This window comes from Phaethon aethereus (genome assembly GCF_964289735.1).
Source record: "Phaethon aethereus genome assembly, chromosome: 2".
NCBI classification, from domain to species: Eukaryota; Metazoa; Chordata; class Aves; order Phaethontiformes; family Phaethontidae; genus Phaethon; species Phaethon aethereus.
The window spans coordinates 153382371-153454241 of NC_138582.1; the positions used below are offsets into that span (position 1 = coordinate 153382371).

Here is a 71871-nt window from a genome sequence, read left to right on the forward strand (position 1 = left end):
ACCTACAAATAAACCTCTAAAATCTAGCAGATGCAAGTTTTGTGTTGCATTTAAAAACAAATTTAAATATACTTCTTCCCCTTAATTAGGATTTATGATACTGAATATACACTTGTGACTTAAGTTCTAGCAAAATTAAGATCTGGTTGTGAGCTTACAGAACAGCAGTCTGTTAATTTGCAATGCATTACAGTCTTTAATATATAGCAGCTTCAGTATGACTAATACTTCATTTGTGATCTAACACTTAGGTGATTTTTTTTGTTTTCTATCATCCGACATAAGTGAGCACAAACACATATACTCAGCATTTTCTATTTAAAACAAGTAATTGCTAAAACGTTTGCTGTTCAGTCCATCTTCCTGCAGTCTAAGTGGTGACAACACAGCAATTTAAACAGACTTGCTCCAGGTATCTTTTCCCTACACCACTTGTCTAGGAAAGGATTAATAACCAGTGGAACTACTGTCAATCTCACATGCCACATCTAGCTGAGTTAACTTTGAACAACACTGTCCCTTTTAACCCTTCTTGGGATAAGATAAACAGAAGTAAGATATTTCAATGCTGCATTAAGATTTCAATTTTCCACCTCAAATAAAAAACAGCACAGTAGATATGTATATGTTCAAACCAGTCAGAAAGGACTACTCCCAAACAAGACTGCCATTACACTCAACCACCAATAGGCAAGTTATAGACACAATTAGCACGCATTTATGTCCTGTCTCTATTAAATTTGAACTGGGAAATGACTTCACACCTCCTAACTGGAGTTACTCATTATTATTAGAAAAAGCCCCATCATTGCCAAGTGTTATTAGCTCCAAGAAATACAACGCTCTGGCCTCTTAATAAGGTGCAGTAAGTGAGATAAAAAGTAGCATGAAGGCACTTGGTACCAGCTAAGATCATACAGTAGTTTCACTTTAGAATAAAGGATACAATAATAAGAACAGACTGATAACTTAAAACACAGTCTAAATTTGGCACGGAAACTTAGTTAAGACCAAACTAGTGTTATAGGACAACCTGTAAGTGTGCAAAAACATGGAGAGAGTTCAGTTATCTTGATGCTATAAGCTAAATCCAGACACAGTCAGGTGCTGAGCATTATTCCTAGCTTCAAAGTAAGAGGTATCAGTTTCATCATCCGGCTGAGGTATAAACGGCATTGTTTGACTCTGTAAATTATCCCAGTCCACACCGTGAAAGAGGGGGTGATGTTTCAGCTCTGAAACAGAAGTTCATATAAGCATTATAAACTTCTTTTTGTCTAAGTCCCACAGTCAGTTTGTTCCCCTGATGCATAACTGTCAGTAGCTTTGCTCTATTTTGCTGATTTGGAAATTCACAGAAGTGCAAATTGCAATTGTTTTTTGATTACCCCCAACCTCAGCGGGATCAAACTATTGTCATGCCAACTAATAGTCTTCCCCTAGCTGAAGAACCTATTCTACACTGTGCACATGGTGGATCAGATGTGCCCTAGAGGCATTTCTCATCATGAGGCATTTCTCATCATAAGGCATGACCGAAATTTTAAGCATCACTTCAAAGTCTGTTTCTACTTTTAACCAAGTTCTGTGCTGAGTAGATGTGTGGGAGTTAGTCCCACCCTTCTGCACTCCAGGCCATCTGCCTTTTGCTAGCTCATGGAGCAGTGCTCCTCTGCTTTGTACAGTCCCCTTTGGCCTACCGCCAGACACAGAAGTCTAAACACCCTTATGGTGAAGTTACCACAGACCACCAGATTCCTTCTTTCCCGGCCTGATGGTGGGATAACTAATCAAGCTGCAAGACATCCTGACTCAGGGAGAGCTCCTCTGCCCTGTCTGTTCTGACCAAGGGACTTCCTGGCACACAGGATCTGATCTGTCTTTTGCATAGCCTGGAAACACCATTCCCTGATTAAAGCAGCTTTGCTTTGCAAGAAGCACCTTTTCAGCCAAATAAGGTACAAACTCATGTTTTTACAAGCTGCACCACAAAAATCAAAAGCAAATAGAAAAAAATAGGACAGGTAAAAATCACATTTAGATGGAGGTAGAAGTTTGACCGCGACAAACACTCACTACAAATTTTAATTCTAAGTACATACCACAGGCTTTTAGCTGATAGACAGTAAGACATTAACACTTGTTTATTATTCCTACATTTCCTTATCATGTATAACACAATAGTAAAGTTTATTTTAGACAAAAGGCAGTAAAACAGAGGGTTACTGTTCTCTTTCTAAAAACTTCAGCAACCATACATGCAGCAAGACACTGCACAGGTCCACTATCTTAGAGCTGTATGTAGTTCTGCTCTTAAGAAAGTTCTCACCTCCTGAAAGCTGTCTTCAGCTGAAGAGGCAAGCAGACTTCATTGACTTTTCCAAAGAAGTCTCAATATGTACCATAGCTGGCAGCCAGCTCCTGCCCACATCTCTGAAGAGAGGGGTGAAAAACCAAACAAACCCAAACTTTGGATACGAGTGTTCTCTACCAAATGCTGCTTTAAAGCTTCTCTTATCCGGAAAGATTGAGCTCATAGAAGCACAGCACTAGGACACAATGTAACTGGGATTTCTCAGTAAGTTAGGCTCCACACTGGAGAAATAGAGTGCGCACATGTGTGTTGGCAGGTGGGGAGAAGATGACAGTGATGGAAACTCAATTACAGTGAGGAAAACTTAATGGTTGTCCTGAAAGCTACTCATCCAACTTCACTTCAGTGGCCTATAAATCAGATAAAGAGATCAGATACTGTTAAAGGTCCTGACAAAGAATGAAATTCCAAGAACTTTAGATTGGAAGAAACCTTTATGTCATCTAGTTTAGATTTCTATCCATGACAGGCAATTAGATTTCACCTTAGTATCCATGAAGAAAGACAGTAACTTGTGCTTAACTAAAACACTTTCAAATTAAGATATTAGATGCTTTTAGGGAGTGCCACAGAATTCCCTGTTAACATCATGATCTTCATTTACAACCATGTGCCTTCTCTAATTTGATTTGGCCTGGTTTCAGCTTCTAGCCTTTAGTCTCTTTATGAGTAAGCATTTCCATAATAATTTTCTTCTCTAGTAATTTCCTGGGTAGCGCTCTCATAAGACTTCCTCCTCTTTTTCCAAAATATCTCACTCTAAGCTTCCTTAACATTATCAAATTTTTAAATAAAATAGTCACTGTTACAACAGCACATGTTTAAGTGCCACAAGGGACAAAATTATAGAGATTTTGTATAGTGTATATTGTGTAACTGTGTTCCCCTATACACTCTGTAAAGACAGGCTGATTCTTAAGAAAAAGCTCCTCTGAATTAACTTTTGTAGGAGGCTTCTCTCCCAAACTCTAGGCTTTTAATCAAGGTTCATAGAATGTTAGATCAAAAAAAACCCAAATACCTGTTACTGAGTTAGATAAGAGTGAACTTTGGTATGTCAGATGTCAAACACTAAACATCCATAGCAAACCAGCATTAAAGCAAAACAGAAGTTCAATAAAAAAACCCACCCCCAAACTTCCTCATTCAAAAGGGCAAAATCTCATAAGAAATACAGAAGATACCACAACTTGTTAAGTGCTTTGGCACTATACATGGAACCTAAATAGACAGTAATTAGTCTAGGTTTCAGGAGGAGGACATCACCTCTTTGATATTTTTAATTAGTTGCAAAGAACACAAGAGGATTTTAATACTAACCCTTCAGTCCAGCTCTCTTAGTGCTGTCAATTGTTAGAAGAATATCTATTGCATTTTGGGCATTATGAGACAGCTTTTCTTCACCCTCAGGCCAGGGAATATCTACAGACAAAGATGCAGATGAGTAGGTAACAAACCATAAAACAAATGTTGGAGATACATACTTCTCCCAATTACTGAAACAGATTACCTCTTTTCAGAATATTTTGGAATACTTGTGTTGGTGTTTCATCATTAAAAGGTGGAATTCCAGTGAGAAACTCAAACAGACAAACTCCAAGGGCCCACCAGTCTACAGCAGAACCTGATAAGAGAAATATAGGTCATTACACTAACACAAAGAGTTAAGGGTATTTGCAAAGATTTGAAGATGAGCCATGGCAGAAATTGAAGAGTGTTTAAATCCTACAAAGTTTCTTGGAAATGAAGGAAGAGATGAAATAAGTTGTACTTAATAATCATGAAGAGATTAAAAATATATTAAAGGGCTTTTAAAAGACAGTCTGTTCCTTAATTTATTATAAATAGCAGGTTTACTGCTAAAAGCAAAGGGGCTTTTAAGAAAAATCTAAATATCAACTCACATCAGAGAATCCAGGAGCTGACTTCTCCAGCAGATTGTTTTGTGATAAGAAACACTTCTCTAACAACTGCTCTAGAGGCTGGATGAATGCTCCATGTTGTAATCCATATCTTTCTCTCAATTCTTGGAGAGGACTCCAAGAATTCAAACTATTGAACTCAATTTTAATTTGTCTAAATTTATGTCAAAATATTGAAGACAGCTCACAGACATGAGCCAGCACGCAAAAAGCTGGAATTACTTTCCATTAAAGTTGATTAGGGCAATGCATAGTTACTAGACATCTCCTTAATTTTGTTTGTCCATGTTCCAATTTGCTATTTTTGCCAAACACATCTTATAAACCCACTTAAAAACAAGCCGGCAAAGCCACCCCAGACACCACTGCATGCATTCTAAGTTTTCTGCCTCTTTAAGCCATGCCCACTCCACTGTATAAAAAAAAAATAGGTGCCACACTGAAAAAAAAAGATTTGAAAAAGTGTAATTTTTCTTGGCTTTTTGGCATATTAAAAAAAAAATGACACCTCCAAGCTAAGAAAACAAATGTTTTGAGCCATTTCAAAAGAACTATTGATTAAGTTTAGAAATGCTGAAAACTGAAATGTAGAACTAGTAAACTAATGCACTTTTAGCAACTTTTAACAGCGGTAAGAGTGCCCCACCAAGCTAAGCATATCAAAGCAGTGAGATCACATCCATTGTTGTTAGAGGGACTTAGATGTTCAGCTAAAATATTTCTACCTTCAGTCAAAGTCTAGTAAGATCACAACTCTGAACAATGTAGTAATGCAGCAGCAATTTTTCCCACCCAAAGTTTAACTGAAGATTAGAATGATTCCTACCATATCCCTGCTAAATCATGTCTATCAATATTTGAAGCAAGAAACAGAAATACCAGGTCTTCAGCATCTGAGCCTTCTTTACCCATGCGCAAAGTAATTCAGACTGATCAAAGTGAAATGAAGCAGTGAGAAAAGTGTCTCTGGTTTATTTCCTGATACACTATGTCTTTAAAAATGCTGACTTTACTCCTGAAGTATAGGCTTAAGTGGGATTTCTGATAGCCTAGTCACAGTAATACTGATGTTTGATGAATCTTTTGTGGAAGTATCACACATTCTTATGTGGAGTGCGTATATGGACTTATCTTTCTATACAGAAACATTGTTCACCCAAACAATTTTCTTGGAAATTGTGATCTAGTTATACTTTGACTGTTCACAGTTATGCTGAACACTCCATTTCTGCAAACTCACCAGAGATCAGAGTCCCTGCATATGGAAAGACAACGAAGCAAGAACATTACAATTACTGCAAAAAAAACCTAACAAAAAACCATCAAATACCAAGTATGATTCTCTGAAGGCATAGGAATGCCAATTATTTTAAGGTAGTAACTCAACAATAAAGATAGATGGCAGTCTTAAATCTAAGTTAGAAACAGAAATAAAATAGTTTTGTAACATCATTGAAGTTTAGGATTACAACTACATTTACAAACAAGTTAAAAATATCAGAAATATTTAGTGAGGGGAAGTTTTGAGTTCTGAAGCCAGAAAACCCTGGCTTCACTGAAGGTAAGGGGAGATCTGACATTTCCTGACATAAAACCCAGACTCTTTGCAAGTTATCACTTCCTGAATACACTAAATAATTGCACAGAAGTCACCTTGCAACCAAGTTTCACATTGCCTAAGTAGCATTGATTACATTTCCACACTATTATCCAGTTTTAATGCCTGCCAAATAACTAGGATTCCTAAATGTAGTAGTTGTCTTGCGCTTCCATGTGTTTAGTAATTTTGGTCATTACTCTTTATGCAGTTTTAGTTAACATATATTGGCTCCATACAGCAAAATTTTACTGTTCCACAGATTAGTAATCACCATTTCTCAATTAAGATATCGTATAATTTCTCTAAGACTATTGGCTCTACAAAATAAAAGTATACTTGTGAGATGGAAATAAAATGTAATTATAAATACACTCAAGGTATCAGTGATACATTACATTTATTTTTTGTTAATGCTTCTTGCAAGTTAGCACGAAAATACTTCAGGATTTTGTTGATCTCCATGGACCTCAGAATTTGAGCCAAAGAAACTGACGCACTTTGGAGTTGTGCTATTTTATTTTCTTGCATTATTTTGGAAAAAAAATGGCTACTACTGTCCACTTATATGGAAAATCCTGCCAGAAATCTTAAGTGTTTCATGAGGTCACTCAACTCAATAACCAATTTTAACACAACTTTATAAACTTGTCTGGATGCATATAACACTAATATTGATAAGCATGGAATGCAGAATAATTGTAGACTTAATCCTTTCATACTAAATTTCACCAAGTTCATCCTACCCCCCTCCCAAGAATCTTTAATAACACTCAGGATGACCAAGTTGTGATTCTTAAGCCACACGCAAGTCTTAGGCCACCTAAGCACAGCTTCCAAAGCATTAAATTAGCAGGCAAGGCTATGCTAGATAGTCAAAACCTCCAGTCATGAGAAAACAGTAAATGGAAGGAGCAGCCAAAGTAAATGCAGCCATCCATGTGGGCAAAAACTAAGCACTAGGTATTTTTAAAGAATTCACTATTGTATTGCTTGAAGGATTCAGAGCTCTAGAGACATTTAGAAATGTAAATATGTCACCTTTCAAGTATTTACAAACTCCATATTTGGTTCATCTTACCATGAGGCTTTGTCAAAAGCAGCTCAGGAGCCAGGTAGTCTGGGGTCCCTAGGATGCGTTCACCTTCTACTGGGGCAGCTCCTCTTCTTACACTCTTTGGAGTCCTATATGGTGTGCCAGCATCTCCCTGATGAGGTGTCTTAAAAGAATCAGCAAAGATTTCAGATGTCAGACAAAACCAGCAGAGAAACTCTCATCTCCAGTGTTTAGTAATGGGGGTAACAGTTGATACTTAAGTTCAAGTCAAGAATATGTCATAACATGTATATTCCCTGAAAAAGTGTGAAATGTGCTTCCATTTCTTTATCTCAACCATCCTGAAGTGTAAACAGTTAATCGATGCCTACTCTTTGAGACATTTTTCCCCAAGTTCTTCCTCCAGTGTCAAATTCACAAGTAGTATCACCCAAAAAAATCTGAAGACAGCCTACTAAATAAAATGTCAAAATAGCCTTCAATTTTAGCACTGCGTTCTTAATAATAGCCAATGAAAAACAAGCATATGTTAGATACCTGTAAAATAAAAAGAAGAATCCTGGATTTTCTCACATACTCACACCAAAATATATTAAATGAGACCTTTATTGTTTAACCTGTATCCTATGGGTTGCATAATGCCTGCACATAAGTTCTGCTCAAGTTAGGACTTAGTGACTGCTTACAGCTACACAAAGCTTCTGAAAGTAATTTTGGCCATTATTTGAAGATAAAATATGCATGCTTGAAAAGAGATCAATAAGTTCTTATAGTCAATAGGCTGACTGCAATGAAAGATTTCCTGTTATGACCTGGAGATACTACTAAATTATCTTGCAGAGACTCTCATTGTTTATTTTTCAGTATACCCTTAATTCCCATGTATCTTGTCTAATTTTGTTTCCAACTTCAGCGTCTGTGCAGCAAAGATAAATTCATTATCACTATGCCATGAAGGCTACAGAATCCACTATTAAAATAGAAAATAGGTGATCAGGTCACAATGATGGGATTTTAAAAGAGTCACAAGAGTATTTGAAAAAGGTATCCTCCAGTTCAAATCTAAGTTACAAAAACATACGATGCCATGAGTCATTTATTTCTCAGGAGATGAAGTGCATACTACTCTGACTCCATTTCATCTAAATACAAGCTAAGTTTCATAGTCAATTAAAGTTTTATGCAGATGAAACAGAAGCTAGCAATTCAGACAAAGACATCAGAATAAAAGGCTTTTGAAAAATAACATTTTGCATGTCCCCTTTCTGGTACACCAAGTCATTAACACGCTGCCAGTTATGCCAAAACAAAACAGGAAACACCGATTGAAAAGTATACTTTTCCCATATCAGGGCTCTAACTCATTTTAGGACAATAAGAATTTTCCTTACTATCAGAAAGGTTAAAAAAGTCGACGCAAAAACTTCATAGCCTGCAAGCAGCTGTTACTGATTACCTCAATCTTTGTAATACACTTGTAATTGGTACTTGACAGTACACATTACACCATCATCTTTACTAGAATAAAAAAGGAAACAGGCACAATAGCAGTTACTAGCAGCTGAACAGCATTTGCTAACCATCTTGGGAGGGATACAGGATAAAAAGAAAAAAGAAAAAGGAAGACTTCCTGTTACATCAGGAAACCTATAATTACTCACAGGAAGCACCACATTGCACTAAAAGTAGGATGAGACAAAAGAACACAGGCTTTCTTTAACAGTTCACTGTAAGAGTAAAGGATTTCTCAGAGAAGTGGACAGACAATGCATGTTGAGCCAGAGGACATACAATTATTGCTAATCTCTTACAGAAACTACAACTTTGGCCACACAAGTGCAATAAATGAAAGTCTGTCAGCAAAGGTCACTTTGACAGACTAGCTCAAACTACTTAATTTTTCCCTAAATTAACAACTGAAATAATTTCAGATTACTAACATCTAACGCATGCACAAAGTTTCTACATGTCTCCTTACATACCTGATACACCCTATAAGGTCTTCCTTTCTGTAATGGAGTAGTAGCTGTTGGGTAAGAGCCACTACATGCAGGTGAAAGATCCATTATATCTAAGGAAGCCATGCTACATGGCTCAGATACATTGGATATGTTAATTGGACTGTTATAACTTCGAAAAACAACAGCATTTTTTTTTAAGACATTCAGTGCTTCCATCATCTTTTCTGAAGGAGAAGATACTGTGTCAAGATAAGTTTCTTTCATGTGTTTTTGGTCATTATCCTTGTCAAGATGTAATGGCTTGCAGTCCTGGACAGTATGTGCTTCCCCTCCATTTTGTGAGGCATTTTGGGACTCTGGTGATGTTGTAAGCATGCCTTCTGGTTTTGGTTCCTCAAAAGAGAGGTCTTTAACACTTTTGTCCAAATCTAAAAGCTGCTTTTCTAAATGGCTTTCTGTAACAGACATTTCAGGAAATGATAAGTCAGAATCTGCACTGAGGATTCCTAAAGGTTTTTCATCATCAGTGCCTAAAAAACTTGAGTTCATATGCTCCTTTTTATCATCCTTTTCATAGTCTGCATCCAGATCACACATAAGATTTTTGGCTATAATTGGAGTAAGTGACTTTTCTACTGTTTGCTGGTTACCAATAAAACTCTTAACTTCTTCCTTGCTTTTGCAGGTGTCATGTAAGCATCCATCATCATGAAGCATCAAGGATTGTATTTCTGTTGTCAAACCAGTCCTTTTGTTTGCTGGAAATTCTGAGATCTGACAGCCACGTTTATATTCTGCATTGCTTTTTTTAACATAGTTAAGTTTCTGACAAGGACTAGTGTCTACTAATTCAAAGCTTCTTTTTACACCTGGCTTTTCAAAAATCTCTTCATCTTTTAAAGGCTTGACAGGCTTGTTCTGCCTTGAAGGTGACTGTTGTTGATTAGAAGTTTCTGCTGTTTCATTAGTCGTATCTCTCTTATTTACAAAGAGTTTTTCTTCCCAAATCTTATTTTCAGAAAGACATTTTCTGACTATGCCTTTCATATCCAATGTGGTCACAGGAGTATCCATTATATCAGAATGTTCACTTCCCAACTTCTGCCTACTGCCAGAATCATTGCTGCTGATGGGAGAAATAGCAGACTCCAGTTGTTCTTTCTTTAGAACTTTAATACCTTTGCTATTCAGTAATTCTACATTTGCAAGGAGAGCTGACCCACTGTTACTTGTTTTGCCTGTTGCAGAACATAGTTCATCTTCACTTTGCTGCAAATGAGCACATTAAGATTTGAATATCAAGAAAAATAGGATTACAGCATTATAGAAATGTGTCCTTTAAAATACCTTATTTCCCCTTTCATGAAGAACTGCAAATTAGCAACATTACTTACTCCTTATAACCACTAGCAGTGACAAACGTGGCATAATATATTAAAAAAATTCAGAACTAAATTAGGGATAATTTGACTTTTTCAGAACATAAGATTACTAGAATAGAAAATGCAGTATTTTTAAATGCCTAAAGATGAAGAAATGTAGCAATTAGAGTTGTATTTGTGATTTAAGAAGTTAAGCTACAGAAGTTCTCAGTTTCCAAGAAACCCCAAACCAAAAGAACCCCATCATGCTACCCTGTGGCATATTATACTTCAGAGATGACAAAAGGAAAATCTGGTATTACTACTATTTTGGTAACAATACTAAAAACAAGGCCTTGGGAATTAGACAGATAAGGAATTAGAAAATGTTTTAAAACTGAGTTTGTGTGTGATCAAAATAGGAATCATAGCAAGCACAGCAGCATTTTCTTTTAGGTCTGCATTTGTACAGAATTTCATTAACATTTTAAAATAGGAGAAAGTATTTTGTATCAGCTATAATTACTGGTGTTAGGTTACTTGATACAAAACCCTTCAGGAATATAAGCCTTAAATTTTTTCAGTTTTTAATGGCTAGTAGAAGTTTGAAGTATATCTTATTATTTTTCCCCATGTTCTGCCTTTTAAAGAAATTCTTTTGTTTGCATGCTGAGATAATGAAACTACAGGGACAAGGTCAGCTTCCAAAGAGCCACTGGTCCCAGCACTGCCCACCTTGTGTATAATAGGGCTAAACCAGCACTATCCAGTAGAAGGCCTTCTCTTTCACTCCTTTGCTGCAGACTAAATGGCATTTGCTTTTCCTGTTATGTTGCACAAGACTAATATTTGTTTGAAGAAAAAAATACTAGTTTGATCCAAAACACCTATTCTGCAAGGATTACAACGCCTGCTCCTTCACCTGTAGGAAGGCTTCTCTACACTTGAAATAACTGGAAGAAATAAGTAGCAGACATCTGCAACAGTGCATATACAAGCAAATTTTAATTTATAGTGGGAAAATGAAACAGTCCTGACCTCTACATCTTTCTCCCACCTGGGGCTGCTGCAGCATTCGGATTCCATACTGGACAGGTATGTGTGCGACTGACTACTGGCACTGGAGGTACCAAACCTTTTTCTTGACTGAAGTAGAGTAGGAGTTAAACTTCTCACTGGCATCACAGGAGTTAACTGAGAAGTATCAAGACCTTGAGAGGAAAAAAAAAAAATTCAAGTGTTGATACAAATAGGCAACATATATTAACCAGCTTCACACTATGTCAAGTTTTCACATCGAAGGAAGTTATGGAAAGCTATACATGACACCATAATCTCTTTTGTAATCTTTCCTGCATAGTCAATTCACCCAGTTTTTGAAGTAGGGTCTTGCCAAGAATTTAAAAGCAATGTGAATATTAGCACTATAAAAAACTTTCTTTCTCATTTCAGGTTAGAAATGAGAAAGCAGGAAGATAAGACAATTTAAATGAAAGCTGATACATTTAATACATTGATGTATCAAATCATTTTCAATGAGAGTATGCCAAGAACTGACATCATTTCTGTAAAATCTTAAAGTGTCATTTTGAATTCAGTGGTTGTGCATTTGAAAAAAAAAAAAATCAAAAGATGACATAAGTAGTGTAGGTGAAAAAAAAGTCAGACCTTAAGTACTGGAAGAATGATAGACAGGAGGACACTGATGGAAGCACACCTTTTATCAAGTGGGTCCAAGCTATTCACATAAAATTAAAAGATCACAACCTTACAGCCAGAGTATTATTCAGTACAAGGCTTAGTATACTCACATGTTTTGAATAATTTAGTTGAAAGAGGGGTATTTTCCTTTTGGACCATAGGTAAGGGAGAAACCACTCCATGTAGACTGTCAGATGATTGACTTGAATTGTGCGCTGGCATTTTCATTCCAACAGGAGTATACTATCAAGCAGTAGGAAGCATAGTTAGAAGTTAGAGACTGAACAAAATATCCAGGATTGAGAGTGCAACTTCAAGCATTCTTTCTCTGTCTTTGCATTGGAGCTTAGCCATGCCCATTTACCAAATTTTTTGAAGCACAGCTGGTAGCCAGCAATTTGAAATATGGTCCAAGATAATCACTTCAGAACTTCAAGGTACTGGAAACATACAATAAGTCATTCTACCAGTTGGCAGAAGAGATGCAAGAATAGCCTGATCACTCCTATTGTTACTACATTTAAGACAGTAAGTAAAGTAAAAGAATAAAGTACTTCAAAGACAGCGACAATTACTTACAAAACCCAGAGAACTGATGAGTGACAACAGTTGTCCTGGAGTACGTGAGTAGTCTTGTTTTGGCTTTGCCATTGATGGTGTAGTAAGGATATCGATCATATTTATCTCTACAAAGGATACATTCATTACATTATATTAATATATATTTATTAGATTTTATATATACATATTTATATTTAAAATATTAATTTATACTTTATATATTTAAATATAAATTTATATTTTATATATAGTGTTATATTAATATATTTATTTTTTATTATTAATACAGTCTATTTCTCTCTACAAGGATATCAATCATATTTATCTCTAAAAACAAACAAAAAATATGAAGCAGGTGAGGTTTTCCATTTGCTATTAAATAAGCAAGGTTAAGTTTTATCAAGGGGGAAAATAATTAAATAAATGCCTGTAATGACATACTGAGCAAATATAAAAAAGGTGGTACCAAGTCCCAAATGAAAACATACCCATGTATTCTTATTCCACACACTCTGCTTCCTCCTATACATCCATGATAAAATTACAGTTTATAAATACAGAAACTGTAAAAGTCCAATTTTTTTCCCCTCAATATACTATGTTTTAAGTGGTACGTTTTCTAACTTGATACTAGCTTTGGTTTTTAGGTAGCAATTCCAGCCTATGGCCTGTGGCCTAAGATGGTAAATTTGATAAAAAGCCTGCCTTCTCTCCCCAAAACATCTCAAAAAAGCTACAGATTAATTTCATAGGTGAAAGTTTAACCTTAGATGCCATCTTTTGCTCACTAGAAGTAAGCTTATAGCTTACACATCATGTTCAACTAGACAGAATAACCTGTCACATCAGAACTTACCAATTAAAGCAATATATTATGGGAAATACAGTATGCTTAGAATTTTCCTCTATATTCTTAAAACCATGAATTAGAAACTCTATCGACAACTCTGAATTTCTACAGTCCTTTAGCTATATAAAAAGGAGGTACCCACCAGCAGCTATCTCAAAAAATTAAATTGGTGCTGTGCAGCATTAGTTTGGCTGATATGGCTAAGGGGTTGGAGGTGCAAACTAGTTCAGAAACTAGTCTATCCACCTTAAGACCTGCAGCCCATTGCCTGCAACAGTCTTTTGACTATTCAGCTATATTTTCTGCTACTTGAAAACAGTATGTTCATATGCTAAAGCACCGATTTATAATCTTCTGTTAGGGACTAGCCACCTCCCCCCGTCCCTCACATTAATGCCTGGAAAGTCCCAGTTCAGGTCGGAAACTATCATATATAAGGACAGAGAAACATGAACCGAAGGACGGAAACAGCCAGAGATACAAAGAAAAAGCCAGAGTTATTCATTCACCCTTTGAATTCTCTTAGTGGACTTCATAGAAAGTTTTTAAATCCATACCCCTTAAGAGAAATAGCTCTAGATCATATTACATACATCCTTGTCCCAAAGAATAAGCATTTCAGCTTCTGAAGTGCAATTCATAGAGCGGACCCTTTACTAGCATGTACCTTTATCAGTACTTACCTACTAGAAATCAGGTAGTAGTGCAACATTTGGGCTTATTTAATTGAAAGCTGCCCTCTACGGAGACGTAAAGCATTCAAGAATATGGGAATGTGACACCAAAATACATTCTAAAACAACCAAAAGGATAAAGACCACTCTTACCTCTGTTCAGAGTAACTCTGGAAAGTCCAAAGTCTGTCAACTTGATATGGCCCTGATTAGAAATGAGCATATTGTCTGGCTTCAGATCCCTGAAGACATGAATATAGTTGAAGTTAGCAAAAAGACAACTGAACAATATTAAGAAAGTTAACTGACCAGAAAGACCAAATACAAAACACCGATATAGCTGTTTCTCAGTAACATCTCTTAGCCAGCAGAAGATTCCAACTGGAGGAATACACCAAAACAATTAAACATATCTAGGACTAAATATTGTACAAGTCTCAGGCCTTGCAACACATGCATGTCATAAGAGTTGCACATTTTGTGTTGCAGCAGGTTTAACAGCTGTTCTTCAGGAGTACTGTTCTTCATGAGTACTACCAACACAACATTTTCTAATCTGTAGCTCCTATACATGACAGTACATATAACTTCCAGTATAAGTTGCTTGTTTTCTCATGTGTTCTCTGTAGCACTACTGAATGCAGCAAAGAATTATCACTACAGGGGGAGCATTAGGGTAGTCAGTGTCCCTTTGTCCTTCAGTTAAATGCTTGCAGTATCAAGATGGGTCCTGAACAGTCATTTAAAAGCTATAGGGAGAGCAGACCTAGAAGGCAGTACAGCTGCTAATACACCACTGTACTGTGGAAGAACATGCAGACAGGAGAAAGCAGTGTATATTTGCCTGCTTAACATATATGGACAGATTTTACTTTAGGTGTTGTTTCATGACATTGCTGCAGGCTACACATGCAAAAAAATAGCTTCCAGAAGCTTTAGCAAGTGAGGTAGCTGTTACTGTGAAATGGTGATTGGTTATGCATCTGAGTAAGAAGTTAAAAACCCAAATACTTATTTGTAAAACACACAAAAAAAGAAGTAGGTTTTACCTGTGGATTATCCCATGCCTGTGAAGATAGTCAAGAGCCAATGCTGCTTCAGAAATATACTTAACAGCCATTTCTTCATCAAAATATCCATAAATATGGAGGAGAGATTTGACATCTCCACCAATAAGGTACTCCATCACCTGCCATTCAAGTGTTTTAAAATTAACATTTTAACACACATTTAAAATTTGCAAGTAAAATATAAAATAGCTTTCACCCCTAGGAAACTATCATTTCAAAGAGCAGAAGCTGATGGAAGCTTCCTTGTGTGAACTTTCCTATACAATACTTTTCACTTGGATAAAATAATTAAAGCTTCAGATGACATGAAACATTTTCTTTTAATAGACCATTTACTTATATTATTTGTCTAGCCTACTTCCTGTAGTCAGCTCTCAAATAATTACTGTAGTCAGCTTTTTAATTAACTTCTGGAAGATTTCTGTATTACAGAAAAGAAATTGCAAAGCACTTCTGTGAAACTCAAGGCCTGAAGCCAAAGACCACTGATATTTTAATTAGTATAGAACAGGCATCTCAATGATTTTACTTCGTAAGTTTTTATACACAATATTAAATTTGAACCTGAGCCTTGTGAAATAAGTGCAGGTTTCCAGAAATATATACAGTGAGAGCTACTGTGCATTTAAGACATGAAAGAGTATTTAAAAGAAACCCACACATCCAGAAAAAAAAATTATGCAAATCCACACATTACTATGGCCCACATCATATTCAAGGTAAAAGAAAAGTCAGCAGGGTTTCAGAAACTCACTCTTCAATGACAAGAATGAATTTATGAGGTTTTGGTCAAGAAATCTCACCAGTAGTTAGATTCCAATATACAATCTTATTCCATATATAAGACTCTAGCATCTTCTTTACAAATCTTCACTCTGAACTCCTCTACTCCATGCAGCAGTTAACAGATTCCAGGAAAAGAAGCATTTATTTACACTCAAAATGCATTGTAGGAGTGCATAGCAACCTTGCCTCAGAATTTAATCAAGCTGTTCACTGTGTGTGCTTACGGCAAACCAGACAAATTATGCTAGACCCTCTGCAGACAGTCTTAATCCATACTACCTTTGTGAAGGCAGTATATAAAACCATATTCAAGTCCCACTGGACTCCACAGTGCTTCGTGTAGACTAGCACTTAGCTTTGCCACTCAGTTACCCTCCTGTCATCTAGGCCAACTACCATAATGAATTTTGAGCACAGGCAACAAGTAAAACAGATTTAAGTGAACTACAGGGTATCTTTCAGTCACTTGGATTCTGTTTGAACAGAATAGTTTCTTGTGTTCCCCCCCCCCCCCAAGATTTCTACACATTCTTAAGACAGGTCAGCTATTAGAAAAGTCTTTCCTGCAAAAAAAGAGAACACAGGTGAAAAGATCTCAAAGGTACCAGGGGAAGAGAAATATTTCACTTGTTCAACCATTCTGAGAAAGGAGGAAGTAGAAGTGACTACCAGTCACTACCATAAAAATACATTTTCAGACATGAATATAGTTCTGCACTCCATTTTCAATGCCATCATAAAACAGCACAGCCATTTATTTACTCACTAAATAGATGTTATTAGCTGACTGAAGTGAGTAGTATAAGTGCACAATGAAAGGACTTTTACTGAGAGCCAATGCATCCCTCTCTGCCTGGACCTGGTGAACCATGTTTTTGTTGATCATGTCTGCTTTTTTCATCACCTGAAAAGCAAAACAAAACCAAGTAGATAAACATTTTTTTTGCTTAACCCACAGTTCTTTAGTCAATTCATTTCTCTGTATCAAGCTTGCATACATATACACATATAATACAGAGCTATAACTTCATATACAGATAGAATTTTAAACCACAGGTTATTAGAGAACCTTTTTCATTGCTCTCCTAATTCAGTCCTGAATGGAAATCACCCTACCAGTATTTACTGCAATTGCAAACACTGGAAAATGAGTGTTTAGTCTGTAGGTGAAATTAAGCTGCCCTGAGTTAATCCTCTTATCCACAGTACACAACTCAGAACCAGAAAACAGTGTTCAATGCTTAGATATACACTTGCTGACCAAGTCTTTCCATCTCTTCAGAGGCCGAGATATACATCCTGAGGATTTAAAATAGAGTGCAGCAGTAAGCCATCTCATCTTGGTATCCTCAAGTGCAAGACTGCAACTATTCCAGCCTCTAATTCCTAACTTTGCAGGGAAAGCAAGTGAATTTTTGCTTAATTTAAAATTTACAATCAAGTCACCCAATAAATATTTGTTCCCTTGAGAAGAAGCCTCAAAGGTATGCAACTGACAATGAAGAATTAACAAACCGTGAATTAGGCTCTAATTCCTATATTGAATTACTCCACTATATGTTGATATCCACTCAATATTAATCTTAAATAGAAGATGCATAACAGTACAGCTGATAGGTATTTAGGCAAGCATTGCATACGCATTGGAAGCTGGCCTCCCTTCAACATCTTTGGTCCGGATATGCATGGTGATATTAAAGCAAGTTTAATTTATCGATTCTCTATGCAACACAACTGTAAAAAAATTGAGTCTACAGCTACCACTGCCATTCAATAACAGAATTAGTTAACATAAAAATAGCAAGACATAGGGAGTGTAATTTGGTACCTTCTATGTAAGTGTTGACCTTAACTGTAAAAGTTTTTAACATATGTTAAATTCAGTAGCTTGAATAATCCATAAGTCTCTCTGCAATTGGGATAAAATATTTACACAAAAGCTTTTAGGTCACAATACTTTCAATAAACTTGTGTAAGACACTAAAGTAATACAATTGAACATACAATCTGTATGCAGCACCTGAACTGTAGGAAATTAGTTTCCACAGCTACCATCACTATTATCAAAGCTGATACAAAAGAAATTCCCAGGCATACACAGAATGCCTAGAACTTGCATAAATTGTTGAATTTAACTATACGAATATTTAGCGTGTATTAAATATTGTAGCTGTGAACAATCCATAAACTTCACTGCAACAGAGATAAAGGATTTACACAAAAGCTTTCACCTCAGAATGCTTATAATAAAATGATGTAAATAGACATATATAGCTCTGAAGAGCAATGTCTATTTTGCATGACTGTTTTCACATTTCTTTTTTTGTGTATGATGCAGCTGGTTATGTATATAATTGCAAGGTCAAGGTCGCACAAACCATCAATAAAGTTTTTACCACTAAAACCCCTCGGTTTTAGTCCTTTGTGTATCCGCACAGAAAACACTGCAATTTTTTTGAATGTGTACTCAGAAAAAAACCTTTTTGTCATTTGCTCTCTCTATACATCTCAAAGGCAGGCTTTTCGTTCATGAACGAATATGAGAACACCCTCCCAGTAGTACGATAGCTGAATGTATACAGTTACAACAAGTATTTAAAAGCACTGACGCTTTGGAAGGCTTTTGACATAGTTTCCTCGACATTTAAGGTACTTCTAAAAGCAGTTGTCATTCCCAGATGCCTCCTAACCAAAGCCTCCAGGCGAACCGGAAGGTGAGGAGAAAGCTAAACGTAGCCATGCGAACACAGCCCCCAGGCTTCTGCCAGAAGAACGGCAGCTCCCCAGAACCCTAAGTGCCGGAAGGCTCACGTCGGGGCAAACCACAGGCGTGCCGGGGCAGGCCTCCGCGGAGCGCCTCACCCTCCCCGCGGGACTCCTCTTTCCCACTCGGGTTTAAAGGAAAGCGGAGGACGGCAGCACCGCGACAGCAGGCAGCAAGGGGACTCCGAGGGCCGCAGGGGGCGGGAAGGCGCCCCGCGCAGCCCCTCACCTTCACAGCATAGAGCCTCCCCGCCTTGCGGCCCAGGTACACCTTCCCGAAGGCGCCGCGACTGATGGGCTTCACGATGGTGAACTCCTCGATGGAGGGGGGCCGGGGAACCTCGATGCGCCTCGGGCCGGCAGCGGCACCTCCCTCCTCCAGCCGCACCTCGGCCACTGGCTCCACGGTCCCCATATCGCGCCTCGGCCCTGGAGCCCCGCGCCGATTCAAAGCGGCGCCCGCCCCGCCCCGCGGCGTCACCGGCCAACGAGCGGGCGCAAGGAAAGAGAGTGGTGCTCTCGCGAGACTCCTCGCGGGGCGACCGTTGTGGTCGCACAGGAGAGGCTGTAATGGCGGCAGGAGCGGTGCGGCGGGCCGCCGAGGGCCGTGTCTGGCCAGCAGTGTGCTCAGTTTTGCTTGCAACCAGGAGGAGTTACATGTTTATAACTAATACAGACAAGCTGAATAAAGTTGGTTGCAATGTTACCTTCGAGGTTTGTGAGTGTTGCTCTAGGGCATGTATTTCTGAGGGGCTCTTGAAACTGTCGCTGGCTAGACTGTATTGATTCAGTACAGCCTTCCCAGCTGGTTCAGGACTCCCTGAAAATTTCCTCATTCTCTTTGTTGTATATAGCAATTTAAAAAAAGCCCACAGCATTCATTCTGTGGTGGTTTGTTTGGGGTTTTTTTTTTAAGAACTTTGATTATGACAAACTATCAAAGCTGTTGATCTGGCTAACAACTACTCAATTTGTCATCTAGGTTTCTAATTTGGCAGTAGGTTGTTACTTGCTATGAGCAGGTAGACTGTCATTTCCATGGGATGCTTGAATGTGTAGGAATTGAACAGAACTCTGAGGCATTAAGGAACTGGAAGGTAATACTTATTTAGAAAGAAACAACTGATTTTGGTCCCACATAATAATTTTCTCATAAGCTTCACTCACATTTTCTCACGCTTGCATACTCGCAAGCTCCAAGAGTCGTGTGACCAAATGGTATAACCAGGACGGCTTGTGTGCAAGAGTACACCACGCAGTCGTTACAATCACTGTTGAGCCCTTACTGTCTCTTGGCATCCTCTGGATTGGTGGTGGCAAACTGCTTTCTGGGCAGGTCTTTTATGATCAGGAGTTAGAATAATGTGATCAGTTGCTTCCCTCCAATTCTTGATTACTTCAGCCTCCATTAATCTTAGGCAGGGTTGCTCTCCATTTTCATTGTTTCCTTATTTTGGATATCTCCATGGCTAAGTCCTGCCTTCCTGTTGTGACAGCAGGGACAGAGATGACATTTACAGTGTGGTCTGATCTTGTTGCCATGCTCCTGTTGCCAGAGCACAGGCCTTCCGACAAATCACCTGTGGTAGCACCTTATCACAACACAGGCCTTCTGCTCTCAGTTTACACAGCACATCCTCAGCCTCTACCAGTTTTAACTGCTCTCAGCTGTGCTCTTGGTCATTCTTTTAACCCATGCCTTACTGTTTTTATGTTGCTTTCACATACATATTGCTGTTCATAATCCATTCATACCGATCTTAATTGTTCTGTTGCAGTCTTGACATCAGCAAAGAGCTATCCCACAGATCCCAGCAATAGATGCAATTTAATGAGCAAATGTAGAAAACACAATGTTTTAAGTTAGCTTTCTATAATAGTATTAAATGCAATTTATCATTGGTTGTATTTGTCATTTAACTCTGCAGCATTAGTTTAGCTGTGTCTCCTCAGCAGCTATTTCAGCAGAGAAGCCCAGCCAAGAGCAGAAGGGATTTTTCCTTTTGGTAGCATCACACACTGACATCAGGTTATGCCCGTTGTGAAACTGCTCCATCAGGCAGTGTGTATTCCGCTACAGCCTGAGCTCATCTAAGGGGGGACCTATGCGTTCTCTCCCTTCCCTCGAGGCAGCACTAGGCATCGTACAGCTGCATGGAAAACTGCTTCACGGGGTGGATCCAGGTAAATGTTCATCACCTTTTAGTTTATTGTTGTTGGGTGAGGTTTCTGCCAAATCGGCTAGCTGAGCCACATAATTACGATCATGGGAGTGCTAGTGGAAAACAGAAGAGATGTGCAGGAAGGCAGGAGGATGCAGCACTGTGGCTGCACTCATCCAAATCAGCGTTAAGTTGGTGTGGGGTGGCACTTTCAGTGAGGAAAGGAAGAACAATGAAGAACAGTGTTCAGGTAAAACAAAGAAAATGCTAATAAAACCACAAAATAATTGGATAGCTCATGGGAAAAGCAGCACAAGGCATAGAAAAAGGATGAATATCAAAGACTAAATTCTGCCATATGTAGATGCATGTGCCTGTAATGTCATTTAGATTACATTTTAACTGAATGTGAATAACAGTATTTAGGTTATTGGTACATATTTTAATTTGTAACATTTTTTTCTACATGCGGTATACTCTTATTTTCAGTCCTTCAGGAAGGCAACTGAAACTTGCCTTACAAGTGATTGTAAGGGATGTGACCCAAATGACACGTGTTCTTGCAAATTTGTTCCAGGCGCAGTGGCTGTGCTGACAGCAATCCTGTTGGCGATGCGCCATGGGGCTGGCGGCTACACCGCAGGGCACTTGCATTGGCAGCTCCCCTGGCACGTCTTGGTCTGGGCACAGTGTGACCGACCCATCTGCAACCCACACACACCCCCGCACTGGAGGTCCTAGTCCGAGGAGGCGTCCTGGAACGTGGGGGTCTAGAGGAAGCCCTAGGGCTCAAAGCACCCTCTGCTTCCACAGAGCGGTCAGAACGAAGGCACGGCCCGAGCAGGCCCTGCGGCCAGCCCCGCGGGCCCTCCGCGGCCGGGTCAGCAGACAGACTACGCCCGCCTTCCTCACCCGTCACCCTTTGTCACGAATCGCCCCTTCCTGGCACTTGGCGAGAGGAGCCCAGCGCCGGCCGCTCCCCGGAGGTGAGGAGCCCCGGGCAGCGGCAGGCCTGGCAGCTCCGCCCCCTCAGGGCGACAGCGGGCACCCCGCGGGGCCCTTCCTGCTCCTGGGCAACCCCGGGTCATGGCTGCGCTCACACCCCTCTACTTCTACTTCCTCCTTCTCCTCCTCCCGCCCGCCTCGCTGCTTTCCATGCCGGCGGCCCCTGCCGCCCTGCCCCGGCACGGCCGCACGGCTCGCCCTGCAGAGGGGGCCTACCCGGGAGGATGGTTTGCCTCTCACCCCCTTCCTCGCCCGGTAACTGATGGTTTGATTCTGCATGCGGTGTAGCCAGGAAACGCGTGAAAAGAGGAGTTGCTAAGCGACCTGGTTGCGAGACTGCGGCTGCGCGGGAGGCAAAGGGAGCGGTAACCCGGAAGCTCTACCATCTCCAACCGCTTCCGGCACAACTTCGGACCTGGTCACTGCCGGCCGTAGGGGGCGGCCATTTTCCCTAAGAGTGGAGCCCTCCTGCTGGCGGCGGCGGCGGCTGCCACAGCGATTGAGCGGCGGAGGCTGACAGGCGGGCACGTGCTTCTACGTCTGGGCTGGGAAGCGGAAGAGGCACCTGTGGTCGCTGCCGCCGCCGTCCCCGTCGGGAGGATGTTTTCCTTCTCAACCGTGCAGCCTCAGGTGAGGGTGTCTTGGAGCGCACCGGCGGCGCCCCGGCCCTTTCCGGTGTGCCGTTTGCCGCGCTTGGGGACCCCTCTCAACCGGGCTGCGGTCGGGGGTTCATTTCGTGACCGGGTAGAGGCAGCGGGGTGAGGCGGAGGCCCGCGGGAGGCCCGGGGGTTGCGGGCCTCGTCTGGAAGAGCCGAGATCTAGGCTGCCACGTTTTTGGGGCTTTGGAGAGCGTCGGCCGGGCGTGAGCGAGCGAGGTGTGGGGGGACGCATCGCGGGGGGCTGTCGGCTCGGCGGCCCCCGGTGTCGCAGCGGGGAAGAGGAGTGGGTGGGGGCTACAGCGGCCTAAGATTCTTATCTAGGAAGAAAGTACGGAAATGCAGGTAAGAGGAGGGTACAGCAAAAGTTGGAATGAGGAAGTAACTTGGAGATGGTGCTTTTTAGTATGTTTTTATAGTAGAAGCAAGGGTGTGTGTGTGTGGTGTTACTACAGCTAAACTGTGCTGTTAATTGTCACGGGTTGTTGTGGAAACCAAAAAGAAATTACTTAGGAATTAGAAGAGTTAGTGGAGGAAAAGTCCCTCAATTATTTGTTATGTAGAACAGTCTGGATGCAATCGGGGATAGCATCTTTTATTAGTTGGATGGGACTAGTGGGTTTTGTGGACTTTGATCTGAACCAGTGGTTTTTATGTTTTATGTTAAGGGGATTAGTATGGGATAGCCTTACTTCACAGTGGGATTTGATTGTTCTTTTCAGCTATGGAGAATGTGTTAATTACTTTTGTTAGTGTAGAGAAATAACAGAACTTGTGATGGTATTTTTAGGAATTTGTCATTCCACTTTTTCATAGTGGCAAACACAGGAGGAGAACTTGGTTAGTGGTTGGGGTGCTGGCTTTGACCTCTGGAGGCTTTATGGTTTTACCACAAACTCCCAGAGTTTAATTATAACTCTGGACAATTAATTCCAAGGCAGTTTTTATGTCTCAGAGCATTGTCTCTCTTGATCTTCTGTCTAGTCAACACAGAGATGGAAGTTCTATCGGAAGGACATTCATAATCAGGTATTTCAATCACCTGTCATTCCAGAAGCAAGAGTTGCACCCCAACTCTGTTCCCTAGTGGTGGATAATGAGACTGAGGTGTTTTGGAAGCGTTGGAATTGTTTGTGCTGTATAGTCACAACAGATACAGTGGTGTGCCAGAGGAGGAGCCCTGATACATGGTGCTTCTATATTGATTCATGAGGTGTTGTCACTGAGCTAAGTGCTGCTGAACTGCAGAATTGACTATGACGTGTATATGCATTGTAATAGGTTAGTTTGATACTTAGATATGTTGCTAAAGTGGAATCACAAGGAAGAAAACTTGAAGGAAACTTTTGGGAATAATTTGTATAATGCATGAAAAATACAGATGCTTCAAGTTATAAAAGTATTACTTTATAGATGAAAATAGGTGTTGTTTGGAAAATAATACAGGAGTCAGTAGTGCTTACGAACGGTGATCTCTGAATTAGTAAGCTGTTGAATAGCATTGAATCGTGAGGATTTATCAAAAGCATCCACTGAGCTTTCTGTTCAAGTTGGTTCAAGGGGAACCAGCTTGACGAGATCTGTTGCTTGTATGTCTGTCCAGGGGTGATCTAGAATTTACTATGTTACAATATTTTATATTAAAATCTGAAATTAAGGCCTACCATTAAGTAGATGAAGTACCTCACTTACCATTCTTTTTCTGTTTATGTTGTTTTAAGAACATTACTTCTCTTCTGTGGCTGTGTTGTGAAGTCTTACCACAATGGGGATCTTAGTTTTGTCATGGTGGACACCAAGACAGGCTCAGAACTATTTCAAGTGAACACTTGAGAAATACAAGAGAAAGTTCCTGAATGAGAGTAACTATAAACAGGTTTAAAACATTTCAACACATGGTGTCAACTTGCAGACTTTTCAGTGTAGAAATTGTTTGCTATTGGTATTCCTCTCTTCTCCTCCTATTGATTGTGTTGCCTTTTTTGTGTCTTTTATTGCTGTGGGGGCAAAAAACATCTATTTGGAATGTTGTTAATAGACTGTGATAGGAGCTTGGTGACTACCAGGGAAAAACATTGTTTCACAAAGTTTTCTAATTTATTTGCATGAAGTGATTGTTAAGTTTCTAATATTTGGCAGAAGATAGCAACAATCCTTATTGTCCTGTCATCTACTTGCAACAGCACATATCTAACACAGCAAACAAGTGATAGATTAAAAAAAAAAACAAAAAACTGAAAAAATATTGTGAAGGAAGTATTAAGTGTAGTAGCAATTTTGTTTCCCTGCTGTTTCAGCTGAGAACAATCTATAAGTTATTATTTTTTGTAAATAAACATTGTTTTAAGTACAAATTGAGGGCAGTCTTTGCATCTTCTAAGTGTTAATGATCTGTTACTGCTATATTTGCAAATCTAGTGATTATTTTCTTTAAACCATGCGTATGTTTGAAAATCAGTAGTCTCTTCCCTCCTCAACTTGCTTCCAAGCTTTGTGAGCTTCTAACCTGTTGTGCATACTTAAACACTGTGGTGCTGAAGCTAAGTTCCTGTGGTTTATTATGAAGTCTTCTGTTAAAAGGCAGTCTCCAAGATAGGCATTGGAATGGAGAGATGTTTAAATAGTTTAAACAAGCTTAAATAGTTACCTGATTTTTTTTTTTTTCACCCCCTCCCAGGCTACTGTTCCTCTGAGTCACCTTATCAATGCTTTTCATTCACCCAAAAGCTCAACTACTACTGCCAGCACAGCATCCATACAGCCTGTCCAGAGAGACACTTCCCCAGACCATGATCCTCAGAAGAGTGAGGTACTAAAAACCTTTGGAAAAAGTGATGGTTTGCTTTTAACTGAATGAAATCTGAATAATATCAGTTTAAGTGAATTTAATGTTTGACTCGTTTTATAAAATAATGTGATGTGACTAAATGAAACAATGTTAACTCATAGAACGTAACTTTTTGACAGAACTTCAGTAAGCTGGTGCTTTGGCAGTAAGGATTCTAAAAATATTTTAAAGGGTCCATACCAATATGTATTTTTAAAACATACTCTCCCATAAAAAGTTTTTTTCCTATTTGTAAAATGCAAGATTAAAATTACTTTGATCGAGGTTACTTCTTTAGTAACTCAAGTGTATGTGCCTTAGCTCCTTGGCTTTTTTTTTCCCATAGTTTCTTTGCTTTGTAGGAAAACTCACATCCTAGTACTTACCCTTTTCTCTGTGGAAGCTTTTGCCTTTCATTGTGTGTCTACCCAGCTCGTGGCTTTTTAAGATTTTAACTCTGGCTATTGCTTTGAAATATCCAGTCTTTGTGTTGCTGCTAAATCTCTGCTATCTGCAAAAATGCTAGCAAAAAAAAGGAGGTTGGGGGGATTTCGCTGTTTGCTTACTTAGCTGAAATACAATGGATGGATATTGCTATACATCTTTCCCCCTCACGCTCTCCATTTTCTCTATCATAGAGTAGAAGGAGTTGGAAAACCACATTTTTTTTTTTCTGTGCCTGCTTCAATCAGGGAACAGGAAGGTGTTAAAAAGACTGAATTGGGAACACTTGTCATAAATGCGCTGTGATAATGAAAGTATCAGTGTGTGCAAATGGAAAAGTTACTCTGCACTAACAGTAGCAATCATTCTTTCTTTAATCTTGTGCTTTTATTCATTTATCTTCATTTAGAATTTTTTTATTTCAGTCTGAACTGTGAAGTATAGATGCTGTATTGAGCCAAAGAGTTAACTCAGTTAGTTATTCTTAATTTTTTTTTCCCCTAAGGTAATCTTAAGTAAATTTTGAACATTTGTTTCTATTTTGCAGTCTGTACGTAATTTAAGAGATCTGGGATTGTCTGATTTGAAAGCTAGCCAGTTCAAAGAATTGGTGAACAGGTTGCTTCCTGGCTACTGTGCAGAAAACAAAGTCTCTTCACAGTGGCATACATCATACATCTCTGCTGAGTCCTTCTTTGAAAATAAGCATGGTATGTTTCAGAGGAAAGTGCTAATGAGAATTGATAAGAATTAGATTATAAAGGTGAACACAGTTATTCTTTAGTTTACTCTCTTGTGCTGTAGAAAACTCATAGTTTAAAAAATCTTTAATAAAAATTATTAATGTGTTTTTTGATTGTGTACAGGTTGTCTTTAGAGTGGTGCTTTTGAGTCTTGGGAATTTTAAAAAACTCAACTCAGATTTTTTTAATTGTTCCTTCAAATTAAGATTTGAAGTTGACTGCTACTAAACTTGTCTGAACTCAGGTGTAGTACAAGTGCATTGTCTCTTAGTGATGAGCTGATGAGCCTGAGCTATGAATTTTTACAGCAGTTTCTTTCACAAAATAGAAGAAATTAGATTTTGCCAATCTACTAATGTAACAGTCATGAACTTCTCCAGTTTACATTAAGCAATTCGTTTTTTGCTTGAAGCAACATTATGCAAGGACATTAATTAGAAAGGAATTCAGGGTGGCAAACTGTTGACTGACCATGTAGAGTGTTTCATTGCTGAAATAAAACAAGCGTGGTTCCTTACAGTTAAAGATGTTTTGTTGGAATTAGCCTTAAATACAGGAAGCATGGCCATTGTAGATGCTTAAGAATGTATTAGAAAAAGAAGCGTATAGCTGACATTTGAGATACTGCCTATATAGTATTGTAGTTGGGAGAAAGAGCGTAAGAATAATCTCTCAGGGCTACTATTAGAGGAAAGGTATTAAACTGCATTGTGATGGATATATAAAAAAATTAGCCCAGAGGCAGTTTCCTGAATGTGAAGAAAATGTTGCAAATGCTTCAAAGCTTTGATAGATTTAACATGCAAGCTCACCAGACTGGTGGTTTCATTCACAGCTGAAAAGGCAAGGTTATGGGTGGAAAACTGCCACAGGCAAACGTGCTAAATCTTCAAGAATGTGCTTTTGGTGTAGGTGACAGTGCATGCTATGGATGACTCTTAGTATTAATACGTCTGTTGTGCATATACTTGTGCATAAAGTGAGGAGAGTATTTCTGTTTTTTAAACTAATGTGCTCATAATTATGTTGTATTAGATTAGCCAATATGCAGTATTGTAGAAGACTGTGGAATATACAGCATTGTAGAATTAATAGCTAATCTCTTTCTCCATGAGTCTTGAACTGATGTGATAACTTTCTCAGAATATGTAAAATAAACAAAAACCCCCACCCTTTTTGTGATTACATTAGCTTCTGAATTACTATGCAAGAGAGCATATGAGGAGAGCCTCAGTTTGTTCCTCTCTACCCCCTAGGTCTCTGATGTTTCTTAAATAATTCTTACCTGCTAAATGAGGATGAGTTCTTTGAGCTGAACAATAGATAAATGACAGTCCTCTTGTCTTGTAGTCTATAGGGTGCTTGAAATAGTATCTGCTAATAACTTTTTCAGTGTGATGCTTTTTTATTTCTTCCTGTTTCTGTATTGCATGAAGACACTATAATTAAGTAGACTTAGTATAGTTTAAAATGTTTTCATACTTCATACATAGTCTTGTTTTAAAATGCCTTTGGGCAATCTGTCCTTTAAAGCCTTTGAAATGGAATCATTGGTTGAATGCTGGTCCTTCAGCTTCATGAAAGTCCTTGAAGATATCTAGACTGGAGAGGAACCCATTCAGCTCTGTACAGATGTGCAGAGTTTTCCCTCCTAGATTCAGCTTCAGATTCAAGATTCTGGGTACCAGTATTTTTTTGGAAGTTCTATTTAGAAAAAAATTCTGGTATGTTGCAAAGGGCCTGACATAGATAGTTAACTTCTTTGCATTAACCTATGTACTGGTAATGATTAATTTGTTTAATTACAGATGTCTGAAGGACCGTAGTAAAATAGAATTAATATTTAAGAAAGAAAAACCAACCTATGCGAAGTGTAGTGTTTAGTTGCCATTTAATATAGGGTGTATTTACACTTTGCTCTATCTTTTTACAGGTTTCGTGGATGTCTTCAGTGCTTTACGCTCATCTTGTTTGTACAGACAGCATCCTAATCCCCTCCAAAATTTCTGTTCAGATGTTCGGTGTTGGCCAGGTATAAAACAATAAACTACACTGTTTTAAATCGTTATTATATCTTTTTATTATGGGAAAATATTTTTACTTTTATCTTAGAGGCGTCACTCAGGAAATACTGGTACACTTCCAGGAGGAACTTTATATTGATACTAACACTTTAAATCACAATGTTATTTTTGCATTTGAGTAGTATGTTTCCAGAATTAAGTTAGTAAACATGATGTGACTACAGAATCTTGTTAAAGATGTCAGTATTTGTGGATTGTATTCTTAAAAGATGGTAGATGAGCTGGTTTTAAAGTTAGCAGAAGAGAAAGCAAGGAGTGATCTAATTTCTATTGGAGCCATATTAGTTACCCTTGTCTTGTACACCTCAAAGAATAGAAAATTACAAGTAAAAGCAAAGGAAATTCCTGTTGGAAGATTTCACAATGGCAATGGCTAAGTTCTGAAACAGATGGTCTGGAGAGGCTGTGTTATCTTAATCCTTGGAGATTTTCAAAAGTGAGCTGGACAAGGTCCAGAGCTACCTGATCTGATGTTGAAGTTAGACCTTTTTTGATCAGGGGTTTGACTAGATCACCTCCAGAAGTTCCTTTTATATGGTACTATTCTATGATAACGTAAGGCTTTGTTAAAACTATATAATTGACTGGTATTGGTGATTATTTTAAAACATAGTGCTTGACTTCTGTGATTTATGTGATAAAATCTCCATTGCAAGGTTTCTGATGTGATAGAAGATGACATATAGTGCTACAAGCTCACTGTGACATACAGTGCTATAAGTTCACTGAGTTTAAATGATGTAATTTCTTCTCACAGAATCCTTGGGTTGGAAGGGACCTTTAAAGATCATCTAGTCCAACCCTCTGCAACGAGCAGGGACATCTTCAACTAGAGTAGGTTGCTCAGAGCCCCAACCAACCCGAACTTGAATATTCGTTTCCGGGGATGGGGCATCTACCACCTCTCTGGGCAACTTGTGCCAGTGTTTCACTACCATCATGGTGCAAAATTTCTTCCTTAGAGCCAGTCTAAATCTGCTCTCTTTTAGTTTAAAACCATTACTCCTTGTCCTATTGCAACAGGCCCTGCTTAAAAAGTCTGTCACCGTCTTTCTTATAAGTCCTCTCTAAGTACTGAAAGGCTGCAATAAGTCAGTTGTCAGTTCTAAGTTAACAGCACACCTAAGCCATTCCAGATCTCTTCAGGGCACCTTATCGGCTGAGCTTTTAGACAAAGCTTCTCTTAGAGCAGGAACCTTCATTCCCATCCTTTGGGATTAGCTTCAGAATATTTTGTATTTGTTAGCCTGCCTGGATTTAATTCAGCAGTGTGCCTCTTCTGTTCCCTGAGACAGTGATAGGGTTGGCCAATTATCTGTAATTCACAATATGAACTCCTGATTATTTTAACAAAAAATTGTATGGAAAGAAAGTATTGTGAAACAGTAAGCAGTTTGCTTGCAAGTTAAGATTACAAACATGGTTCACGATCACATAACTACCCATTTACAGTACTAAAATTTACTGGTTTATTTATCCAGTTTATTACTGTTAGATCCAGAAGTGTCTTTCACACAGTTTTCTGTTTTTTACATTTTTAATCAGGCGTCTTAAACATATTGCCGTTTGCAATTCTCTTAGCTTTCTACTGTGGATGTGTTGGGAAGTTTATATTCAGTTCAGTCATAATAATCTTTTTCATATGATAGCTTCTGAAATGTTTTAGGCCTTTTTTTTGTAGTGGTATTAATGGATAGTTTTTAACATTTATTATTACTACTTTAAGTTTACATACAATCACGGAACTTTAAAACTTTGAGATCAAGAGCAAGACGTCTGCAGTCAACATCGGAACAATTCACAGAAACAAAAAATTCACTTTCTTCACTTTTGAAGGTAAATACGAGTAACATTATGAAGTTGTTTTGGGATTATACAGACCACCTCTTTCTCTTGAATGAACCTTCAAAATTTACCAGGGATGTTTCATTTTACTAGTGCAAAAAAAATTTCTTAATTTTAAAACTTGAGCTAACGACAGCATACTGTTTTTCTTCCTAATACACAAATTTGTTTCATATATCATCAATATAAAAAATTCAAATAATCTTTAGAAGAGTAGTTTCAGAGTATAAAAATAATTTTAAACTCTAGAAATAAAATCCTTCATATTCTGCTTTTGTGGCTTTGTTGAAAATAGCTTGCAGTCAAATGAAGTATTCGTTTAAACAGAAATACAGCTAGCTCAACATACAAGAATGTATTTTTTTTTTTAAGCAGTTCAGAATGTGATTGGTGTTTTAATAATGTATTTATTTGTGGTTAGTATATTTTTAAGATACAAAATTTTCATACTTGGTATTTTTATGGGTTACAAACTCACTTGCATACTCTTCATTCAGCAGATAACTGTCCAGGCTTGGGGTAGCAAAGCATTTAACAAAAACAAGTTAACCTAGTTACTCTTTGTTTCTAATCGGCTGTACAGAAGTCAGGCTAATTAAAGCATGTGACCTTATTGTGTGTGTGAATTAGCTTTGAACTCTTCCCTTCTTTTGGACCTATGTGGTTTATTTAATCTGTGGACTAGGTATACTGTGGATGAAGACAAACCAGAGTTAGTTCCATGCAGTGCTGCTCTTAAACTTGGTAGGGCATATGAGATGTATTTGATGAAGCTCCATCAAAACTATACTTACAGAGATATTTCACATTTGGAAATAATTTGAGTTGATGTCATGAAACAGAAAGCTTAAGCTAGTAACTACCACTGAATCCAGTGTGCCTGTGAGCAAATCTGCTTTAGGCTGCATTTTCTGTTTGGAACTGGGGTCCAGGAGGGCTCTGAACCTGACCTGTTCAGCAAAAATCAGGGTGCCCCTTCTTGGAGCCATTGTGATTGACACTCAAGCTACTGCCCTGTGTTGTCTAACTAACCCCATAGCACCTGAATTACATGCTTTTTAAATTTTTTTTTCCCTCTCACCCATGCTAGCCAGGTAGTAAGTTAACTGTCTATCAGAACTTAGTGTATACTAACACTGCTGTGGTAAATATTTTAGGGCTTTATCCTGAGAAAGCGAAGAATTGATGTTGAAAACTTAGATACACTAATGAAAACAAAAAACATCCCAGAGGCACACCAGGATGCTTTTAAAACTGGTTTTGCAGAAGGCTTTTTGAAAGCACAGGTATTCCTGCAAAAAACACTTGGTAAGTTGCATTAGTTCATGTATCTTGTCTTTGCATTCAGAAAGTGGTTTATTTCAGCCCATATTAAAACTCTTTTTGTTTTCTTTTACAGATTCCTTAAGAAGATCACGTTTGCTTTCTTTCTTTCTCTTTGTTCTTTGTTTTTATCTTGCTATATATTCATCATTTTTACCTGGGAAAGGTTCCTTTTCTGATGCTGGTTAGTTAACTTTTTTTCTCCGTCACTGTTTCACTTGTGCTGTTTCTTCCAGCAGGCTTAGCACAAATTAAATGTGTTTTGACATTATGATTGTTTTAGAATAACATTTCAATATACTAATGAAAGAGTTATTTACTGCTTTTGGCTACAGACTTTGAGACAGTAGTGTGATAAAATGTTTACGGAGACAAAGTTGTCTGTTAGTATAATTATTGTAATTGTTTTGGTGAAACAATTACATGGAACTAAGCAGAGAAGTCAGACTGTTCACCAGTTATGTATTTGTCTTTTAATTTAGATGATGCGTTATCTAGGTCAGCAGTAGGCAAAATGGTTTGATTTTTATTTGTAATTGCTGCTGAGTTTATAGCAACTAGGTACTTGCATGGCTAAAATTGTTGTCTTGAGAAATCTGTTGGAAATAGCAGAATGGTCAAAGGCTGAGCTAATGCAAATGGAGAATTTCAACTTCATGCTAAGTTATCACCTGGGTCTCAAGAAAGTTAGGGTGTGTGCAGAAACACTGAGGGAGAACTTACGGCTTTGTGTACATGCTTTTTGGATGCAGGGCTTTCTGTACTACAAAAGACTAAAAAGCACTTATATCACTGAATTAACTGAATGTATTTTAAAGGTTTTTTTTAATTGTATTCTTGCTGGACACTTCTAAATGGAAACATACCTTTTTAAAAGGGCAGGTGTGAAGTTAGTAGCTTAATGGTGTGCATTCAAGTGCAGAGTTCAGTCTTGGAATGAAATGACTTAATGTGTAAACTTGTTGTTCATCATCTGCTGTTTGCTATTAGTACGCTTTCGAACATCAAGTATCTTTGATGCAGCAGTTGATCCAATCCAGTTGAAAAATGTCACCTTTGAACATGTAAAAGGGGTAAGTTCAAAAGTAAAGTGTGTGTGAGTTCTAATGAATGCAAGCCTGAAGAACGTCTTACTCTATCCAAGAAATTTCTTTGTATAAACTGAAGCCAGATATTGACCACTCTAAGATCAAGGAGGGTTTTAACTACTTTTGTTCTATTTGTTTTTTCTATTCAGCTGTTCTTCGGCTGTCAGTGGCAAAATGAGAACATCCCCATCTCTTTCCCCTCGGACAAATAGATAGAATTATTATCTTTTTAACTAATTAGACTAATATCTTGATGTAGAATTTTTGATTCTGTATTTATGTTGTTGGTCAGATCTCATCTTGAACTGCTTGGTTATTCCTTCAGTACTAACTTTAGTGTTCACTGATTGAACTGATGAACAATTCTAGGAAATAGGTTGAATTAAACTCATGGACTCTTGGTATCCACACAAATTCTTTGGTACGTTTTTACCGCTTTTGTGTTGTGTATTTTTGATCAATACACGATTAGAGACTTAGTCCATAATACAAAACTCACCTACAAAAAAGATGCAGTATTTTATAGATGCTTAGTTACATTTTGTGGCATGTTTTTAATGTGTAGGTTGAAGAAGCTAAACAGGAATTGCAAGAAGTTGTGGAATTTCTGAAAAACCCACATAAATTTACTGTACTAGGCGGTAAACTTCCAAAAGGTAAGAATCGTTGCTCAGCCAGAAGTGAAAATCATATGTAGCCATGGCTGTCTTTGTAGCTTTGTTCTATACTAAATCACTAATTTACAGCCTAGCTTCTGAATATTTTTTCCTTTAGTTAGGGAATCAAAAAAGTTTATTACCAAAATGGGCCTAAATACTACTGTTATCTTTTGTTTGTGAAAAATAATGAAATAACATTAGGCATAGGTAGTGGATTTCCTTGTTTATTTAAAATATTTCATGAACATGAATCTTCAAAGGCGAGTTGTGAAAGCGTCTTTATTAAAGGATACCTTTAACTGAGGTACTTGGGGGGTGGGGGAGTGGAGGTTAGGGTAGTTATGTTGCATGCTTCCTGTCTTACATTCAGTTCCCCATATGTAAAAATTGATCAATACTGCCTTCCCCCTCAGAGAATTTGATGTATCTGAGATACTTGGATAAAAGAAGCAAAGATGGCAGGATACAGCTTACATTTGGTAGAAATTCAGTAATAATATTAGGGGTAATAAGCTATGACAGTGCAAAGCAGTGGACTGTAGATTCCAGACAAAAAGCCCTTCAAAAATCAAACCTATGTTTATCATTGTTAGCAGCCTTCTTTACAAGGGTTAAGAACTGATATTTCTTTGAAGTCCCAAGTAAACCTTTTAGAGATGATGTAGCCAACTACAAAAATTCTTCTACTTTGTCACTGAACATAACATAGTATTAAAAAAAAATTTACTGATAAAGTTACGTATGATTGCTGTTAATGCTTTTTGACTAGAACTTTATGTAGCCCAGAGGTTTTTAGGTCTGTATTTTTTTTCCCCTCCTTTAACTGTCTCTATAAGGATATCTTTTTTTTAAAGTTAATAGCTTCCTGTCACCAAAATTTTTAATTCTGTTGTACCTTTTCTCATCTGAGAAAGATACATAACATAAGTTAGTCTTGAAAACTTACCCAAGATAATGCAAAAAATGTCAAAAAAAGAACCTGTATGTTGCAAGTGAATACGTTTTGGTTAGACAAAACTTACTGTGCCTTCTTTAATTATTAAACTAATACACAGTAGTCCTTTATCTTGACAAGGCAGAGATTTTTATGTAACTGAATTCTTAAAAGACCTTTGTTTTTTCCATATAGCTTTCAGCACCTCTAGTGCTTGCTAACTGCTTTAGACAGTTCAGAAAGAAATGTTGTCATTTAAAAGGATGATTAAGATTGATCATAGTAGAAGACCAAGTGAATCTGAAATATGTAAACTTGACAAGTCTGTTTCCTGTTAGTGCTCTACACTGTTTAAAATCAGTTACTTGGAATGATTTAATGTAATTAAAAAAAAAAAAGTTCCACTTTCAGAAATGGCTAGGAAAATACTAGTTTGAAGAAAACACTGTTAGGGATTCAGCTGCTAAACCCAACAGTAATTTTGTAGAATACTTAGGCTTCTGTTTCTATTTGATAGTCTTACAAGTTTTTTTTGCTGTTTAAATATGGATCAGAGCGTATCTAGATCTGTTACAGGATGCTTCTTCAGACTGCAAATAATGAACAATATCTGCAATGGGATGTTAACAGCTTTTTGAAGCCAAGTGTAAATTATTTCTTCTAATGCATGGAAGAAACAGTACCTGTATTCTTATATGTGGGGTTTGTGTTTTTGTTGTTTGTTTGTTTTGTTTGTCTTTTTAGGTATTCTGTTAGTTGGACCACCTGGTACGGGTAAAACTCTTCTTGCACGGGCTGTAGCTGGTGAAGCTGATGTTCCGTTTTATTATGCATCTGGATCAGAATTTGATGAGATGTTTGTTGGTGTAGGAGCTAGTCGCATCCGAAGCCTGTTCAGTAAGCTAGATATTTATGTTTTTTAAATCTTGTCACATGTGAGATTAAGTATTCAGTGTTGTTTACAAGGTTTGACTAGGTGCAGTTCTGGTTATTGGAAAGTAGTAGTGTATGCAGCTATTAAATACCACTTTAATTGTGTAGGTAAATCTCAGAATTCTGCGAGCATCAATTAAATGTAGAATCTTGCTAGTTGTTGGATGAAGTTACGGCAAAATTTATAACTGATGTTGCAACATTTCCAGAGAGAAGAAAAGTAATTTAGTTAGAAATGTAATGTCCTATAAACTAAGTGGAATATTTTAAATCGTAATTTATTGTCATACGTAAATTATTGTAAATTGGAACTAAATTGTAAATGCAAGATAAAAAATAGTGTCAACCTTCTCAATAACTTCCTGCATATTTTGTTTTTTTTATCTGAATTACAGTTTTACAGCATGGGAGTGTAGCACTAAGTTGAGATTTCCTTTCTCACACCCATCAACAGGCCTAGAATAAAGGGCATTATAATGAAACTTTTAAAGTTAATGTTTAGATTGATAACTTTCACAGAAAAGGCTTTCTATTTTAAGTATGCAAATAAATATTGTCAGGGGAGAAATGTAGAAAGTAGTTTGCCTTTGTAGAAGTGTGATTTGCTTCACATGGAAGGGATGCAAAAATGTAACACGTGTTGTACTTTAAAGTGCATTTCTTTCTGTTGACTACAGAAGTTTAGATGACTGACTTCTATGTTAATATTAATGTTACAGATATGTCGAGCTGGGTGAGATGAGTTGCATCTGGTATGCCTATACCAGTCGATGATCTTAAAGTTCGTTACTGCATTTTCATTCTATGCTTTCAATGCCTGTAAACTTGAGGGTGAGGTCTTCACTGTTAAATAATGAGCAGGTTCATTATAAGTAGATAAGTAGCTTTTAGACCCATCACATTTTCTATTATTGTTATTTAATAGGTCAATGTTCTCTACCCAAGCCTATGAAATTTAACTTGTACGGAGTTGATAAAAATGATTAATTTCTTAATCTATTTTACTATTAATTTCTTGTAACATGATAAGAATAAACTGATGTGGAGATGAAGAACTTTGCTCCTCTTTGTATTGCTTCATTTCAAAAATAATTTCTAGTTTTTTTAAGGCTAAAATCAAGACAGTTCTGGTGATGTCTAATAGAACACTTCATAATCCCAGAGTAATAGAAACAGTAGAATCCTAATTACATGATATGCTGCCTGTTCCTTTGTGTGGCTGAAGTGTCTTTCTGCTATTTTTCTTTTGTCAGGGGAAGCAAAAGCAAATGCACCATGCGTTATATTTATTGATGAGTTGGACTCCGTTGGTGGGAAGAGAATTGAATCTCCAATGCATCCCTATTCAAGACAGACCATTAATCAGCTTCTTGCTGAAATGGATGGGTAAATATATGGATTTTGGGGGCACAGAAGGTGTTTGACTGACTGGAATTTTGAATATTTGGGTGAATTTTTCTTCCTTGACAGCTTTGATGTTTTTTGTAACTTTTTAAATGCTTTTAAGGATATAAATTTAAGATACTCTTATGACCACTTTCTAGCACTGTCAACTGTAGCATTAGTGCCCTTACTGTAAAGAATATAGAAGCTTCTGAGTTGTAGTAGCACAATAACTGTAATTATTTTAAATAATTTCTCAGTCTTTTTAGTCTGGCTATATATCTAAAGGAAGAAGTTCAACTCTGAGATCAGAGCATGTTTTGAACCAGTTGCTGGGTTAAATGTGGTCATTCTTGGATCACATGTTGTGGTTTGATAGTGTGTTTTTGACTGTCCAGTTGAGTTCATCTGAAATAATAAATAGAAGTAGTTATTGACAAAAAAAGGTGTAAATTCTGTCTCAAAACCCAAAAAAATTCTCACCCTTTTTTTCCATACAGCTTTAAACCTAATGAAGGTGTTGTTATTATTGGTGCAACAAACTTCCCTGAAGCATTAGATAAGTGAGTATAATGTATGGATCATTTTTACAGAGCATGTATTAAAAATCAAAGAAAAAACCAAAACTATAGCAACAAAGTTGCTTGTGATAATCTTCAAATATTACAGTGTTATATCTAGGGTTTTTCCACTCTTAAAAAGGATGTGTATTGCCCAGTTTTTGACATTTAAAAGGTTGTTGAATTAAATATGGAGAAATAAGTAACATGCTTCTAAGCATCTAAAATTTCTGTAAGCTTTTCTACTTAAATTGACCAGCTGCATTCCTTGTTTGCAATGCAAAATTTTCAAATGCAAAAAAAACTTTTAATATGGGTTGTTAATAACCATCTTCGATCTGTCTTTCTACAAACAAATAAAAAAAAAAAATGTTCTTTGCATCTGTGCACCAGACATAGTCTATGTAAACATCTTTGGAAATACCAGGTGGATTTTTGTTCCTTATATACGTTAGTAACAGTTCACTGCAGCATTTTTAAGTCAATGTATTAAATTGTCTTTTCACTTAGTGCTTTAATACGTCCTGGTCGCTTTGATATGCAAGTTACTGTTCCCAAGCCTGATGTAAGAGGTCGTACAGAAATCCTGAAGTGGTACCTTAATAAAATAAAGTATGATCCATGTAAGTAATATCTTTTTATTTAACAGTTTTTATATTGGATCAGCCCACTCATGTATTAGTCCTTTATTCCATCAGTAATTGTGGCTTTATCATGCCAGTAAAGAACACAAAAATTGTTTAGTATGTGGTGTTACGACAGTTTTCTGAGGCAGTGTTTCTTTCTAGTCCCCAGCAGTTCGTAGTGTCTTAAGAATTAGGCTTCATTTCTTCTAAAGCTGAAAATGTTTTGTTTAACGCATCACTTTTAATATAACATGATTCTTGCTTATAATTTGATCATTTCTTGATATTTCTTCATCGTACAAGGTTTTTCAGGGGCAATATGGACCCTAATGACAAGTTTGTTTTGTTTTTCTCCACAGCTGTTGATCCAGAAATAATTGCACGAGGCACAGTAGGATTTTCTGGAGCAGAGCTTGAGAACCTGGTAAATCAAGCTGCCTTAAAGGCAGCTGTTGATGGAAAAGATATGGTAACCATGAAAGAACTAGAATTCTCCAAGGACAAAATTCTAATGGGTAGGATTTTATACAAAAGACATACATATGTGTTACAGTACACAAGGGCTTTCTTGTGTGATTAAAACTGTTGCAAAGAAAGAGAAGTTTTTATGCTGTTTATTTTTAGTTTGTTGAGGGTTGGGGTTTTTTTTATTTAAAGTAAGTCTCTTGTTAGCTAATTCTGAATAGAACCTTTTGAGACAAGAGAGTAGCGTGTAAAATCTAGTATGGAATACATTCTTTAAGACTTGATGCATTTTTTTATGAAAAACACTGCATGTTGTACTTCAGCCTAGAGGAAGACACAGGGTTGATCTCTTACCCTTCCCCAACTTATTCCTAAAGGAAAGGAGAGAATAAATGACCAGAAACCTGGAACTTCTGTTTAACTAAGCTTTCATATAATAACACAAAACTTAAACATCTGAGACATGCACACTAAAAGTCTAGTCTGTTCATACTTGAGAGAAGAAATGGAATTTTCTCAGATACTCAGACTGCATTTCGAATCTATTCCTTTAAAAGCAACTTGTCCATAGAGTATTTTGAGATCTATTTTAGACACTAAAATCCTACTCGTAAACATTTTGCACTTAATGAGTGTTAGTTAATTTTACTTGCATGCTGTTCCTCAGCTTCTTTGTGCTCTGTTTGAGTATATGTAAGGTGTGGATTGTAGTGGTCAGCTGTACAAAAAAGTTTATTTAACATTCTTCTGTTTAAGGACCTGAACGTAGAAGTGTAGAAATTGATGAGAAAAACAAAACCATCACTGCTTACCATGAATCTGGACATGCTATCATTGCATATTATACTAAGGATGCAATGCCGATCAACAAGGCTACAATCATGACACGAGGAACAACACTTGGACATGTGAGTACTTCTAGAATTTTATGTTGGTTTAGTGTTGTTGAGGAATTTGCCAACAGTGCTATTGGTTGTAATTATGTTAATGCATATTGCAGTATGTTGAAATACTCAGGTACGAGCAATCTTTTGGAAAACTCACTGGTCTTTTTTTTGTGTGTGATAGAAAGCTTTCTTCCTTCATTTTGAAACAAAATACCATAACCTAGTGTAATAGTTCACATATACAAGGAAAGAAATGTACATAAGTGTGATTCTGCTGCAGTTAAATAGCACCTAACAGTGGAACTATGAAGAATGTCTAAAGGACTGGAAAGTAGAAGCATTGCTCAACTGTACTGCTAACACAAACATCCTTTATCAAGTTATTTTTTGTCCAGTGTGACTTTTTCTAAACCTAATCGTTCACCTACCTTGTTTCTAGCATAGATACCTCAAAGTTTTTCTATTCTACCTTTAGCTGCTAAGCATGTGAACAGAAAGATATTTGTATTATGTCTGTTTCTGTTGAACTTTATCGAAGTCAATGAGTTCAGTTAAGGAAAATCATTGGTCTGAGTCTTCTGGGCAAGTTGATCTGTGCTTAGTACAAGTGTAGGGAATAAGGAGAAATGGATAGAATAGACTGTTCTGTTTCTTTGGTGGGAGGTTTAAGATGCTTCACTTTATGTGGTGCTCATGGCCTGTGCGAGGCTATTTCAGCTGTGAGACTAAGCCCCTGCAAACAAACCTGATGAGTGCATAGACTAGGAGGAGGCCCAGAGCATTCAAACTGTTGTATAAAAGCCTTTATATCTGCTTTGGATGTAAACAAGAATATTTTTCAGATTATTTCAGTATTTCTTCTGTTTATTGTTACCTGACCACAGTTCTGTATCTTACAGGTATCTTTGCTCCCAGAAAATGACAGATGGAGTGAAACTAGATCCCAGTTGCTTGCACAGATGGATGTCTGTATGGGAGGACGAGTAGCAGAAGAGCTGATATTTGGAAGTGATCACATCACAACAGGTCAGCTGACTGGTAGTTAAAATAATTTTTGATCAAAGCTTGTGGACTGGCATATTTAACTTGGTTTCAATAACTAATTTACATCTGTTTGCTATCTAGGTGCTTCCAGTGATTTTGACAATGCTACTAAAATTGCAAAACTGATGGTGACTAGATTTGGAATGAGCGAAAAGGTAGTGTCATAGATCCTTAAATACTTATGTGGTACAAAGAAATGTTCTGTTCTGTAACTAAATGCCTATTTGGCTGTCAGTGATCAGAGAGACTTAAGTGTTTCTGGCAAAAAAGAAAGTAAGTGTTATGACTGGCCCTGCTATAGAGAACTCAACTAGAAAATCTGTATATATGACAGTTTAAAAGTTAACTTGCAAGATCTTCACTTCAAAATTACCTTGAAAGTTACTATGTCTGCAGAAAATGTTTATTATAAAACCTAACATTTTGGAATTGAGGATAATCTTGGGTTTGGGGGCAGGGCAGGCAACACTGAGTTTTCAAGACTTCTAAAGAAAGTTCTTTAGTCATCTTTATTACCTATCAAGTGATAGTAGTCTGGGGATTTTGTTTTGTTTTTTTAAATAAGGAAATCAGGATTTGTATGTGACCTTTTGAAATAGAACTCTGCAGTGACTACATAGTTGATGAATAGGCTCCTTGTTTGGCTTCTCTTGCAAGCACTTCAGCAAGCATTTAATGATTGTTGGCACATAGAAGCAATAGGTGATGAAGCTCTTGCAGTGTTTTGTGGGTATTACTGCAATCGTGGCAAGATAAAGATTTTTTTTGTTGTTGTTTAGCTTGGTGTTATGACCTATACTGATACAGGGAAGGTTAGCCCTGAAACTCAGTCTGCAATTGAACAAGAAGTAAGAACACTTCTACGGGTAAGATTCTTTTCCCTCTCCGCTTGGATACGTTTACTTTGAGAAGAGTTCAGCATCAGCTTACTTGACTTGTTCAGTTTGGTAATGTATATTGGTGAAAATACACAGATGGGTGGAAATATTCCCACGTATTTAATGTAGGTGCAACTTCAAATCTCGGAGTATCAAGACTTTTTGGTGATTGTCATGCACAAGTAGTGAGAAACAAGTTGGTGGTGTTGGGTTCTTTAACGCTTTAACACTTTCTCTCACATTCAGCCAGGATTTGTATTTTGCCTATTCAATAGGAGAAAAAAGTATGGCTAAAAATTGTTTTAGAACAGATGTGAATGTTTTGTGTTACTCCCACATTTCATAACTTGCAGCTAAACCATTTTGTATAGAATCACAGGAATGGCCATATCAGATCAGAGAGTTGCCTTTTCCAGTATCCCGTTCCTCACAGTGATCGCTGTCAGATGCCTAGGGAAACTTGTAACATTCGATAATCACAGAACTTCCAGATTGCTGTTCTAGTAATCTGAATTTGTTTGGTAGAGGCAGGAGAATTATTTATAACATTTAAACGATTAACTCTTTTTTTGCTCTAGCTCATTTTAAACTGACTTGGTCATATAAGAACTGTCTATGTTGAGCAAAAAGTTAAAGTTGAAGCTAGTAATGCTGGCAATGTGCATCTACTTGCTACTGGTAACTTGTTGAGTAGCTCTCAGCTTTCTAAAAGTACTTAATATGTCAAGAGGTTTATAAGGTTTTAAAAACTTTAGTCTTTGAGGAACATTCCTTGAATGCTGTAGCACTGCTCATAATGTAAAACAAATATTTCACTTAATCAACAAATTTTCAAATCTAGTAAGTCTTTTCTAAGTCATATGTAAAAATACTAAGATTTGTCTCAGGATTTTTAGTCCTACTTCTGCAAAATGTAAAGGTGGCATAAAGTTGGGGTTATTTGTGGGGTTTTTTTTGATTAATTATGCCAGCTAGACTTTAAATCTTCATAAGACAGGAGCTGTGCTACCTATGAAATGTAAGGCAAAACATAAAATATTTGTTTCAAGCTGTATTTAACTGGAAACAATTTTTAAAGTGGAATCTTGCTTGTTGTTTTTGTTCTACAGTCTTAAAATCTCCTTCCACCTTTTTTTAATATTAGGACTCATATGAGCGAGCAAAGAACATCCTGAAGACTCATGCAAAAGAACACAAGAATTTAGCAGAAGCTTTATTGAAATATGAGACTTTGGATGCCAAAGAAATCCAAATTGTTCTAGAGGGAAAAAAGCTAGAAGTAAGATGATAACTTCTGGGATACAGTAACTGATAACTGAAGAATGTACATCTAGCAATGCGGTAGTCTTATGCAGCATAGCCTTTTCTTCCCTTCCTGATGTGTGTATGGCATTAGTGACACTTTTAAGATTATTCTGTCTCTTGTGAGCTTCTGTTACTCATCTATTTGTTGTGTCTCATCAGAATAAGACACACAGAATAAAGCAAGTTCCTCATCCTCTGCTCCCTATACTCTTCCCACAAGAAGTTATTCAGAAGGATAAATACCAGGGTTGAATTCAGCATTTTGGTTCAGTCAAATGCGTTGAAGCTGAGAAGAAAAACATGCAGGTATACTGGTGTGTTTCGGTATAGCTTCCTGGGTCATGCTGCTACATGCGCGTTTGAAGTGATACCCCACAACATGTACTATGGAATGTTTTATAGATAGTGACAGATTGATTTGTAAAACAGTAGTACGTAGTCTAATTAAGGCTCATACTCTGTTTGAGGCCTTTAAAGAAGACTTCTTATTTAGAAGCATAAAAACATCTCTAAGAATGAAGTGGCTACACAGTGCATCTCTGTTAAAGGGAGTTGTGGGAGCTCCATGTTAGACAAAAACTTTAGTGTTTTCAGTGCTCCTGGGGTTAAAATACATACATACATGGCTGGGAGAGAAATTTTAATGCAAAAACAACAGGCTAACCATGTCTAAGCCTCTTTGGACCATGTTTTGGGCAGAACCGTGGGAGAGATAAGAGATACCTGTCACCTCTGATGTGCTGCTGACAAGATTCTTAGATTTTTTTTTTTTTTTTTTTTTTTTAATTACTGCAGTAGATGGATAACAGTGCTTTGACAGTGCTTTTACACTGCTGGAGATTCTACAGAACTAGTTTCTACTAATACTATGTATGGGCGTTTGATAATCCAACAGGTAATTTCTTCTGAGGGCAATATTGCTCGCTAAAGAGTAGCTCAGAAAATGTTTGAAGCATGTGTTGTTTCAAATAACATTCCCAGTTCTGTTCTATAGTAGAAGTAGGGAAATAAAACCATTTCTTTCAACCCTTACAGAAACCTCTGGAAATTCTAAGATAATAAGGAAGAGTTTTTGAAACCAAAAGCAGTTTCCAATCGAGTGGAAGTGATTGCTAGCAATTACATGCCAATATTGTGCTCATCTCATGAACTGTTTTTTGGGAATAACACATCTTGATTATAATCTTTCTGCACAATTAATTGTAGACTCTTGGGACTATAAAATTCTGTTGCGGAGAGGGCCTTTATTAGCATATTAATGTTGAAGGTTACCATATTTGGACATAAAAATAGTTGGGCTGGTGCCAATAAATGTGAATGGAAATTGGTAGCTACACTTAAAACTAGAAGTAACATAGCATTTTAGAATTTTCTGAGTGTAATGCTTGATTATAACCTAGTTTTTTAGTAAAAGCACATGCATTTTTTTTTCTTTCAAAACCAGGATAACTTTCTATTTGCCTACTTTTGTCAGCTTACTATAGTGACATCCCAATGCAGTGTGGGAGAACTTCCAAATGTTACAAAACAGTATACCAAATGTCTAGGCTGACTAGTTACATTTATACATGTATTTTAGAAATATGCCAGCAGAAACAGAAATATATGACATATTTGGCATCTGTTTTTGGAGTAATAAAGGTTAATTTTAATTATGCATATTGTTTTTCTTTTTATTCACTGTAAATTGTTATAAAATGTAATACCAAGGTCCCTACCATGTAAATTGAGGTATATAAAACATTTAAACTTGTAAATAAATTTAAGAATGATGGCAAAATTGCACTCTTTCAAACTAGATTTCTAGGGAATGTTCTCCCTAAAAATTCAGACCTTTTTTCAATTACTGCTTCAGTAGTGGGACTTGGATGAGAACTTTTCCAGCTAAATAATGTGAATCTGCATTTAGAAACAAAAGCAGAAAACTTTCCATTTTTGAAGTCACTAAAATCTATACTGGATGATCTGGTTTGGGGGGTAAGTCCATGAGGTCTAACTTATTTTTCTCATTCAAAAGCTTCTTGCTATACACAAAGAAGTGAGCACAGTCTCAAAAAAACCCAAAAGGTACCTCACTTTCATGGGTCATGAAAAAAGATTGCTAGAGATCAGCCATCAAGTGTTAAAGGTATCTTTGCTTTCTGGCCAACTTAATAGCAGAGGTGTTGCTGAAGAGTTTACTTAGATGGTTGACTAGAGTCATGCCTAGATCGTTGTGTGCAAGCGATATCTGTGGGGTTCCAAAGAAACTTGTCTATTTAGGCATTGGCTTTGACCTCTGGTGCTCTTGTGTGCATCTAGGATCTGAAACTCCTCCTCACATAATCACTGGACAGAGGTAGGGGACCACAAAAGCAGCTTCCAAACGTCAGTCAGGTGGTAAGAATAACCCGAATTCCATTCAAGTACAGTGCTTGACAACATGCTCTCAACAATTTCATGTTGTTGAAAAAGGGCAGAGCTAGGTGCTTTGACTGCTTTTTAAATGGCCACCGTGCTTGTGACCGGTTTAGGGCACATAAGTAAGAACTTCAAACTTGGGCATGATTCTGAATTTTCTGCATCCCCAAGGCTGACTTATGCCAGAATTCTGCCATCAAGCTTAATACAAAGAAAATGCAAACTTCCAGGGGAAGATGTGGCCTGCTCTTTCTGGCTGCTTCCTCCTGTGTGATGACCTGAGTCGGCTGAAATGTCGCAACAGTTTTCTAAATCAATCCCTTAAACTGGCTGTGAAAATAGAGCAATCAAGCCAGTGGTAGCTGTCTACTCTCTTGATCAGAAACCTTTCACAGAAGCAAGTAGAGCTATTTCTGCTTCTAAAATGTGGCCACAGAACAGCGTAAGAGGTGAGAGTACTCACTTTAAATAGGCCACTTGCTCTACTTCCCTCAGAAGTAGATTTCCATTCTCTTTTTTCCAAGAGCGTGACTTCTGTTCCTTCTGTCTAGTATTTATGAAGATGCCTTCCTCTGGTGTTGACCAATATGAGTGCATCATCTGCTCCTTCGGCACCTTCATCAGTGCAGAGATGGCTATATCATCTGCCATAACAAAAGCATTAATGTGGACACTGAAACATTTCATGGGAGAAGTGAGGACTCTGGTGCATGGGGTTGGGGTTTTGTTTTGTTTTTCTTAAATCTAACTTTGTGGTTAGTGCCCTGTCCTGGAAATTTAATGCTGCTGGCTAAAATACTGAGATTCAGTGACATACCATACTGGCTGTAGTAGCAATGGGTTTTGACCTCCACCTCAGGAGCAGATTTCTTCTAAGACTGATACTAGTTTTCAGTCTTTGACTACTATTTAAGAACTGCTGCTTCTGTGAACAAAACTTGCTTTTCAACACTGGAGCACTGCAAGAACTGAAACTTTTTTTTTAATAAACATTTACCCATTATTACAGAGGTACTTTCACAGTAGAATATTCAGCTGCCTTAGTGAATAAACACAACTAGATTTGGTTTGAGTATCTTTTCAGGTAGGAAGGTTCCACAGAAAAACTGGAATGAGAAGGAAGCACAACATTCTGTAGAGACAGAAATTTGCAGAAAAGTTCAGGATACCTTTTGCAAAGAATTTAATGTAAGAATTCTCAGGCTGTTGTAGGTAGAAGGTAGGTGGTAGGGTGATTGGTAGTTTTACTTGTTTTGTTTTAATCTCCACAAAGCAAAAAAGCCTATTGCTCTAGGACCTAAGGATAAAAGTAGGTATGGAAAGACCCATAAGCTGAAGTTCAATTCTGTTTTTATGCACATTAAGTACCCCTCCAAAAAATAGCTTCAGGCTTGATTTCATTTTGCTTTTACAGAGGCATATATGACATGTTTTAATGATGACTGCAGTTGTTACTCTTAAGACCATCTCTATAAAGGTTTATTTTCATCCCTCACTGTAGCACCTGAGCAGCTAACATAAAGTGGTATTCATACATACATAGTGAAGTTTCAGGTAAACTCCATGTGGTCTCTGGCAGGTTTGGGTTTGTTTTTTCCCCCCTTCCAATTTAAGAGCGCATGTGCAGAAGCAAAATTTCTTGAGAAGTTTTGGGGTTTGATTTTAATTTCCTTTTTTGTGGTAACTTGACTTAAAAATGGCTTTTGGACAGAAAGTTGCCAGTGTTCTTTGATAAATGCTTTTGTTGCATTCCAGATTCAGACAATATTGAGTAACTTGTCACACAATTTCTTCTTGGCTGTCAGTGATTTATCCTGAGTTTAGTTACGCAGCTTTCATAGTGACTCTAAAAGGAAATTAATTTAATGCCTGTAGACTATGATTCACTGCTCTGAAAATTAGTATCAGTACCTTGTTTGTCCTGGAATTTATTAATTTGAGTGACATGTCTTCCAGTCCATTGTCCCCATAAACAGAGACATCATGAAGTAACTCGAGCAATTCTGCCCTGTCTACTTGGGTCTCATACAACTGCTCAGAGAGCCACACGAACAGAGGCAGGCCCTGACTTTGTCACACTTGCTGCATCTCTCAGAAGCAACACTCCGCAGCTGCAGATTTGGACTGAATGGTTTAATAACTCCAATTTAATAACTCCAAATAACTTTTTCCAAACTTACAAACAACAGTTACCATCATTCATTTGATTCCAACAGGTACCCCATTAAATTGGCAACAAATTATGAACTGACTTTTCATCCAGTGTCTTGTCCCTACAGGTTAAAAGACGACCATATATTCTTAGCTGTTATTCAGTGAAAGCTCCTCTGCTCTATCGACGCGTCACAGGATGGGTTGTCACTGATGAATGCAGGAGAATTGATGGGTTTCTAGTTTTACGACTGGCTGGCTTAAACCTGGGTTGCTTTTTCACTTTGTCCTCAATCAGGGCTTGATTCTCTCTAGCAAATCGTTGCCCTGTCATGCCGTGGCACAGCATCTTCCGTGGTGGTTACCCAGGAGGTCCTTGCTGGCTCAGACCTCAGTCACAGCATATCCCTTTGCAAACTGCAGCCCACAGAAGCTACACACAATCTTCTTAAAGCTACATATGTTTAACCTTAGCGAGAAAACGGGACACTGAGAAAAGGAGGACTTGAATAGAAAATGTAAGTCAGTTTGTCTTCCCAAAGGGTTTCTCGTGCTGCGTTAGGAGCCGAAGCAGACTTTGTCTCCTGAAGGCTTATGAGTCATTGCAGTCCAAGGCCGCTCTGACCTCTCGTAATGTTGCTGTAAAACCTTCAGGTTTGAGCCCCGTGGGGGAAAACTGTCTTCAGGCTCAGCGTTGGGCTGAGTTACAGCTTGAAGGTAAGCGGGCAGAAAATGCAAACCAGTGGGAGTTACCCTTCCCTCCTGCATACATTGCCTGACAAACCGGTAACGTAGTCCATTAAGCTGATGCAGTGGTCAGTGTTTATAATAATTTTAATAGATTCAGTAAACAAGTCACAAAACAGGGTCTAACAACACTAAAGTCTTAGTCAAGCACACACAAAAATGAGAAATGCAAATCCATTCTGTGCGCTTTCATTTCTTCTTCTGTTATTTTTCTTGCCTGCCTTTTCTGAAGCCTTTGCTTCCCTGTTGTATTTATTTTTCTGTCCTTCATTTTCTGCATTTCTTCTACTCCCTGAAAGTCGCTGCATTTTAGTCTACATACAATAAATATATAGTATATTACATTTAACTTAGTCACGGACAATCGTTATCATTTGTAAACCTAAACTCCAGCTTTTTAGATTTGGTATCGTGTGGTGATCTGCCCAAGTTTCCAAAAAAGGTTAAAAACACCGGAATAAAAACAAGACCGTGAAGAGCCCCAAACAAAATAACAAGGAACATGATCTTGAAAAACGTCCTAAAGATGTAGGCTTTTGCTGCAGCCAGGACAACTACTCCTAATATAGTAGAAACTGCACCTTGTAATACTGGGTAACCTAGCAGGGACAGAGCTTCGATTGCCCTTTTATTGGCTGATGACTCTCCACTCGTAACAAAGGCATAGGAAATATGAGCAGAAAAATCTACTGAAAACCCTATACAAATGACCAGGTTGATCATGGATATGGAATCTAGATTGACGTTCCAAAACGTCATGAAACCAGCAACACCGACTATAACAGAAGCTATAGCAAAAGTCACCCACAAGCAACACAACGGGTTGGGAATAAGCAAAAGGGAGACAACGAGCATTGCTCCGGCAGCGACAACAATGTTCTGAATGGTGTTCTGCACTATTACCAGGTACTGATCATAGTAGATGAACGCTGGGTGGTACACCATTAACGGAATACTGCACTGCTTGGCTGTCTCTCTTAACTGATTGAGAAGATTCTCCTCATCAACAGCTGAGGTCACGTTCACCGTCTGGATGAAGAAACGTGAAGCTTCTATGTTATCCTGAGTCTTGTTAATGTCCCACTGAAAACTGGGAACAATGTGAAACAGTGTAGGCAAGTTATTAATGAAGAGACTCTTACTGCTTATATTTACTAAACCACTTTCGGCAAGCTTTGTGTATACACTCAGCCATGACTCTGAGAGGTTCTTATCTACGTAGGAAATGCCCTCTAAATCCTGTGTGCAGTTCTCAATGCTAAGACGAACGGTCTCATTCCAGTAATCTACGCTTTGAGTAATGACAACCATGACCCTGGGTCCATATGCTGAGAAGTATTTGTCCTCGTCATCATAGTATGGAATAACGTAAGAGTCGTCACTCGCCAGATTTCGAAGATCGATGCCTTCCCTGATCTGAGTACATCCGTAAATACTGCCACCCAAATATGCTCCATACAGCAACACCACAAGTAGCTTGATCCACACATTTGTAAAAAAAGGACCGTAATACTTCCTAAAGAATATGCTCATTGGATGTTCACTTTCTGGCTCTTTGGCTTCTAGCTGAGCTGACTCCCTAGAACAGTTGCCTATACAGCAAGCATTGTACAAGCAGGACTTCTGAGCCTGATCTTTATCTACTCCCACAGGCATACAAGTTAGCCAGTGTCGGTTTCCTTGCTCCCTTTTATGATTTAATACAATAATTGCGCCAAAGAAGGTCATGGTATATACATAGCAGAAGACAAAAGCAGTGCCTGTATAGAGGCAAAATGACCTCACGGATGGAAAAGCAGTCCAGGTGCCAATGAAGAAGGCCAGAACATCTGTGAGAGTGGTGATGGTCACAGAAAGCGCTGCTTCTGCGTACGTCTCGGCCAACCGAGATTTAACATCGGATTTCTCTTTTTTTCTTGAACTTTGCTCCCAGGAAGCGATCATGATGAACATGTCATCAACACCAACTCCTGCAGGAAGAGAAACAGTTAACGCTGCATTGCAAATGCCAGCTTCCAATAACACCCAACAAAAGTACAAAAGTAATGGCCCATCTGTGACAAGTGTGTTGTATCTGCTGTCCAGGTGTCCAGTGATGGCGATTACATAGATGTAAATACATTGCTTATTCTGATGCTCAAGTATCCTTATCGTTAGAAGTGTCCCCCACTACCTCTGGAATCTCTTCTTCGTCACTGCGGCAAATTAGACCACTAATTTCTTGCTCTGCCTTCAGCAGACAAGGAGAGCAGTTGCTTCCACATGGGAGAACAGTGGTGCCAGTTCTCCAGTGGTTTGCTTTTTTATGCTCTTTGCTCTCCCCTCACCTTCTCTCCAGTTTACTTTCAAGCATTTATTCATTATTTACTATTCATTCATCTTCACATTTATACTGATGCGCCTGCATATATTACCCATCAGAGTCCTGGGAAACCCTGCCAGGAAGACCGGGTCCTGGGCTAGAGTTTTTGCTAAGACCCAAGAGTAAGTGAGCCGAAGTTCAGAAAGGTAGAGCCAATGTGCTGCTCTCAGCTCTGCTAGCTCTCGAGATTTTAATCACAGACCTTTCACTGTTTTGCCAATGTTACTGTATCAAGGGCTCTTCTATTCCCTGAAAATTAATCACACAACAAAGGGAAGCAAGACCCCATGAACAGAGGAGCAAGCAAAAATTGTACAGCTAAGCGTAAAAGAATACACGAAATCACTACCTGCTGCCTGAACAGGCAACTGCCAGTAAAGAGGCAAAGATCAATTATTTGTAAAACTGGCCAGCTGTCTTGATCAAAGGCATTCAGGGAAAGCAGCAGTACAGTGCTAGTCGATGGTTTAATTGAGAAAACAGAAAATGCATTTAATTTCCCAATGATGTCAGGGAAAAGTTCCAAGCATTTCAACGGGTATGATCGATTCACAGCAAGTTTGATAAACTGGAGAAATGCTAATTTAATTGCTTTCAGAATTATAGCAAGTTAATGAACAAAGCCCTCCACTTCAGAAACAAACAAATAAACAAAAAAGCACTGCACAAATATAAAAAGGGGTACAGCTGAACATAACGGCTGATATAGCTAGATAAACCAAACCTGGAGTTACCCTACTATGTCTGGCTTTAAAAATACGGCAAATCAGAAGCTGCTCTAAATGAAGTGCAGCTATCCCTCCTGAGCAAGACAGTGTCCAGGAAAAAGGTGGACCAGACAGGGGCTGTATTATCTCTTTGATATTAATCTGTTTGCATACTTGAATATTCAACACTATGGAAGACAGCACAGTGACAGTCCTAAGGAATAAAGGACCGTTAAAAAATAACAACAAAATCAACTATCTTCCATGTATGTGGAAGTACAAGGAACAATCAACTTAAAAATATCAGGGAAGCCTCAAAAGTTCTTGAGAGAACAGTTTCCTGTTTAATCCTCAAGAAGTTCTTAAGAACATTTGCCAGGAGTGGTTTAGTTAGATCCTGCCTTGCAGCAGGGAGGGCGACCTCATGAGGCTCCTTCCAGGCTCCACCTTCTATCATTTTGATGAGATGGTGTTCTTAAAAGAGCCGCTTCTAGCATACCGGGATTAAGTAGCAATGTCAGTGCTCAGCCCTGCCACTCATGCCTATTCCTTCTCATTGTGAAGGAGAGTTTGAAAATGTTACCTGAAGAGGCTGTAATAAACCAACCATGTAAACCCACTAACCAAAAAAAGAAAACACACAGAATTGTTATTCTAGAAAAGACTCATGATTTTTAACCAGGCCTATGACTCTCAAATGCTTGGGACTGCCTCTTGGATCTCCGAAGATCAGCCAGGAACAGGATAAGCAGCATGCCAAAAGGTAATACTGGATGGCAGCGAGCCAGGCTGCTTCCGGAAAGCAAGCAGGCTTCAAAGCAGTTCATCTAACGTACTGATAATTTGTTTGCTTTAATGCAAGGAAGACAAAAGTCTAACGTTATAAAGATCTGAAGAGACTGGCTTAAGCCCTTTTCCAGATATAAAAAAGGGGCTTTCTGAAATGTAAAGCCTCTGCAGTTGATGAGCAAACATCAAACAAATGCATTGGAATTATGCAGGAAACAAAGAAACAATGTGTGCCCTAAGGAGCATTTGCATTAGACACCTAGTATGATGCACAGCCTCTATCAAGCCAGGAGTTCCGTGTACTTTCCTCAGCACGAGGCCAAGGCCAAGAAAATATCACATGAGTTTATCATATAGGAGAGCAGATAAGGATTTAAAAGCAGTAATTTATTTGCAGCAACATTATCTAATGGTATTTGGAAAGTTCAGCACTGGCTGTGGAGCAGTCTGTGCAACTGTGATGCAAAGATACCTCCTCGCGGTTTTGTGGGGGGGGAGCTGGTTGCACGAATGGTGCATCACTTCAGTTGTACAGCTAAATGAGACTGTTTACTCCGTAGTCATTATATTGCAGAGGAAATTTCACATCTTAGCAAAACGAGACGGATTTCTTATTTGAAATTACAGACAGTCCTGCTCATTGCTTAAGCCATATTCAGGACCAATTTTACCTGACCAACGACTACACTTTGAAAATGGGGTGCAAAAACTTGCGGTAACTTGCTTCCTATATTCACCTGGTAATACAGGTACTGGTTTAAGTTAGTGTTAGTGTAGCACGAGCTGCACACTGGACACAGGTTCCACGGTGCTGCTGTTGAGCTACCCTGAGGCTGACTAACAGCAGAGAAGTAGGGAGCTCTCACTGGACTGCAAAAAGAGGTGGTCAAGAGGTGGATGGTTTGGGAAGACCTCTGCACCTCCTTCAATTGCTGACAAATTCAGCAGTCCCATAGGAAAGTACTAACAACTGTTTTGGGGTAGACAAACTAGCTAGAGCTAATGATGTATGTCAATGCTTATAGTATGCCTATAGAAAACAGCAGGGGATGAGATAGGGGAATGTGGTGAACCCTGTTGAGCTCACCTCAAGTATTAGCACTAGTTAAACAGATGATTAATCAGCATGGTGAAACTACCAGAAGTGCTAACCTTACCACCCTCTCATTTCTGGTTTTCATGCCGTAACAGTGGAACTAGAGCAGGCATCGTTTTCTGGGAAAAGCTGGCCTTCCACCAGAGCCCAGCTCCAGTCCCGGAGCGGGTTTGCCAAGCTGAGCGGCTCAGCCGCCTGCAGGAGCTCAGAGGAGGCTGCAGCTCCAAGTGTCTCCTCCCCTCACTGCAGGATGGAACTGCGTGTGATGTGATGCTCGTATCATAAGAGAGTAACACGTCAGGTTGGTTTTACTCCACTTTAGTCTTCGTATCTGAAGACGACTCGCTTTTTCTACTTACCTAGAATAAGAAATGGTGCATTTGCTACAGTGACCACAAACGGCACTCCACAGAAGAGCATCAGTCCAAAGCTGCTTAATACAGCTAAACCGGCAGAAAGCACTCCACAGGATGCAAGCCAGACATTATTTCTTATACAGCTCAGTCTGAAAATATTTTAAGGAATATCTTAGTTATATGTCAAATATTTCACCAAGGCATTTGGCATGACAAGTGAACATTCTGCATAGTAACCTGTCTGTGCAGAGAACTCTTGATGAAAGCTGCTATTTGCAGGAGAGCTCCCAGCTGCCAGCATTGGACTAGATTAATTTATATAGGAGGGGCCAAACACTTTATTACTACTAGCCAGCTACACACTTAAGAGTAAAGATGGGTACTGATCTTTGCATCAATAACAAAAGAGCTGGCAAAATAAAGACACGTAAGCTCTACCAGTGAGAGGCTAGATTTAGGGTGACCCCAAAAATGATGAATTTTTAGAAGCTCTTTCCTTTTACATGGGTTCTTGGCGTGGCATATCAGTGTAGTATGGAAGAATCTCCCAGGCAGTAAGTGCTGTGTACGGAAGCTTTCTCAGCAGACTGATTGGCTACCAGCCATTTGCCAAGACGCCCCTAAGGGCTGGCTCAAGGATTGCCCGCGAAATGCTCCTAGTGGGAGACTTCGCACCACACTGAGGGGGTAGAGAGTTGCCTCTTGCCTGATTAGTAATATTTTCCAGGCTGTACACCATTTCCGAACTTTAAGAGAACCTCTCGCTTCCAAGACAAGAAGCACGTGTTGGTGGAACCGCCCTTGCTCTGTCTGCACTCACAAACGACTGAGACAGCCGATACCCAGAAACTGTGTAGCCTAATGGGCATGATGCTTGCTGCAAGCGCTAAACCAGTAAGACCACCTCCGAGTAGAACTTTGATTCTCAAGCACACAAAAGCACACAAACAGTGCCATATGTTTGTCAAACGTACAATGGTTCACCTTCCACCAGCACAAAGAAAGGGCAGGCCAAGTTCTTTGTGGACAGCAGGTAAGGCTCAGACTCTACTAGCAAGCAGAAAGCCTGAAGCCGTACTCAGACTTGCAGTAACCTATGAAGCCAATGCTCATTCGCCTGTATCTTAACTGAGCAGGTGGCAGAAAAAAGGTGCAAATGGATCTTAACATGGTGTACTCCCTCCCCTGCTTCCTTCCCCTTTTTAACTGATCTTTACAAAAGAATTAGTATCTTGCAGGCAGGATGAGGATAGAAGCTATGAATGAAACAAGGAAGCAGCAGAACAACCTTAGCAATAGCACCACTTCTTCTTTCCCTCCCCGCAAAGGATGACTTTTCTGTTTGACTTTTGCGCATCTTTTCGGCGACTATCTCCACTGGGTATGCCACGTTGTGCTGGTTAAGTTTTATTCAACAGAAGTGCTGGTGCAGAATTCTGCTGCTGCCAGGACGGCTAGATCACACTTCTGGCCCCCTTCCTAGCCCGCACAGGGCAAAGTAGAACCCCTTCACAATTAATAGTGTTTACTTTGGCATAGCGTTTTTCAGTGCCAAAGCTATAGCACCTGAGACCTCTTAAAAAGATAAAGAGTAGGGGGTTGTTTCAGTTGTTTAAATAGTTCCAAAACCATCAGCTACAAGAATGATCCTTATGAGGTGGGGACTACAGAAATGACTGATGGCTTCAAAGAACAGATGAATGGATACTAGCATTCAAGCTGTGAATGCCTGAATGGAATGCTTGTTCAGGCATTCACCTAGTACTCATCATGAACCCCATTTAAGCAGTTGGGAAATAAGCACAAGTAGGAGAGAAACAGCAAAGACATTTTGACTATTCTCAAACGTCCCGTGAAGCCTGCAGCTTCAAGAACGACTTCGCTTTGCAAGAGCAGAATCCAATTTAGGCAAGGTAAAGATGAGCGGAAGGCACTCCTCATTGATCCATAGCTTAGAAGACATTTTACCTTAGGCAAGAGACGATTGAAAAGGTTATTGTCAAGAAATACGTTATGGAGAAGAGTGGGACCACGCTCTTGGTATTTCCTTCAAACTCTTGTTGTCTGGACAGCGAAGTAAAGTAAGTCACCTGCCATTAAAACCACAAGGAAAGAAAAGATGAAGCGCTTCTACTCTTCTTCTTGGTCTTTATACACACGCACAGGCAATGCTAAACATCATGTTGGCACTCGCACATTTCCATGGCCCTTGCAACCCCCAGACGAGCCGCCTGCACCAAGCCGAGGCCAAGAACGGTGCCTTGCATGCGCAGCGCGAAGCGGACGACACTGGAAGCATTGCTCGGAGAGCTGCAGCCAAACCTAGAGGCCGGCCCCCACCTTCTCCCTCCACCACCTCCCTTCTGGCGATGGGGCAGCCCGGGCGCTTCGGGCCTCGGCGGCCCCCGCACGGCCGTACCCGCCGCTGCGTTACCTGAATGGAGTTGAAGTTCAGATTCGACGGAATGTCCTGCAGGAAGCTTTCCAGCCACCGCCGGCTCTCCGCCGCGTGGCCGTCCTCCCGCAGGTAATACACCAGCTTCAGGGCCCGCGCCGACACCATCCGCCCGCCGGCGCCCGTCTGCACGCCGCCCAGCGCGGTGCCCAGGAAGACGCCGTCGTTGACGGGGAAGGTGAGGTTCTCCAGGGCGCCGGGCCCTGCAGCGCCCAGCAGCGGCAGCAGCGGGTTGGGGCTGGCGCAGGCGCTGCCTCTGCGAGCGCAGAGCTGCTCGTAGCCGCTGCCGCGCACCGCCGCGTCCAGCTGCAGCACGTCGTCCCGCGCCGGCGGGGCCAGGACCGAGTTGCCTTCCACCGCCACGGCGATGAGGGCGGCGTAGGCGCCCTCGGTGGGCAGCCGCGGGGCGGAGAAGCGCTCCGAGTCGTTAGTGGGGAAGTGCTGCCGCACGAAGTCGCGCTCGGCCTTGGCGGGCCCCCACGTCGGCGTGAACTGTCCCTCGATGTCGTTCGCCTGCCGCTGCGGCAGGAAGAGGAAGCCGGCGCCTAGCCCGCCCGACAGCAGCAGCGGCACCAGCACGAAGGGCCAGGGGCAGGCGGCCACGCCGCGCCCCAGCCCTGCGAAAAGCCGCCTCAGCGGCCGCTCCACGCAGTCGGTGTTGCGGCAGGAGCAGCCCTCCACGGGGCGCCGCGGCTCCGCCATGGGCGAGGCCGGGCCACGGGCTGCCGGCGGCAGCTCTCCCGCCACAGGCGCGCCTCACGCCGGGGCCCGGGCTCTTGCTGCGCGGGAGGAGAGCCGCCTTATTACGCCCGGGGCCGCGGAGGGAATGAGCGGTCCTCAGCAGCGCGGTCAGGGCCGTCCCGGCGGCGGCCGCGCCCTCCCCGACCGTGACTCACCGGGGCTTCCGCCGCCTCCCCGGGACGGGCAGGCGGGGGCAGGCGGGGACACGAGGCTCCCCCCGCCGCGCCGCGCCGCGTCCCCACCCCCGTGTCCCCTGCCGGCTTCGGCCGCCTGCCCGGCGGGCCGTGGCCGTGCCCCCGCGCCGAGGAGCCCGGTCGTGCCGAGGCCTCGGTGCCGTTACAGCGCCCGCCGTCCGATTCTGCCCCCGTGCAGGCCGGCTCCCGCGGAGGAGGCTGCAGGCGCGGCTTAGCCAGGCACGGCCCTGCGGCGCTTTCCTCGAGCAGCCGCGGGGCGCGGCCGCGATGGCCTCTCGTATCCCGTGGTAATGGTGTTTCGAACCGCTCTCCCAGCCCCCAGCTGCTACCTGTGCCCCTCGGTTCCTGCCCCAGTCAGCTGCCGTGGCTGTCTCTGAAGCTATGCCAAAAGCCAGGGTCTGCAAAACAATCTGCACCGAAGCAAAGTGCCCTTTTGCACAGAAGAGCGTGAGGCAGGGGCGCTCTCCTCTCTCTGGGGCCATCAGTGCCGTGTTGCTTGACGGCTGTTGGAGCGGCTTGCTCGTGCTGACAGGGAGTCCTGCCAGGCAGGTGCCTTCACTGCGCCCTTTCCTCTTGCTCAGGTGCTTCCCTGGCCCTCGTTTACCATAACAGCGTAATCCTGCAAAAAGAAAGTGACTTTCTGTGTGTGTAATGAGCGGAACAAACTCACTGGGGAGTCAGGTGAGTGTTGGGCCTGTTGCAAGGGGAAGAGTGAGGTAGGGCAGGAGGAAGGAGCACAGCTGGCAGCAAGACTGTGTCATGCCCAGTTGTCTCATGGAAGACCACGCATAGTGGAGAGCTGGGATTACAAGGAATTGTGGAGTTTGTGTTTGGGGTCTTGAGCTCCCTATAGTAGACAGAGAAGATTAATGTGATTTTGGGTGTGTGAACAGAGAACAAGCTCGGGGAAGGGACTTCCACGGGGTACAACGGACTCAATTAGACAGTTACAGTATTAAATCCAGATCTAGCTTCCATATTGTAAGGAAGAGGCTGCAAAATGAAGAAGTGAGGGATCAGGTGTAGTGATCCTGAGCAGGAGACCATCGGATATCGAGGAGTTAAGAGACGACATGGCAGCGAGCCTGTGCCATGCTGCGTGCCCAGCATGGCCCCCGGCCTGTGTGGTGCCGCAGCAATCCCTTGCCTGCGGAATGACCGCAGCCAGGCCGTGGTGACAAAGGAGCCTGCAGGCAGCATCCACTTGGTACCGGCGATTAGGCAACCAGGGTTCTTTTTCTTTACTGTTTTCCCTGAATCTGCTTGAATCGTTACTTCATCACTAAGGATTATTCTCCTGCCTGGGAGCAGAACCTAGGAAGTGACGGTTTACGTACATCTTGCTGTGTTTGCTCTCTCAGTAAACACGTTTACACAACAGGAGAGTGAGAGCTGAAAAACTAGAAGACTTTGAAACAACGTTTAGTGGCTGCACTGGGCAAGCCACAACAATCTCAGCGGTGTGGTACGCCAGAGCTTTGTGCAGTAACAATGATAGAAAGCATCTTTTCAAGTCCAAAAAATACCTTGCAGCTGGGTGTCCTGGACACTGGTAGTGACAGTGGCTTGAGTGCCCTCTGGCTGAGGAGAACATTTAGCTCTGATGTGACACTTTTGAGAGGTGTCTAGCCAAGTAGCTAATACGTCCCAGACAGGCACCACTTCTTCCTGCCCTCCTTTGAAAGAAGCAACTGTCTCCTCTTCTGCCACCACTTGCAAAGAAAAGTTGTGGCTATTTCTTCTCTCTTGTCCTAAGGAGACAGGCTTGCCACCTGCGAGCACAAAGCAGCCAGCTGGGCTCTGAGCAGGGTTACAGATCTCCCAGTGTGCCCAGCATTTAGCACAGGCTGGATCCTGGTGAAGGTACGTCAGTTCTGAATTTCTCTGTGGGAGAAAGGCTCTGTCCTGTAGTTCGTAACTTGTCAAAATCAAAGTTTTTTAATGAATCAGACTCCAAACTGGTAGCATCTCCCTCATTCTGGTCTCGGTTTCCTTGAATGGACTGACATCATGTTATCGGAAGAGCTCTTCATGTAGGAGGAATCTTTCCTCAGAAAATGAGGGATAAGCTATTTGATGTCATGTGGACACTTGATGAATTCTTGTCAAAGAGTTACCCAACTGGATAAGCTTCTCTTACATGGAGATAACTCCAGAGAAAAATAGACCTGTGTCAGGGAATAAAGTACAGAGATAAACCTATCCCCATAGCCAGACACTAAGACAACTTCTAGGATAACCTGGGAGTGGACCAGGTTGTGGATGATCCACTGACATTGCAGCAGACATGAAGAGACAGTGTCCAACTAAATGCTTTCACTGTAAGAAACAGCTGTAAAGGATTACCGACTTTTTAAAGCTTAACAAGGCAGAAAATGAAAATTGACCACTTGTCATAGCCAATTTCTTTCTGTCTCCTCAGAAGCTGGAGACGAGCTCTGGTAGTGATCAGGAAGTAGGAAATGGCCTGGTAGCAGGAGCTACCCAGTCAAGGTACTCGGTATGTTGCGCACAGGTAGGTGCCTTTAGGTTAACTCTTTCTGAGGCTTGGCTTATGGCATGGAAAGATGGCTCCAGCAACTCTCAATTCAGAATAGTCTTCAACCAGGAGGTATGTGCCAGGCTTCTCTTCACGAATCTGGATTCTTGTCCTTATTTCTCGGCCTAGTCATACATTTTATATTACCTTCTGATAGGATGAAACTTGAACTATTCCTTGGGGCATTGGAACTGGGTTACAGGACTCCCAGCAAGTCCTGCTTCTCCTGTGTTTGTGGATGAAGGCAAAAACCAAACTCTCTTCTCACGTTTACGTTGTGTTTACTGGATCTAAGACTATTCAAGATGAAGAGGAAACTGAGCACAGATCTCACTTTCAATGGGCAAGAGGTTTCTGCTAGGCTAGTAGATGGAAAACCAGGTGATACTGCCACCTTTTGCTGCCAGGCTTTACAAAGAAAGTTCTCTTCCTTTCATAATACAGTTGGTGTTTGTTGGGTGTATGCTGTGGTTAATAGGATCTCTTCAAGGAGACTTCACATAGTTTGCGTTTCCCAGTGGCTTAGAAGGGATTTGGAGGCCGGATTCCAAGTCCTGATGGTTCTCTGGGTGTGTGCTCAGAACCGTTGGGCTTAGATCCAGGTATTTTCAAAGACAAAAAGATAGGACATAGGAGGATTTGAACTTCCTAGTTAGAACGCTATCTTTGATGTTTAAACTGCCTTATGATGTATGTTGGCTGTAATCTTTTTCTCAATAGTGGAAACATAATTAAATCTGATTTTTGTGTGAATTTGCGTAGCTGACAACTACAAGTTGAAAGAACCTCATGAGAACTATGACAAAATGCAGATGTGATTTCATTGTGTGGATGCAAGGCACTGCCAGTGTCTTTTCTGTGGAATGCCCAGAGACACTTCGAAGTGAGGTTCCAGTGAATTACAGTTCGGGAATATTGCCACAGGCGTAAATATTCACAATGCGACATTTCTTTATGATTCCCAGTGCTAGGGAAATGGTGACAAGCAAAGAAGACATATACCTGACATGCCAGGAAGAGAGCTGAGAGGGACAGCTGGGCTATTCCTGCCTGCGTCTCCACAAGATCTGTGGGGACCCATAAATGCAATCAATTTTTAATATGCCCAGTGGCCTCATCTCTAGATGGTGTCAGAATGTGCCTAACACAGGTACATCGTCCACTTCAGGCCCACATAAACCAGTCAAGAGCAGCTGTGAGAAACCAACAGACAAACAAACAAACAAGCAGAGTTCATTCAGGTGGCCGAGTTGCCTCCCTGTTGTGCAGCACCCACGGTCAGGCCATTTCCCAGGAGGGCAGGAGATGTGGGTTCAAACCCACCCACAAACCGAGGTGCCAGAACCTTCTCTCTTCCACAGCAGGACCGACCGAGCAGCACAGAGGCATTTGTACCCTGCAAGAAGCAAGGAGAGAGAAGAAGGAGAATTCAGCCCAGATCTCCCTCAGGCACAGCTCAGGAAGGCTGGCAGATGCAGACAAGGCTTTGGTCATGGCTCGAATGTCTCAATGGCTCCGTAGGGCTGAACCAGCTCCTAGCTGAAGAGACAGCAGGGTAGAGAGCGCAAATGCAATTTCCAGCCTGTGGGAGTTTCTGCCCAGTGCTTTGCAATTAAGAAACAACGTATGCCTGGCTGGTGAAGACTCCTCACTTCACCACCTTTTTTTGCCTGAAACCTCTTTTTCAGTTTGCCTCCTCAGCCTTCATTTCCCTCTATTTAGAACAGGACCCATCTATCTCCTGCCCTAGCTGTGCTTGCCTGTCTTTTTTGCTCACAAACTCAATGTAGAATACTTACTTATTTTGAAGGGTAAACTGTGCTCAGTAATGCAGAGACAAACGTGTTTTGGTCTTTGTATTCCTGTGTCTTCCAGACATTTGCTGAGACCGGAAGGGATGCAAACAATTTTGTAGAATCACTGAATCATTTGGGTGGGAAAGGCCCTCTGGCACTCACCTCATCTGGGCCCCCCTCAGAGAAGGGCTGGCGTGGGCACTAGGCCAGGTTGCTCAGCTCTTTGTCCGGCAGAGTTTGGAGTATCTCCAAGGGTGGGGACTCCAGAGCCTCTGGGCAACCTGTTACAGCGTTTGACTACCTTCGTCGTGCCTTTTTCGCCCTCATAAGAGGCGGGGCTGCAGGGAAGGCCTGTGTGAGGAAAGGCCAGAGGCTGCTCTGAGCCGGTCACAGCCGGTTCCAGCTGGCTCCAGGAGACCCACTGCAGGGCACGGCTGAGCCCATCTTCAGGGGAGTCCGTGCCACCTCTGTGAAAACATGTTAAAGCAAGGGTGGTAAACAGCCAGCAAAAGGAGAAACAGGGCCAGAGGAAGACAGCAAGAAGATCCTCCCCACCCGTGGCCTTCTCCAGACTGAATCCAGCTGTCGTGGTGTGCTCCAGCTGTACCTTGTGTGCTCCAGGACCCAGCCATCACAGTGGCCCTTCACTGGTCTCACTCCAGTAAGCTGATATGTCTTTTGTGCTTTGGAGCCCAACCTTGGGCACAGCACTGCCAATGAGGTCTCATGTGCTGGATGGAGGAAGAGAATCACTTCCCTTGAAGTGCCGGCTACACTCTTCAGTCAGCCCCCTCTAATCGGCCAGTGTCACCACAAGGTTGTGTTGTTGACGCATGTTCATACACTGCTGACTCATGCTTAGTTGTCTGGGTGGCGAGTATAGCCTTAAAATAAAATTAATGTGTAAATTCTTATGAAATAAGGTGGCGGAGATGCCAGTGAACTCAGCACTCTCTAGTTTCTCAGCTGCATGAGTATTTGTTTCCAAGCGTGCGTTAATGAAAATGCCTGTCTGCTCTGTGTTTCATAGGCAGAAAATATCTCTGTGATTTCTGTCCTTTCAAGAAATCCCTGTAGCCTAAAGTAACTTCCAGGAAAATGCCCACAAAAGAATGATGGGGGTGGCCTGGTGATGAGGTCAGCCAGATGGAACGTGAATTCCTGGTTTCCTCCAGGGCGACTATCTCTTTGGAATCTATGATTCCATAGAAAACCCATAAGTTATTCTGGCACCAGGACCCGGAACTAGCAGGTGTTTATTCTTGTTGAAGGTCTGCTCTTCCTTGCTTTGGGAATGCACACTGTGAAATGGCCATCTGCAGAGCGCTGGCAGGATGAGTGGCTGCTGCTCCTTTACTTGATGATGAGACTGTTTTTTGTGGTGAATATGGTAACTTTCAGCAATATGTAGGTGGGGACAATGTCAACACAGAGGCAGCTGTGTTTTGCAAAAAGCCGTCACTGCCTTACACGATGTCTCCGAGCTGCCAATACGTGTTAGGCATGTTCTGAGGCCATGTCAGTGTGAGGCTTTTCAGGAATTTCTACGTTCATTTGAGTTTTTTATTTTTAGGAAGTATGAAATTGCATAAGTATTCTAAATGTCTATGTGATAGGCTGTTTCTATTGAACATTATAGTGACAGACAGAATTTCAGCTTATCAGTATGGGATACCAAAAAGGCAAGGGTGAGCTGCCAGATTTTGTTACTTTAGCTCCAGGAATATTTCTTTTCAAGCTGACATAAAGAAAAATTTCCCATCTATCATCTCCACTGTGATTTCTGAATCACGAGGTTTTCAGTGAGGACCACTCTAAATTACACTTCTAAAACCCTGGAGTGCTATGAGTACAATGCAACATGAGGCTACTAAAGAACTTAATTGACTTTTGTACTTATGCTTCTTTAGAAAAGGTCCGTAAAATTTCACTTAATGCCTGTAAATGATTTCACAACTTACTTCCATGAGAACTGTAAAAAGTTTTCTCTTTAATCAGTGTCTTTATTAATCAGGAGGATGTTATCTTTGCAGACTGCTTTTTTATTACATATGTGTTTACAAGCTTCCTCATAAAATTGTCAGCCACATCTTGAAGATCTTCAGGAGCTGTAAGTGCACGTTCTTTATGGAGAACAACTGCGGAGTGAAACTACACTGCCTCTCTCTTAGCTCTTGCTTTGAACAGCCACTGTCTGTTTGGGCTTTGTTTGTCATTTTTTGAAACACTAACTTGTTTTTTGGAGTATTTATGTTTCAGAGAATACTGATCTGAGCACAAACTAAACTGTGATTCAGCAGAGGTCAGATGCACAACAAAGGTATCAAAGGATCTAACATGAGTGTTTATTCTGTTACCTATGTAACTGTCCTGGTTTCAGCCAGGATAGAGCTGGTTTTCTTCACAGAAGCTAGTGTGAGACTGTGTTTTGGATTTGGGATGAGGAACTGTTGATAATGTGCTGATGTTTTGGGTTGTTGCTGAGCCGTCAAGGACAGTCCAGCTTCTTGTGCTGGCCTGCCAGCAAGCAGGCTGGGGGTGCACGGGGAGCTGGGAGGGGACACAGCCGGGACAGCTGACCCAGACTGGCCAAAGAGATATTCCCTACCATCCGACGTCATGCCCAGTACATAAACTGGAGTTGGCCGGGGGGCGGAAATCGCTGCTCGGGGACGGGCTGTCGATCACGGGGTGGTGAGCAATTTCTGTATTGGGCCTCACTTGTTCTTGTACATTCCTTTGTTGGTATTATCATTATTGTTCCCTTCTTTCTTTCTGTCCTATTAAACCGTGTTTATCTCAACCCACGAGGTTTTTCCTAATTCTCTCCCCCGTCCCACTGTGGGAGGGAGAGTGAGCGAGCGGCTGCGTGGTGCTTAGTTGCCAGCTGGGGCTAAACCACGACAGTCCTTTTTGGCGCCCAACGTGGGGCCCGAGGCTTGAGATAATAACGGTTGCAGGTCACAATATCAGTTTATTTGATTTGCATCATGCTCTCGTCTTTGCTGTACATGTTAAGGATTGGTGTTGGTTTCTGCGGGCTGCTGTACTCTGCAATGATTAGTAATGTCTCGCCTGTGAATTTTGTTTTTAGAGCACTGACCTTGAGCTTAATGTGGTATCATCTGAGCTCTGTACTAAAGCCGTTACTGTATTTTGGCTACAGTCTTGTGGAGACGATTAGCAATTATACTTCTGCCTCTGAAAGGTTTTTTATGGAGGAAATGCAGAGTGGTACCTTTGCTACCCTCTATCATAACATTTCCTCCTTCATCACAATAATTTTTCAGTATTTTGAACACCCTTGGGTAGTTAAAATACCTCTATTGCTACTTCTGGGGAACATTGTTTCGGTTTTGTCTAAGGTTGGCAAGCAATTTAAGAATATCACCCGGAGATCTGCCCCAAGGCTGGATAGTTATGAATGGCAGGGTGTGTGGAACAGCATGGGCAAATGCCTGGGGCGGTGGGCACCTCCGGTGTTTTGGAGCTTCACTCCCGAACAAGTGCAGAATCCTGATAAACTAGCAGAATATTTGGAAGAAGTAGCTGTCAGCCTGGCAGCTCCAAGGAGACGCAAATCATTGCCATGTGCTGGGGCCTGGCCCATGCCTACAGAACCCTATTTAACACTATGCAAAGGGGAGAGAGGCTCTCTGGGTCTGATGGCAATGTGGCAGGCACTGTGACTACTCCAACCCCTGTGGCAGGCACTGTGACTGCTCCAACCCCCACGGCGGGCACTGTCACTACTCCAGCCCCCGCGGCGGGCACTGTAGCTACTCAGACTGTTGCAGCTGAACCAGAGAACCAGCCCATCCCGGTATCAGTTGCCTCTGTACAAAAGAAGAAATCTTGGAAGCGGAAGTCAGCTCGTTTAGTAAGGGAGGAGGAAGATTCTGCTAAGAAGGAGCCAGAGGAAGAGAGTGAGGAGGCAGAGTGCTCTGAAGCAGGGCCATCACAAGCACGGAAGAGGGAAGAGAGCGAGTCATCACTTGAAGAGGAGGAAGAGGAAGAACTTATAAAAGAGACGGTAACTACCCGATCTCTATCCCTGAGTGAATTGCGAGATATGCGAAAGGATTTCAGCCGTCGTCCAGGTGAGCACATTGTCACCTGGCTGCTCCGATGCTGGGATAATGGGGCCAGTAGCCTGGAATTAGAGGGTAGGGAAGCCAAGCAGCTGGGATCCCTTTCTAGGGAAGGGGGCATTGACAAAGCAATTGGAAAAGGTGCACAAGTCCTCAGCCTCTGGAGACGACTCCTGTCGGGTGTGAAGGAAAGGTATCCCTTCAAGGAAGATGTTCTATGTCACCCAGGCAAGTGGACCACCATGGAGAAAGGTATCCAGTACCTGAGGGAGCTAGCGGTGCTGGAAGTGATTTATGGTGACTTGGACAATGGACAATCATCCAAAGATCCAGATGAAGTCAATTGCACGCAACCTATGTGGCGGAAGTTTGTACGGAGTGCACCATCATCATATGCCAACTCAGCAGTAATGGCCTGGAAGGACGGAGAGAGACCAACGGTGGATGAATTGGCTGGCCAACTCCGGCAATACGAAGAAAGTCTCTCTTCGTCCCTACGGGCCTGCGTCTCTGCTATAGAGAAACTGTCCCGGGAGTTCCAGCAATTCAAAGAGGATATGCCCTACCCTCCACCCATACGGACCAGTGTCTCAGCCATTAGGAGTAAGCGCTCTTCTGTTCAAGAGAGAAGATACAGAGGATACACACCACGAGCCACCCTGTGGTTTCAATTGTGTGACTACGGAGAGGACATGAGGAGGTGGGATGGAAAACCTACCTCGACCCTAGAGGCACGAGTACGTGAGCTGCAAGGAAAAACAATTACAAAAGGGGGTTCAGGTTCCTCGAGGAAAATCGTCGCTCCACTTTCCAGTGGGCAGCTTCCCAGAAAGAATAGAAGAGCTGATCTCACCTCTGATCCTCTTGAAGGGACTTCTGATTCCTATTTACAAGATGTGGGTAACGAGTACTATGAGCAGGATTAGAGGGGCCCTGCCTCCAGCCAGGCGGAGGAGAGGGACAACCGAGTTTATTGGACTGTGTGGATTAGATGGCCTGGCACATCAGACCCACAGGAATATAAGGCTTTAGTGGACACCGGTGCACAATGTACCCTGATGCCATCAAGCCATATAGGGGCAGAACCCATCTGTATTTCCGGAGTGACAGGGGGATCCCAACAGCTGACTGTGCTGGAGGCCGAAGTGAGCCTAACTGGGAATGAGTGGCAGAAGCACCCCATTGTGACTGGCCCGGAGGCTCCATGCATCCTGGGCATAGACTACCTCAGCAGAGGGTATTTCAAGGACCCAAAAGGGTACCGGTGGGCTTTTGGTATAGCTGCCTTGGAGACGGAAGAAATTAAACAGCTGTCCACCTTGCCTGGTCTCTCAGAGGACCCTTCTGTGGTGGGGTTGCTCAGGGTCAAAGAACAACAGGTGCCGATCGCTACCACAACAGTGCACCGGCGGCAATATCGCACCAACAGAGACTCCCTGATCCCCATCCATGAGCTGATTCGTCGGCTGGAGAGCCAAGGAGTGATCAGCAAGACTCGCTCACCCTTTAACAGCCCCATATGGCCAGTGCGAAAGTCTAATGGAGAGAGACTGACAGTAGACTATCGTGGCCTGAATGAAGTCACGCCGCCACTGAGCGCTGCTGTGCCGGACATGCTAGAACTTCAATATGAACTGGAGTCAAAGGCAGCCAAGTGGTACGCCACCATTGATATTGCTAACGCGTTTTTCTCGATCCCTTTGGCAGCAGAGTGCAGGCCACAGTTTGCTTTCACTTGGAGGGGTGTCCAATACACCTGGAATCGACTTCCCCAGGGGTGGAAACACAGCCCTACCATTTGCCATGGGCTGATACAAACTGCACTGGAACAGGGTGAAGCTCCAGAGCATCTGCAATACATTGATGACATCATCGTATGGGGCAACACAGCAGAAGAAGTTTTTGAGAAAGGGAAGAAAATAATTCAAGTCCTTCCGAAAGCTGGTTTTGCTATAAAACAAAGTAAAGTCAAGGGACCTGCACAAGAGATCCAGTTTTTAGGAATAAAATGGCAAGATGGACGTCGACAGATCCCAACGGATGTGATCAACAAAATAACAGCTATGTCTCCACCAACTAGCAAAAAAGAAACACAAGCATTTCTGGGTGTTGTGGGTTTCTGGAGAATGCATATTCCAAATTACAGTCTGATTGTAAGCCCTCTTTATCAAGTGACCCGGAAGAAGAACGATTTTAAATGGGGCCCTGAGCAACGACAAGCCTTCGAACAAATCAAACAGGAGATAGTTCATGCCGTAGCCCTTGGGCCAGTCCGGGCAGGACAAGATGTTAAAAATGTGCTCTACACGGCAGCCGGGGAGAATGGCCCTACCTGGAGTCTCTGGCAGAAGGCACCAGGAGAGACTCGAGGTCGACCTCTAGGGTTTTGGAGTCGAGGATATAGGGGATCTGAGTCCCGCTATACTCCAACTGAAAAGGAGATATTGGCGGCATACGAAGGAGTTCGAGCTGCCTCAGAAGTGGTTGGTACTGAAGCACAGCTCCTCCTGGCACCCCGACTGCCGGTGCTGGGCTGGATGTTCAAAGGGAGGGTCCCCTCTACGCATCATGCGACTGATGCTACGTGGAGTAAGTGGGTCGCGCTTATTACACAGCGGGCTCGAATAGGAAATCTTAATCGCCCGGGAATCTTGGAAGTGATCATGGACTGGCCAGAAGGCAAAGATTTTGGAATATCACCAGAAGAGGAGGTGGCGCGTGCTGAAGAGGCTCCACCATATAATGAACTGCCAGAGAACGAAAGGCAATATGCCCTGTTTACTGATGGGTCCTGTCGTATTGTAGGCAAACATCGAAGGTGGAAAGCTGCTGTATGGAGCCCTATACGACGAGTTGCAGAAGTGGCTGAAGGACAAGGTGAATCAAGTCAGTTTGCGGAGGTGAAAGCCATCCAGCTGGCTTTAGATATTGCTGAACGAGAAAAATGGCCAGTACTCTATCTTTATACTGACTCGTGGATGGTGGCAAATGCTCTATGGGGGTGGCTGCAGCAATGGAAGCAGAGCAACTGGCAACGCAGAGGCAAGCCCATCTGGGCTGCTGAATTGTGGCAAGATATTGCTGCCTGACTAGAGAATCTCGTCATAAAAGTACGTCACGTAGATGCTCACGTACCCAAGAGTCGGGCCACCGAAGAACATCAAAACAACCATCAGGTGGATCAGGCTGCTAAGATTGAAGTGGCTCAGGTGGACCTGGACTGGCAACATAAGGGTGAATTATTTATAGCTCGGTGGGCCCATGACACCTCTGGCCATCAGGGAAGAGATGCAACATATAGATGGGCTCGGGATCGAGGGGTGGACCTGACCATGGATGCTATTGCACAGGTTATCCATGAATGTGAGACGTGTGCTGCAATCAAACAAGCCAAGCGGTTAAAGCCCCTCTGGTATGAAGGACGATGGTTGAAATATAAATATGGGGAGGCCTGGCAGATTGACTATATCACACTTCCACAAACTCGCCAAGGCAAGCGCTATGTGCTTACCATGGTGGAAGCAACCACCGGATGGCTGGAAACATACCCTGTGCCCCATGCCACCGCCCGAAACACTATCCTGGGCCTTGAAAAGCAAGTCTTATGGCGACATGGCACCCCCGAAAGAATTGAGTCAGACAATGGGACTCATTTCCGAAACAACCTCATAGACGCCTGGGCCAAAGAGCACGGCATTGAGTGGGTGTATCATATCCCCTATCATGCACCAGCTTCCGGAAAAATTGAACGATACAACGGACTGTTAAAGACTACACTGAGAGCAATGGGTGATGGGACATTCAAACATTGGGATAAACATTTAGCCAAAGCCACCTGGTTGGTCAACACTAGGGGATCTACTAACAGAGCCGGCCCTGCCCAATCAAAACTTCTACGTACTGTAGAAGGGGATAAAGTCCCTGTGGTGCATGTGAGAAACATGCTGGGGAAGACAGTCTGGGTTACTCCTGCATTAGGAAAAGGCAAACCCGTTCGTGGGATTGCCTTTGCCCAGGGACCTGGGTGCACTTGGTGGGTAATGCGGAAGGATGGGGAAGTCCGATGTGTACCTCAAGGAGACTTGATTTTGGGTGAAAACAGTCAATGATTTGAATTGTATTATGTTAATTGTTCAGTATGACATTACTACTATGGTTGCTATCTACCATATCAATGGTATTATAGTAAGAATCACCCAGACTGATGAAGAATGAGCTTCACTGAAACCAAGCAACGTGCAGCAGTGATGAAACCAGAACTGGCTTCAGCAGCTTGCGCCCAACAAACCCCTCGAGATCGACATCTTCGACCTGCAGATCATGGACATGGACCGTGCCAGATGACAATCCAACACCACATACCATCTCCCCTGCCCTGAGAGACTGCTATGATGGATGAAGCCCAGAGTCATGGACTGACTGAACTCCATAGACATTTTAAGTGATGGCCCATGGACTAAGAAAGTGATATCTGTGTGTATATATTAAAAGACAGGAAGAGTAATAATGAATAATTGGAATGTATTGAAAAGTATAGGACCTGGGCATGACGTAAATGGTATGGAATAAGGGGTGGATACTGTCTTGGTTTCAGCCAGGATAGAGCTGGTTTTCTTCGCAGAAGCTAGTGTGAGACTGTGTTTTGGATTTGGGATGAGGAACTGTTGATAATGTGCTGATGTTTTGGGTTGTTGCTGAGCCGTCAAGGACAGTCCAGCTTCTTGTGCTGGCCTGCCAGCAAGCAGGCTGGGGGTGCACGGGGAGCTGGGAGGGGACACAGCCGGGACAACTGACCCAGACTGGCCAAAGAGATATTCCCTACCATCCGACGTCATGCCCAGTACATAAACTGGAGTTGGCCGGGGGGCGGAAATCGCTGCTCGGGGACGGGCTGTCGATCACGGGGTGGTGAGCAATTTCTGTATTGGGCCTCACTTGTTCTTGTACATTCCTTTGTTGGTATTATCATTATTGTTCCCTTCTTTCTTTCTGTCCTATTAAACCGTGTTTATCTCAACCCACGAGGTTTTTCCTAATTCTCTCCCCCGTCCCACTGTGGGAGGGAGAGTGAGCGAGCGGCTGCGTGGTGCTTAGTTGCTGGCTGGGGCTAAACCACGACAGTAACGGATGACCTTTCATACCTCTCCCCATTTAATTTACAGGAAGGTAATTTTATACTTCCCTGAGATGGAAAGTTTCAGCCAACCACATAACCAATGTAATCATTGCCCTTCTGTGCCAGTGTTTCTGTGCCAACAGGATGTCAGAGAAGTTATCTCCTTCTCAGGTCAATCCAGGCTCTCCTGCTGTTCATTTATTATGGGTGTGCGTATCAGAGTAATACCTTCTTCTGTTGCTGATGCATACGTGGAAGTCTGCTTGCGTGGCTCTATCTGTGCCTACGCCTATATATTTTTATTGAGATGTGGTTTTAAGCTTCCTTGGGGAGATAGAATGTTGCAGGAATGTCGGTACCCGGGTAACCTGCTTTACATACAATATGCCAGAAACCTGTAGAGAATTTCAGCTTCTTGATTTCCTGTAACTTGGAGAGCACTTGAAAGTCCTCCTGAGTTTAAACCCCATTTGAACTTATCCTCTGGAGCATTTATTTTCAAAGTTAGGTTAAGGAATATCCCTAGACATTGTTGGAAATATTTCCAAGAGAATAAACTTATGCATATTAATTGAGACTAAAAAGGAGCAGTGAGCACAACAGACCCAGGAAGACTTTGAGCTTGAAATCCAAGCCAGTACAGCTGTCTTTTCTGCCATAGCTTCTCATTGGCTGTTGGCTACAATGTGTAGGTGGTATTTTTGGCAGAAGCACAGGATTTTCAGCTCAGCTCAGAACATCAGCAGATAGAATGACCACATCAAGTAGAAAGCCACTTTACAAATCTCAGTGTTTGATCTTCTGTTTGTTTTTATCTCCCTTTCCCCCCATATTTTCTGCCTCCCATGTCCTAAAACCCTTCTGCTAATTAAGTAGCGACAGATACTTGTGTGCTTCAAATCAAGGATGTCTGCCTGATGTTCTATGTGTTGTCTTTTCTTTTTAAGAGAGGAAGTACATTTTCTAGGTATATTTCAGTATCAACTTTGTTTTCTGTGTAGTTATGCTGTGATACACCAAGAATGGAGAGGTTTTGTATGGTTCCTGTTTGTAAAATAACTGCCCCACAGGAGCACTCTAAGTGTGAAACAGTTAATATTTTAACATTAGCTAAAGTTCCTGTCCCACTCTTTACCTGACATGCAGTGATCATGAGAAAGAAGAGCTGATGATGATGAGCAGCCATATCATCAAGAAGCAGCCATAAACATCCTGCCATCACCTACTATGGAAAGTCACATGGACAATGAACTGAAAGCTGACCAGGTCATTTGTAGTCTGCCTGAAGCATAAGTCCCAGACACAGCAAGGCCAGGAACTTCACCAAAGCCTCTGCAGTTTGAAACCTTAGCCCCTTAGCCCTTGCACAGATTTTGAGTGAGAGATATAACCATGAGGAAAGAGTCTGTGTGGGCCCTGCATGCATCCCCCTGCCAGGGTTTTGGCTGCCAGGGCCTTGGGCACACAGTGGGATGGCAAGCTGAGGGCAACCCCATTCCTTGGGGAGAAGGGGAGAGGCTCCCAGAGGGACTCTGTGGAGGCTGTGGCCAGGGCTCACTCACAGACTGTGGAAACTGCCTGCACCTGGCCATAGCTCCTTATCTCGAGCCCACCTGTGGGCTGATGGCCTGGCCTGGCCTGGCCTGGCCTGGCCTTGGCCTGTTCCCATCCCCACGGGCATGCCTGCTGCCCAGGGCTGGGGCTGCCCCCACCTCCTCCTGGGCTGCCCTGCTCCCTGGCTGTGGCAGTGGGACAGGCCCCAGCTGTCTGCAGGGAAGGTTATTGCCATGTCACTTTGCTGGA

The 71871-nt window shown here is 41.3% G+C and overlaps 3 protein-coding genes across 4 annotated transcripts; 1 reads left to right on the forward strand and 2 right to left on the reverse strand.

Annotated features, from left to right (window-relative positions):
* Window positions 1-1077: 1077 nt before the first annotated feature.
* Window positions 1078-14296, reverse strand: MASTL (microtubule associated serine/threonine kinase like; the record flags this gene model as incomplete). Of its 2 annotated transcripts, XM_081996994.1 has the most annotated exons (10): window positions 14212-14296; window positions 12553-12659; window positions 12084-12216; window positions 11311-11483; window positions 8933-10180; window positions 6975-7113; window positions 5537-5551; window positions 3885-3998; window positions 3695-3796; window positions 1078-1235 (listed from the first exon to the last, which is right to left on the reverse strand). In XM_081996994.1, the coding sequence occupies exons 1-10, from the start codon at window positions 14279-14281 to the stop codon at window positions 1078-1080; spliced, it is 2259 nt and encodes a 752-aa protein (XP_081853120.1). In that variant the 5' UTR covers window positions 14282-14296. The 2 variants fall into 2 exon arrangements, with proteins under 2 accessions (XP_081853120.1, XP_081853121.1); XM_081996995.1 differs by lacking the exon at window positions 5537-5551.
* Window positions 14297-22444: 8148 nt separating this feature from the next.
* On the forward strand, window positions 22445-42511 carry YME1L1 (YME1 like 1 ATPase; the record flags this gene model as incomplete). The annotated part of the gene is made up of 19 exons (XM_082014928.1): window positions 22445-22474; window positions 25178-25309; window positions 26319-26481; window positions 28448-28546; window positions 30325-30434; window positions 31601-31751; window positions 31843-31950; window positions 32757-32839; window positions 33420-33510; window positions 35192-35344; window positions 36634-36766; window positions 37264-37326; window positions 37834-37946; window positions 38309-38464; window positions 39171-39322; window positions 40201-40327; window positions 40427-40500; window positions 41125-41211; window positions 42368-42511. 19 exons carry the CDS (start codon window positions 22445-22447, stop codon window positions 42509-42511), a joined length of 2169 nt encoding a protein of 722 aa, XP_081871054.1.
* A 5057-nt stretch (window positions 42512-47568) lies between these two features.
* Window positions 47569-57024, reverse strand: PTCHD3 (patched domain containing 3). The gene is made up of 4 exons (XM_082015345.1): window positions 55571-57024; window positions 55105-55226; window positions 53140-53285; window positions 47569-49796 (listed from the first exon to the last, which is right to left on the reverse strand). Exons 1-4 carry the CDS (start codon window positions 56291-56293, stop codon window positions 48181-48183), a joined length of 2607 nt encoding a protein of 868 aa, XP_081871471.1. The 5' UTR covers window positions 56294-57024; the 3' UTR covers window positions 47569-48180.
* Between the last annotated feature and the right edge of the window lie 14847 nt (window positions 57025-71871).

Coding starts and splice junctions, on each gene's coding strand:
- PTCHD3 (XM_082015345.1), bottom strand. CDS start 56,293: ATGGCGGAGCCGCGGCGCCCCGTGGAGGGCTGCTCCTGCCGCAACACC. Junction 55,227..55,570: donor TGAACTTCAACTCCATTCAG/GTAACGCAGCGG, acceptor TTTTAATGGCAG/GTGACTTACTTTACTTCGCT. Junction 53,286..55,104: donor TCAATCGTCTCTTGCCTAAG/GTAAAATGTCTT, acceptor AAATATTTTCAG/ACTGAGCTGTATAAGAAATA.